The 52,427-nt window shown below is 46.4% G+C and overlaps 1 protein-coding gene across 5 annotated transcripts; it reads left to right on the top strand.

The window, feature by feature from the left end:
* Positions 1-9,191: 9,191 nt before the first annotated feature.
* On the top strand, positions 9,192-40,267 carry KDM5C (lysine demethylase 5C). Of its 5 annotated transcripts, none has more exons than XM_013976535.2 (26): positions 9,192-9,840; positions 13,676-13,753; positions 16,136-16,258; positions 16,551-16,721; positions 17,081-17,212; positions 17,945-18,068; positions 18,175-18,356; positions 19,396-19,554; positions 21,306-21,425; positions 21,552-21,710; positions 22,343-22,524; positions 22,611-22,773; positions 28,682-28,801; positions 28,913-29,107; positions 33,329-33,510; positions 33,600-33,724; positions 33,852-33,999; positions 34,607-34,712; positions 35,497-35,855; positions 36,437-36,575; positions 37,058-37,237; positions 37,379-37,516; positions 37,700-38,299; positions 38,578-38,656; positions 38,791-38,990; positions 39,096-40,158. In XM_013976535.2, exons 1-26 carry the CDS (start codon positions 9,691-9,693, stop codon positions 39,453-39,455), a joined length of 4,674 nt encoding a protein of 1,557 aa, XP_013831989.2. In that variant the 5' UTR covers positions 9,192-9,690; the 3' UTR covers positions 39,456-40,158. The 5 variants fall into 5 exon arrangements, with proteins under 5 accessions (XP_013831989.2, XP_013831988.2, XP_013831994.2 ...); XM_013976534.2 differs by having other exon boundaries at positions 9,194-9,840; positions 17,078-17,212; positions 39,096-40,267; XM_013976537.2 differs by having other exon boundaries at positions 9,197-9,840; positions 17,078-17,212; positions 38,578-38,647; positions 39,096-40,258.
* Positions 40,268-52,427: the final 12,160 nt, after the last annotated feature.

Below are 52,427 nucleotides of genomic sequence, written 5' to 3' on the forward strand. Positions count from 1 at the left end.
CAAAAATATACATGCACATAGAAATGTCCTCCTCCTCACTTCTTCCCTGCCTCGGGACCCCTCCTCTAACCCCCAACAGTCTCCTTGGGGTTTCCTTCCAGAGTTGAGACTCCTTGCCACTTGCAGCCTGTATTCAGGGCTGGGCTCTTGAGCTCTGGGTAGTGGTGAGGACCTTTCAGAGATCCTCGTCCTCTTTTTCCCCTCTCTTCACCCTCCCCCCTCCCTTTCCCCAGAGGTCTAGTTGGGTGGCCTCAGACCTCTGGGCCAGTGTGAGCTCCCCATCAGCTCTGGCTGGTAGGGAAGGGCAGGCTTTGAGAGCAATGAGGGTGAAGGCTTCCCCAGGTCACCTCTGGCCAAGTGGAGCTAGGAGGGGGCTCTGCAGTGTTGTGGCCAAACCCCAGCTGTCTCGGCCCTCTCTCTGACCTCAGGGCCTGGCCATACACTTCCAGGTGTCTCTCCACCTGCTGGAGGATGTGGGGTGTCAGTGCACTCGGTGAGTGGGCCCCCATATATGCTGGTCCCCAGGTGGGGCAGTGCTTCCTCTTTGTAGCTGATCTCTGCTCTCTGTCTAGTGGGCCCCAGCCCAGACCTCTTCAGCTTCAGGACCTTGCCTTTCCTTGCAACGTTCTTATCCTGATCAAAGTCCAGACAGGTTTGGGGCGGGGGGGCTGAGGTCTGGGATGAGAAGGGCACAGCCCTCCCTCACCCATATTGCATGCCCCCCATTCCCTCACACCTACCCCACCTACAGCTGAAGACAGTGCACTTTACAGATACTGCCCACACACACCCCGCTGGGGCAGGGCACCCAGCGTCAGCCCTGGGGAGAGGGGCTCCCAGAGGGCCACCATGAGCCCGAGATGTCCTTCCTGAGGCAGACATTGAAGCCATCAGAGTGGGGGCTGGGAGCCAGGATGCCTGAGTCCTTCTGTCCGTCAAACTCTCTGCTGCCCCTCCAGCCCCTTTACAGCCCTGTTTATTTATTATAAATATATTTTTTACAAGCCCCAGCTCCTCTTCTTGCCCCGCATATCCAGCTCCTTTCTCAGCTCCTGCCTCCCTCTCCCCTCTCCATCATGGGCTGCAGTACAAACAGACAGACAGACCCTGGCTGTATGAAGGGCCAGGGACCCCGGGGTTTGGGGGTGGGGGAGGGCAGCAGTGGGAGGGGCTGTATGGAGAGGACCTGGGGTTTAGGCATTGTCTTTTCTCCTCCTTGTATATAAGAATGTATATTTGATGCCTCATAAAAGACCTTGTGCTCACCTCCCGCCTCTGCCTCCTACTTGTGCCCCCTCCCCCATGGTGGAGCCCCTGGGAGAGAGGCCTTAGCCCAGGGAGGTGAGGCGCTGATGGTAAAAGCTCAGACAACTGGGTGGGTGAGAGGCTTTGGTTGGATGGGAGGTGGGGGCTGAGGGAGGTTTTCCTGTTTGTTTCATTAACAGTTTGCATAATGGAGTGGCAAGGGTCTGGGCTTTAGAGTTGATCCAGTTCAAATCCTGGGGCTTTCCCTTCCTAGTGCACTTGGGAAAGGCAACCTCTCTGAGTCTCGGTTTCCTCAGTTGAAAACTTGGGGTGATAAGCCATTGCCACATGGGGTTGTTGTGATGACGGCATGAGGTAATGAGTGTCCAGCAGCCGGCATAGAGTAGGTGCTCAGCAAGTTAGTTCTCTTCCCTTCCTTTCACAGGTTGGATACTTCCTCTATGCCCGTGGCATCTATTCTCACCCTTCCTGGGACTGGCCTGGCTTTGCCCTGGAGCCCTCCCCACTTCTCCACCGCGGGCTGCATTTCTGTCCTTGACGGTGTGGGTGGAGGGCTACCTGGGCCAGGAAGCCAAGGCTAGATACATTCATTATAAGAACTCTGTGTATGTACTTGGGATGTTAGATGACAAATAGCAGGGCTCCCTTTAGTTTACTGAGGAGGGGTCAGGCCCAGAGAAGGGGAGGGTCTTTCCCAAGTCCAGATGGAGGATCCTGATTTCTAGTCCAGGCTCTTTTCCAGTCCCCAAAGCTGAGTCCCTATGAAATGGACATGTTTCCACCACCACTGATCATGTCCTGGGCTCAGCAGAGCCTAGGAGGAATGGGGGATGCTGGCTCTTGGTTAGGGTCAGCAGGGTCCCTGGAAGCAGCAATCAGTAAATATTTGGGGAACTTTCTTAGAGTGTAAAATGGCCACTAAGAGGGAGCAGTTTGGATGACGCCACATTTTTTTTGAGGCCTTATTTCCTCCACCTTATGGATGGCCCCACTCTTAAGCAGCTGGGATCAATGTCTTTGTTTTCCTCCTCACATGCACATTTAAATAAAAGCAGCAGCTGGAGCCATGTGAGCATTTGGTCCAGAATCAAATCCAATCAGACTTTTTTGTTTCTTTGGTGGACCAGGCTGAACTACCTTTGATTGTTCCCACTTCCCCCACCTTCAGCTTGATGCTTGTTTTCGTCTTCCCAAAGCTCAGCTTTTAGCAGTCAGTCAGACTTGACTGCGGAGAAGGTGATGGCATCCCACTCCAGTACTCTTGCCTGGAAAATCCCATGGATGGGGCAGCCTGGTGGGCTGCAGTCCATGGGGTCGCTAAGAGTCGGACACCACTGAGCGACTTCACTTTCACTTTTCATTTTCATGCATTGGAGAAGGAAATGGCAACCCACTCCAGTGTTCTTGCCTGGAGAATCCCAGGGACGGGGGAGCCTGGTGGGCTGCCGTCTATGTGGTCGCACAGAGTCGGAGACGACTGAAACGACTTAGCAGCAGCAGCAGACTTGACTGTTGCCTTTGATGAAGTAGGGACAATAATCTTGCAGGGCAATTGTTCATAGATGGGAGTGAAATGCCTGCCCTTTGCCAGACACACAGTCAGCTGTTCTCGGCTGCCTATGGAAAAAAGTGCAAAACCCTTGCCTTGACTTTGGAACGATCTCTGTAATCCAGTCATTTCTCATCTACACTTTGGTCATCCACTCACCATTTCCTGAGAAGACCTGTATGTAATTTCCAAACTCAGTATTTTACCTGTGCCTTCTCCCTGAAAGGTACTCCCCCCACATACCTGATGGTTTTCTCACTCTTAAGAGATGGTCTTAAAGAACCCATGCCTCACAAAGTGTGCCCTTGATCACATTCTCTGGGATCCCTCACATCAGTATCTATCTATCTTCCCCACTAGACCATAACTGGCACAGGCGTGACGCTGATCTGAATCACCTCTGTCCAGAGCACTGACCAGCACAGTGCTTGGCATAGCACAGATGACACTAAACTTTCTGTTGAATTGAATGAATAGTGCTTGCTAAGCTAAATCTTAAAGTATCTTTGCATTGGTTGATTTACTGATTGATGCGACCTGCAAGCTTTCAGGTCCCTCTGGAGCCTCCTCGTGCTTCTCTGAGCTCTCTCCTATCTTCTCCTCCTCCTCCCTTCCTCCCTGCAGTCCCAGAACTGGGCTGTCCCTGCCCCACCCTCGCCCTCTCCCTGGAAGCTCACCATCCAGATGTTGGCTCCTCACCTCCCTATTTCCCTGAGGACCTGAAGACAAGGAGTTAATTGGCCATCCTCAGACGTTTTACTGCCAATCTTTTTGGAGATGTGGATGAAGAGGGATGACACATAACAAAAGACAAAGGTCCTAGAATCTCATGGAGTTCTTGTCTTTACCCTAGACCAGTGGTAGCCTTGAAGTCTTTCTGTGATGATAGAAATGTCCTATACCTGTGCTGTTCACTATGGTAACCCCTAGTCACATGTGGCTGCTGAGCACTTGAAATGTGGCTAGTTGCAACTGAAGAACTGAATTTTTAAAAATGCAAACAGCCACATGTGGATACTAGCTACCATACTGGGCAGTGCCGGACAAGACTTTCAGAAGTAGACAGCCTGGGGGGATAACGCCAATACAACATAAGTGCAGGCCCAGAAGGAAGCACAGAATGTGTGGGGGTGCAAAGAAAGGGAAAACTCAACTTGCGGCAGGGGGGAGGGGTCAGGTGAGCATTTCTGGAACTGCTCCTTTAGCTGAGTCTTGAAGGGTAAGTAGGAATAAGCCCGGGAAAGAAAGGCATTTGCCAGAGAGAGCAGCATAAGCCTGGAGGTGTGTGAGTATGTTAATGTTAGTGAAATAATGAGAAAGGAATGGGAGAGGACAGCCCAGGTGGTGGGCATGGCACATCCTAAAGGAGAGGTGGGCAGTCGCCATATCCTCATTGCTCTGTTGCCAACAGGTTTTCTCACCCAAGCCTTGGAAGCTAAAGACCAGGTGACATGTTGGGCTATATAGCATCTCTGTTATAAAGCTATTATTTTTCCTTTTGTAATGAATGATTATGTTGAGGGGAGATGCATTAACATTATGTATTTGTCTTGTTATTCCTCAAACTTTCACACACCAGTTTTAGCATTCACTGATGATTCTTGAGGTGTCCAAATGGTGACTGTCCAATGCCATCATTCTTTGCACTTGTATTAGTTGGCTCTCCAGTGTAAGGGAGAGCTTTCCCTTTTCCTACATTTATGTATTTATAGTCTCATGGACTCATGGTTGTCTATCATTTCAGTGAATTATAACATATTAATATCATTCTTTATCTCGATGTTCAAAATGTCCCATATTTAGCCAGCAGGAAGATGACTCCTGTGTCCTTTTGGCAGCTGTCCATCTTTTCCTGAGCACTTCCTTATTTTCTGGTACCACAAGATGCTCTAGATTCATCTTATATTTTCCCTGACCCAGTCTTGGAATCAACCACTTTTTCCAAGGAGCTCTGGTTCTTTTTGGTTGAGAATGGCATTTAGAAACCAAGATTTGGGCACTAGGTGTTTTGTTTTCAGGATTTGCTTTTTTATTTGGGAAAACTTTGAGCATCTATTGATGATTTTCTAACTCCATCATTCTTTGAAGGAAAAATTTTTCCTTTTCCCTCATTTTATTTATTTATATCAGTGTGGAGTCATGGATTTTTATTTTACTCGAGTTATAAGTAACTCAAGTAAAATACTATCATAATTCATTTGGAATTATCATTGTTTTGAATGTATCATTTTATTGTTATGCATATGTATTGAGCACATAATATACATCTCTATCTACCTATCTATCTATAAATCTCCACGAACTCACATAGAGACCTTGATATCTTAAGGAGGCTTTTTTAATAACCTAGGCTAGAAACAGTCAATGGCTCTCTTGGGGAGTAGATTAGAAAAAGGTATGGGGAAGAGGGGATAAATTCCAGGGCTACTTAGGATTTAGAACTTGCAGCTCATACCTACTTTAGAATTGGAAGGGACCCTGTTTTAAAATCAAGAAAGTGATGCACGAAGTCACTATGCAGTTCATCCAGAAAACATGGATGGAGTGAGTGTGGTCGAGAGCAGAGCCAAGCGTTCCAATCACTGCTCTGTACCAGTTCCATGCCAGACCCTCTCTCCCAGGTGCATGGGTGAGGCCAACCCAACCTCCAGCCCAGGGTGATCTCCCTGCTGCTTCTCAGTTCTTAACCCTGCAGGGCCCAGACTCAGGCTGGTCCCAAACAAGATCCAAAGATTGAGAAAGGATCCCATTTCCTGAGCACCTGTTTTTCGAGGGGCACTATTTGAGTCTTTTACAGGCAGAATTGTATAGCAGACAGACTTGAACAGTTTGTACTCTGCTACTTACTAGCCATGTAACTTGGTTAAGTTTACACTACTCTGAATTTCAGCCTCCTCATCTGTTATATAGGTATAACAATACCTATTTCATAGTACCTGGCTTTTGAGCAATGGTAGTTATCATGATCTCTAATCTTCATAACCACCCTGTGTGGAAAGGATTATATAGTCTCATTGGACAAATGAGAAAAGCGAGGTTCAGGGAGGTGAGGTACATGGTAGATCTCAGTGGGTGAATGTTAGCTGCAGGAAAGCAGAGACCATGACTGTCTTGGTCACTATTATATTCCCAGGGCCAAGAAAAGTACCTGGTGCATAATAGGAATTTGATAAATGTTCGTGAATGAATGAATTGGGACTGACTGGGCTTCAAGGAGTCTATGCAGTTTCCATTTGCCCTTCCAGAATGGTGGGTGGTGTCTGGGCTAAGAACCTTAGAGAAGGCTTTGGGAAGGCTAGGCTGAGCTGAGACCCCAAACCTGGTCTCCTAACTCCTAATTTGTGCTCTTGGCCCTTCACTGAGTAGCCTCAAGATAGAAAGGTCGAACTTCTTTCAACCTAGGATTCGGCATATTCTCTTCTCTTCTGTGTTCTCTTCACCTTCTCCTGCCTAGTTCTACTATGGTGGGAGCAAATGACAAGAGCATTTGACCAAGAGTCAGCAACTTCCTGTGTATCAATGGGCAAGTTGTTTAATCTGTCTGGCACTTGGTTCCTCATCTACAGGTTGGGTAAATTGATCTACATCTTTCCCAAAACTGTTGCAAAGATTAAGGGAAGTAATTGGTATGAAAGAGCTATGTGGGCTGTTAAATGCTTACACCTGTGAGAGACTAGTGATTTGTTTTCTTTCTTTCTTTTTTACTGTTAGTAGCATTACCTTGCCTAGCTTTGTTTCCTGTCCATACAGTTGTTCAGTTGGGTCACTCACCTGTTTTTCTGGTGGAGAAGGGTTGAGGTTTCTCCTGACACTAGAAAGCTAGAAAGGAAATGTCACTTACTATATCTATTACTTGGGACAAGTTTCCTCACCAGGCAAGTAGGGGATAAAGATTCCAAGCATTAAAGGCAATCTAAGGGTTCAAGTGATAAAAAATCTGAAATCACTAGGCACAGTGCCTGGCACAAAGGAGATTCTTAATGAGTTTTGACATACTGTTTGTTGACTCTCAAGAGTGAAAATAACAGTTAACAGATACTGAGGGCCTTCTATATGCTGGGTAGTATACAACAATCCTTCAAGGTAGGTATTATCACCCCCATACAACATCACTCAGTTTCAGAACCTGGGACTTACCCCATGCCACATAACTAGAAAATGGCAGAGCTGGTGGGACTAGAAGTCAGGCCTCTCTGACTACAGGGTGTGAGTTCCTACCAGTGTTCCCCACTCCCTTAGAGATGATGCCCTTAACTCAGCAGGCAGAATGAATACACTTAACTGGGACATGGTATAGATTAGAAACTGGTATAGATTAGAAACATGATTAGAAACTGTTAACTGAAGGAATGACACTCTCCATCCCCTTCAAACATACTCAAGCTTACAGCAGATGCTTAATATATCCAGGAAATGTTTGCAAAGAGTATATATTATTTTTAGTGAATATATATTAAGGCTGCTCAAAAATATACATTCATTTTTCTGTTTACTCAGCATTTATTTACTGCTTACCATGCCAGGCACTACGGATGTATAAGATCACAAGGTCCCTGCCCTAAAGGAATTCACAGTCTGATGGAGGAGCACAAAATAAGCACTTAAGCAGCATGTAGTGAAAGTTAAAGCTGCTCAGTCATGTCCCACTCTTTGCAACCCCATGGACTATACAGTCCATGGAATTCTCCAGGCCCAATATTGGAGTGGGTAGCCCTTCCCTTCTCCAGAGGATCTTCCCAACCCAGGGATCCGAACCCAGGTCTCTCACACTGCAGGCGGATTCTTTACCAGCTGAAGCTGGGAAAGCTTCTTCACCAGGGAAGCCCAAGAATACTGGAGTGGGTAGCCTATCCCTTCTTCAGGGGATCTTCCTGACCAGGAATCCAACCCGGGTCTCCTGCATTGCAGGCGGATTCTTTACCAACTGAGCTATCAGGTGAGCCCAATCAGCATGTAGAGAAGTATTCTAAAATGTGCACAGTAGGTTCTTGAACTATTTATGCTTTAGGCCCACAACTGATGAGTAACTTAGAGCTCCTCAAATGCAGTAGATGCCTGCTGCTGCTGCTAAGTCGCTTCAGTCATGCCCGACTCTGTGTGACCCCATAGACAACAGCCAACCAGTCTCCCCCGTCCCTGGGATTTTCCAGGCAAGAACACTGGAATGGGTTGCCATTTCCTTCTGCAATGCATGAAAGTGAAAAGTGAAAGGGAAGTCGCTCAGTGGTGTCCAACTCTTCACGACCCCATGGACTGCAGCCCACCAGGCTCCTCCGTCCATGGGATTTTCCAGGCAAGAGTACTGGAGTGGGGTGCCATTGCCTTCTCCAGTAGATGCCTGATCTATGGTCAAAGTATTGGTTTGATAGTCAAAACATTTGCAATAAACCTATTCAGAAACTGCTCACAAACATGCACACAATGGGAGCAGAGGTACACATAGTAGATACTCACATATAAGGAGGGGGCTATACACACTAAATACAATCCATGCACACAAATACATAAGTACACTGTAGGCTCACAAGTGAGCACAGAGTAGGTACTTCAAATGGTGGGCACTGGTAGGTGATACATATGCTGTTGTTGAAATCCCATAGTTAAAATATACATACTCTCAGGCTTATTTTGTAGGGGTACATGCCACAAATGAAAGTTGCTCAGTCGCGTCCGACTCTGCAACCAGTCTATGGAATTCTTTAGGCCAGAATACTGGAGTGGGTAGCCTTTCCCTTCTCCAGGGGATCTTCCCAACCCGGAGATCAAACCCAAGTCTCTCGCATTGTAGGCGGATTCTTTACCAATTGAGCCAGAAGGGAGGCCCACATGCCACAAATAAGGACACGATAAAAGTGTTCATTAAAATGCTGATTGACAATGACTCTTTGGAGTTAAGGATGGAAGGCCCATCTTTGAGAGGCCTCTACACGCAAACTTGGACAAAATAAATATTTCCTTCCTCTCCTTGGGGCCCAGGGTTCTAAAAATCCGCAATTCCCGAGAAGGGAGCAGCATCCCAGCTTCCTTTTTTCAAAGCCCCAGAGGTGTCAGAGCCTAGACCTGGGAACTATGTATGTCTCTCGTAATCTGCGGGCCTGCAGAAGGGTCCCTTGCCATCACGGACTCGAAGACGCCTTCTGTGGCCCACACCGGAAAGACCCGGGAAGAGAGCATGTTGGGGCGGGGCTCGCGCCAGTGTTGAGGTCATCGAGTGGGTGCCAGTTTAGACCCACCACCCACCAACGCCAACTCCTCTTCCGGTCTCCCTCCGTAACGCGCATGCGCAGCACTGGCCTTTAAACGTGCACCGCCGGTCCGTCCGGAAAGAGGGATCGGTTTGCTAATTTCAACTTTGTTCCTCCGCCGCTGAGGCGGACTATTTGCTCTCAGTCTGGGAAGCAATTTTAAGTTCCCGCTTCCTGATAGGAGATCCACGCCTGCCGATTCAGCTCAGTCCCCACGGGATGATGGCTTCCTAGGGCTTGGCCTCACGCAAGGCATACGAGGCTCAGAGGGACATCCCGCGGAGGGATCCGGTTTGTTGTGGTGAAGGGAGGGGGGGGAGACGGTGAGAAACCAAGATGGCGGCGGCGGCACTAAAGGCCGCGGCGGTTGGGAGTTAACTGTAGTGGTGAAGGCTGCGGTAGTTGGGAGACAGCGGCAGAGTTTGGAACGAACGGAGCGGGACGAAGAGGCGATAGAGTAGCGTCAGCCCAAGCCTCTCAGAGCGCGGCAGCTACACGTCCCCTGGGCCCTCGGCGGGCGGCGGCCGCCCCGCTTAGGGCCTAGTCTCCGAGCAGTGCCTCGGCTTCGTACAGCGGCGTCCGCCATGAGTCCTTAAGGGCGGTCCTAGCCCTCCAGTCCTAGGGCGCACCATGGAGCCGGGGTCTGACGACTTTCTACCGCCGCCGGAGTGCCCGGTGTTCGAGCCTAGCTGGGCGGAGTTCCGAGACCCTCTTGGCTACATTGCGAAAATCAGGCCCATCGCCGAGAAGTCGGGCATTTGCAAGATCCGCCCACCCGCGGTAAGGCCCTGGGCCGGTGGTCGCCGGAGATGATGAACTAGGGTAGCGGGCGGAGAGGTCCAGATCAGAGGGCAGCTCGAGGTGTGGGGAGATGGGGTGGCTGGCACCGTTGTGGATGCGGCGCGGGTCGGAGAAAGGGTGCTGGGGGCAAGGGGTCTTGAGTGGTGGCCCTAAGTCGGAGACCCACTCCCACTCCGCCCTTCAGGATCACTCTTAGTAAGATTCAAGAAAGGGATGCCTAGTGGCCCCGGGGAGAGTTCACATAGAGGCACCCCAGACATCTCTTGGTTACCCTGAACCACCTAGGTCAAGGCTGCTCTAAAGGTCTTTTCTCCCATTTACTGGCATCACTTCTCTTAATGCATGCAGTGTGGTGTAATGGAAAGATCACAGCTCTGAAGGGAGATAGACCTTCAGAACTCCACTTTGCAGTTTACCAGCTGTGTGACCTTGGTCAAGTAATGTAATTTCTCTGAGCCTGTGAAATGGGTTCCATGAATGGTTATTTCGAGAATTGGATTAAACTAGGTAGCGTCTATGTGTAGTAGGTTCTAGGTAAGTGGTAATTATTGTGACTGCGAAGGTGTTTGATGTGGTCATTGGTTTGCTTCTATGTGGGTTGACTCATATTTACTCATAACCTGCCAGGCCAATACATTTATGATAATATTCTGGGCTGGTAGACCAGTCAGGAAATCAGTCTCACAGGGAATGCTGTCTGGCTTCCCTGAGATGGGTTCAGCGAATTGTCCTCTTTTCCTGGTTGAAGGCAATATCTGGGCCTTTCCTGCCCATCACTACCCAGGCTTGAGTCTTGGACCAGTCAGCTTGGGGTGGGGTATGAGTCCTTCTCAGAAGATTTCTACTCTGATCTGTCCCAGGATGTAGGAGGTGCCAGATGATAGGATATTCTTGAACCTTCAGGAACAGAATGGTTGGATGGATGGAAGTATGCCTCCTTTGGAACCCTTGATTCCCAGAGGTCAGCGACAAAGGGCGGTGTATCTTTACTCCTAGACCTGGCTTCAGGCCAAGAGAAGTCCCCCAAGCGCTAGAATACGCTGCCACCTTGCTAGCATCAAAGGGAAATGATGATATATGTTGTTCAGTTACCACTTGGGATTCAAAGGGCAGGAATTGAGTTTGGGTGTTTTTGAGCGGGTGTCTCCTGGCTGAAACCAAATGAGAAACCTCGCTGCCACCTGAGGAGGGCATCACAGGCCTCCTCATTTAACTTGGTGCTTTCTGGTGCTCAGCCATAGATCTAGGCTGGTTTCAAATGGATCCTTTGGGAGGTGTTGGGTAAGCTGATTTCTTCCTTATTGGAGCCTGGCCACATATCTCTGAGGTATCCTTGTCCATGGTGGAAAGGCTAGCAGAAAGGAGAAGCTGGAGTCTTGGGCAGCCTCAGGGAGGTATTCCCTGAAGTGACTTGGCAGGCCTGTGGGAAAGAGGCATATCTGACATAAGGGGTAGTTGAGCCTTGAATTTTCTGTCCCATTTTTCTGTCTTGGACTTCTCAGGGCAGACTGGCGTTGTGCACGTATTGTTACCCTTCCTTGGGAGACCAGGAGTAGGAAATGTGATGTGTGTGTGTGTGTGTGTGTGTGTGTGTGTGTGTGTCTGTCTGTGTCTCCTGCAGGGGGCCTTCCTTTGTTACGCTTCTCTACTCCAACACTGTACTTCCCTCTAACCCAGGAGATCTGGCTCTTTTTGGTTTTGTTCGGTTTTCCCCTCCTGAAGAGCTGCTCCTAGGCCTCCTGTAGAAGTCCCTCCTAGCGGGGACTTCTGGCTGGAATTTAAAGCACTCACCCAAGTGGTGCTTGGGCCCAGAGTTGGAACGTTTGTAGGGGTGGGTGCTTGGAAATTGGAGGTTTGCCTAAGGAAGGTCAGGGGAAGGGTAATTTGGATTCTGAATTGCTAGGCGAGTGGCTGCCACTCTTGGGGAAGATGAGTGCAAGGAGAGTGTTGGTATTCTGGAGTAGACCCAGGGGAGCTTGGAAGGGCCTTGCTTCTTGCATCAGGTGGCCAACCATTTTATCACCATCCTGCCAATACTGGCATACTGAGTATTTGACACATGAGAATATGGGACTGAAGGCAGGATGAGGGAGCTTGTAGGTCCCAGGGAGAGCCAAGCAGGGAGACCACTGAACCTTCCTCAGCTGTCTGTTGTATGTACAGCTTCTGCTCTAGGATTTCAGTTCTGCCACTGTCAGGTTGCTTGATGTTGCACTTATTCTTATCTCGAACTTGATTTAGTAGGAAAGAAGGGTGCCTGGAGTTCTGGGTTTGAGCACCTTCCTACCTGGGTTACCTGCGCTAGGGGGAATGCCCTACTGATGGGAGGCAAGGGAGCATGGGGAGCCTGTCTGGACTTCGAGCCATATCTTTTTAGTTTGAGTTTTTTGTTGTTAGTTTTGTTTGTTTTTGCCCCTACTTCACTGAGTCCCATGTGTTTGCTACCTGCTTTGCAGGGGGTGGGGATGGGGATTATGTATGCATGTAAGTATGAGTCCTCTGGCCACTTTTCTAAAAGTGTGTGTACAGAAGAGGCCAGCAGCTTTTTATTCTCTTTAACTGTCCCTCCCCTTTTCCATGTGAATGCGTGTATGAGTGAATACTGGTATCCTGGTGTAGTGTAAAGAGCCTTGGACCAGGGGTCAGAAGACAGGGGTTCTGGTCTTGGCTCTACCAGTAACTCAGCATGTTATTTTGGAGAAATCACATTTCTTTTCTGGGCCTCATTTTCCCCATTCGTTAAATGAAGGCACTGGTCTAGGTTACTCCAGGTTCTTTTCACCATCCCAGCAGGAGCCAGGGTTCTAAGAAGGACTGCTGGGAGGGTGGAGGGAGGAAGGAGCATTGGGGAGGAGGCTCTTCACAGCTGCCTTTTGGGCAGGACACAACAAGCTCCAACTTGGCAGTTCAGTCTCCTCTACTTTTGTTATCATTCCTAATTTCTCTCCTCCTCCCCAAATCCTCCCAATTTTTGCTACCACAGTCAGTGGTACATTCCAGCGCTTAGAACACCCCTCCCTCCTTCCTACTTCTTCCCCTGCCTCTTCCTGGTACTGGGCAGGTGTTTGAGAGAGGACACATAGGAAGCCTTTCTGACCAGGTGAGTATTACAAATTCTTGCTCCTTGTTCCTTGCTCTTCCCTGCAGTGTCTATCCCACTGAGAGAACGAACATTAAAGGCCCAAACCTTTAAATAGCCCAAATTGGAGCTGAGCTACTCTGCATATGTATTGGGTAGTGAGGTCAGCCTTAGCTGTCAAGTCTTAATGGTGATTCCTTTGAATAACATTTTCATTTGAAAACCAGTTTAATTTTTCTTATCAATCTTATGAGGAAACCAGGGCAGGAGTTCATATTGCCACCTTACAGTTAAGGAAACAGATTCAGAAAGGTAAAAATCCCATAACTAGTAAGTAGCAGAGCTAAAATGTGAACCCACGTCTTCTGACTTCAGGTCCTGTGTGCTCTCCAGTACAGCACATGCCTCAGGGATCTGGGCATAGGGAGAGTTTGAAGTCAGCTGTTTTGGACCTCGTTTTTCTACTTCTTAAAATTGTACCACTGTACTGTTGGGAGGGAATCAGGAGACGTTTCCCAGGGTATGTCCATGGGATGTTGAGTATGGACTTGAGGCACTTCTAAAGCTCTGTTGTGAGTTGTGTTTGTATGGGTTGGGTGTTTGCCAGGTTAGAAGGTCTGGGGTGGCTAGAGGTCTGGGAAGCCATGAATGGGGTGCTGAGTTGCTTTTGGTGCCCAGCCTGATCTTGCACTATGCTGGAATAACCCAACTCCCTTTCTCCTCCTTACCACTCAGGACTGGCAGCCACCCTTTGCTGTTGAAGTGGACAACTTCAGGTTTACTCCCCGAATCCAGAGGCTGAACGAACTAGAGGTAAGAAGACTAGCAGCTGGTGGTGGGGTTGGGAGAATGGATACCTGAGCTCTGATCTACTTCCCTCCTACCTTCTCTGGCTGAGGTACTTTACCTAACTAGGCCTTTATTCTGTCTTCTGTGAAGTTGCCTGGAGGGCATGGAGAAGCTTTAGAGCTCTGAATATAAACCAGAGCAAGGGCTTTTAGTCTCCCAGATCTGATAGTCCCAAGGCTGGGGATTGTGCTTTTCCCACAAACATTTGGTACTTCTGAAACTCCCCTGTCAACTAACCCACCCTACTTAGGTCAGCAAAAGAAAAATATGAGGCTAACTGAGACCCTTTCTTGCTTGGCCAGCTGAATATGTCCTCATCTATCCAATTCATCTACAGCCCTGTGCTTCCTACCTTCCTTCCATGGTGCTTGGTAAGGTGGAAGGTGAGGTGGATGGGCAGGAACAACAAAAGAACTGGTCTCTGTGGAAGCTGGAATGGTTACAAACTTGGACAGAAGGTCAGGCAAGTAGGCTTTTCCCTCTCGCTTATGTTCTGTACAGGAAATATAGGCCCTTTGCATGGGTAAGGTGAGGTTCTCCATGAAAGACTTGAGAATGTTCCAGAGCAATGAGAGTAGATGCCCTTAAGCCAGTTCCAAGTAAAATCCTGGAGTTTCCCTTGGAAAATGTAGATTAGAAGTATGCTACATACTCCTCTCCCTCATTTTTATGTATCTTCAAGCCTTAATAGATGTCTAAGGGTATGGGGCTGACTGTTAGGCCCAACCAAATACCCATAACTTAAAAGGCTACTTATCTTTTAGACTGCAGATCCTCAGCCTTGGCACTATTGACATTTTGGGCCAGGTAATTTATTGTCATGGAGGGCTGTCCTGTGCATTGTAGGATGTTTGCCATCCCTGTAGGATGTCTGTCAGCCCATTAGATACTAGAACATATTACCCTCTCCCAGTTATGGCAACCAAAAAATGTCTCTAGACATTACTTAAATGTCCTCTGGAAGGCAAAACTGCCACTTGCTGAGAATCACTGTTCTACAGTCAGTCTAGGTACTGTTCCGGTCAGGGCAAAAATCATCTTTTGTATGGGATACAAGTTCCTTAGAGAAATGGATCTGACCAGGTCTCTTGGGGTATAGGTAGGGCAAGGTGTAGCCTACCATAGGACAGGGGCAGGTTTTCTAGAGAGAGAGTGCTGGCTAATGAAGGAGGGAGAGGGGGCAGGCATGAGGCCAAGGCTGGAGAGCTAAGGGGTTGAAGTGGAAGGATTAGGGTTCCTGGCCCCTTAGGGATTCTCATAGCAAAGGAGTCATAGGATGTTCTTTCTATGGATAGACCTTAACTTTTCCTCATCTATGAAAGAACTGTCCCTGTATCCCCCAATGGGATCAGAGCAAGGTAATGAATGGTAAAGACTTAACCTAGTTCTCCCTAAAACTAGGCCCTCTGACTAGGGTGAGGTGGTTATAGACTTGGGTAGCCCTTCTTGGGTCACAGATTTCAGGAACGCATGGCACATGCCTGTTCCCAGGGTCTTTTGCCCACACTGGGTCCTGGGTGGGTCAGGTGCCAGTGCTGCTCTGGTACACCATCTCAGTTCTTTAGGCCATTTTGTCTTTAGCATGCACTCTCACCCGTTGGCCATCATGGAACAAATTTCATGGTGCGTGTAAAGAGGTGAATGTTCTCTTTTGGAGCCTTCATTCTCTGAAACATGCCTAGAGCTTAGATATAATTGTGTAGTTTCCAGAGGGCATTCACTGTTCCTCTCATAAGTCTACTCTTCTGGGGTGAGTAGACGGGGCAGTTGTTTTATTTCCCTCCTAATCAGAAAACAGGGATCCAGAGAGTAGAACTGATTTACTCAAAACTACCCACTCCAGTATTCTTGCTTGGAGAATCCCAGGGACGGCGGAGCATGGTGGGCTGCCGTCTATGGGGTCGCACAGAGTCGGACACGACTAACGCGACTTAGCAGCAGCAGCATACAGCAGGTTATTAGCAGAGGAAGAGCAAAAACTTATTTGACACTCAGATTTCTTGGTACCTGCTGTGTGACTTGAGGAAGCAGAGGCTCTGTAAGAAATGATGATAATCACACAGCCCTGTCAAGGAGACTGAGAAAGAATATATGTAAAGCTTTGGCTGTTGTGACTCAGCCGGCTCTGTTTTGGGACCTTGGGCTTCTCCTGTTGACTGGAAGGTGGCAAAGATAACAGAGGTGGGTGAGGTGCTACCTAGAGTTGAGGATCCAATTCACTGGGAGAGGCCTGCTGCTCTGTAGATGAAGTGGGCTGCTCTATATCCCTTCTCCTGCCCTAAGATTAGGCCAGAAGATGGTCAGGTAGAGGGGGAGGCCAGCCTCTCTGAGCCATTTCTTCTCCAGGCCCAGACGAGAGTGAAACTGAACTACTTGGATCAGATTGCCAAATTCTGGGAAATCCAGGGCTCTTCCTTAAAGATTCCCAATGTAGAACGGCGGATCTTGGACCTCTACAGCCTCAGCAAAGTAAGAACAGGTTTTTCTCAAACCCCTCCCCACCCCACGCCTTAATATCCTCGGTATTCTGGGGGCCACCTTGGTTTGGATATTGGATCTCTAGGCTACAGTGGAAGGGGCACAGCCTGGTAGCACACAAGCTGTCATCAGAACTTCTTGGCATCCCTTGGCTACAATTTGAGTCTGAGTGGTGGAGGTAGGAGGGGGTAGCCTCCAGTGAAGTAAGGGGATGGAGTTGTCCTCATTGTTCTTTCTGTACCTACACACAGCAAATCATGTCCCTTCCTGCTTGTCCTTACAGATAGTGGTGGAGGAAGGTGGCTATGAAGCCATCTGCAAGGATCGTCGATGGGCTCGGGTGGCCCAGCGCCTCAACTACCCACCAGGCAAAAACATTGGCTCCCTGCTGCGCTCCCACTATGAACGCATCGTTTACCCCTATGAGATGTACCAGTCTGGAGCCAACCTGGTGGTAAGGATGCCAAGCCAGGGTAGGAGTAGGCTTTCTTCTGCCAGATGCAGATTTCCACACTTGCTCTTAATGGAACTGGTTCAGTGGAGTGGACTGGACACCTGGAGAGATCTGGAAAGAGATGAAGTCTGATTGTTGGGGAGATGTTTGGAAGGAGGGATGGTATAAGCAAAAGCATGAGAAGTCTTAGAGTGTGTGCTGGTGTCAGTGGTAAAGACCAGTTAGGCAGGGCCTGTTGGCAGGGGAGGGGGGATGAAACTACAACTTTGGTTGCCACTGAGGGAGGGTAGAGGGAAGTCCTTGCTGTTGGGGGCTGGGGCCCCATGCCCTGACCCTTACCCTTCACCTGTCCCCAGCAGTGCAACACACGTCCATTTGATAATGAGGAGAAGGACAAGGAATATAAACCTCACAGTATCCCCCTTCGACAGTCTGTGCAGCCCTCCAAGTTCAACAGCTATGGCCGGCGAGCCAAGAGGCTGCAGCCTGATGTGAGTGCGTCCCTACTTTTAACAGAGCTTTAGGGGTGAAGAGTTGTCTCCCTCTGACCAAGACGCTCTTCCCTGTTGTACTCTCCTCCCTTCTCTCGGTTCTCTGAGTTCTGAAAAGTAGTGTGCCTCTTTCTGGCTTCACTCTTGCTCTTCCTCTACTCTCAACTGAGCTTCTGAGCTGGGTTTTGATCTCTTCGCATAACATCTTCCCTGTGTCTGCTGTTCTTGCCTGCCTTGTTGCTTTCCTGACTCACTCTGCTTATAGGAGAAGAACTCTCTTTCTCCTTACACCTATATTCTAGCCTCAGAAAGAAGCTTATGTGCCAGCATTCTTCTGGGCATTGGGGCTACAACAGAAAAGAAGATGGACCCTGTCCCTGGGCTCACCAAAGCATGTAATTTACCAGACCATGTTAGTCTCTGCCATTTATTGGTAGTGTCAGATACTTAGATTTCTTCATGTATATCTTTCTCAAGCCCCTTGTAACTGTGAGATAGGAGTTAATATTCTCGTTTTACAGTTGGAAAAACTGAGATCCATCTTAATTCCATTCCAGGAGAGGGATGAGGAGGGAGCTCACTCACCCTCAGTCTCCAAAAAGCAATCTAAATTCTTGCCATGTGCTGTGCTTCAGGCCTGACATGAACTAGTCAGGACTATGATATAGTCCAGGCTGTTCTTTTAGGATGGGGCAGCCTGCAATCTTGATTCATTTCCTTCTTTCCTCCTAGCCGGAACCCACAGAGGAAGACATTGAAAAGAATCCTGAGCTAAAGAAGCTTCAGATCTATGGGGCTGGCCCCAAGATGATGGGCCTAGGCCTCATGGCCAAGGATAAGACTCTGCGCAAGAAAGGTGAGGCCTGACAGGCTGGGGAAGTGTGAAGAATGGCCTCACCTGGGGAGAGGAGGCGGGGCCCTAACTGTTCAGACTTGTACTTTAGAGCCATTCTCTCTCCCAGATAAGGAAGGGCCCGAGTGTCCCCCTACTGTAGTGGTGAAGGAGGAGTCAGGCGGGGACATGAAGGTGGAGTCAACCTCACCCAAGACCTTCCTGGAGAGCAAGGAGGAGCTGAGTCACAGCCCAGAGCCCTGCACCAAGATGACCATGAGGCTCAGGAGGAACCACAGCAATGCCCAGTTTGTAAGGACCCAGCCCTGACTTCCTAATGCTCTGCTTCTCATCCCTTCAACGAGCATTTCCCCAGCATGGCACTGGACCAGGTTGCGTTAAACAGAAAAGTGGGCCTGGTGGGCCCTGCCCTCAGGTAGCTCACTTAATTGGGGAAACAAGGCCAGCTCACATGGAACAAAGAACAGGAAAGGGTGATCAAGTGCTGTCAACATGAAGTGCTGGAAGGGTGCAGAGAAGGAGACTCCCTCTCCATTGCTTCAGGATAAAGGCTAAGCTCCTCATTACCATGCATGATCCAGTCGCAGCAGACCTCTAGCCTCATTCCCCAGCACTGCCCACCTTACTTCTCTGCTATAGCCACACTGAACTACTTGTAGGTATGTTTGTTTTTTCCCTGAGACGTGCCATGCTTTCTTGCCCCATCCTTTGCACATGCTGTTTCTTCTGCCTGGAAGAGTTTCCCCCTGTTCTCTGCGCCATTGCCAAATCTCAGTTTGCCTTCAGATTTCAGTTAGTTTCAAGTGTCACCTTTTCAGTGAAGTTCTTGTTCAAGGCTGTTCCTCATCTCCAACTGATTTGTGTGCTTCCTCCTCTAGGTTTCCATAGTACTCTTTTATGGGGAGCTATTGGCAGTTTCTACACTGCCTTTTAATTTTTATGAACTTGTGCTTCTGGACTATTGTATGCCTTTAAAAGGAGGATACCATGTCTTATTTAACACTGTACTGTAGGGTCTGGCATAATGTTGAACACATAAGTGTTCAGTAAATGTTTATTGAATGAATAAAAATGGGGAATTCAGCACTGAATGATAAAGACTCTTCTCTCACAGCTCTACCAATTAGTTTATTTGGGGAGATTCTTGCTTGCAGTTTAACTCCTGACCTAGCATGACTAACCTGTACAAGGCCATGAATGATCCAGCCATCAAGCACGGTGGGTTTCTAACAGAGATCTCTGTGGACTAGGATACTGTCTGGAGGAGTAGTATGTTTGAAAGGCTGGACGGGGCTTGGGTTGATGAACTGTTGCCTCCCTCCCCTGGCAGATTGAGTCATATGTGTGCCGAATGTGTTCCCGAGGGGATGAGGATGACAAGCTCCTGCTGTGTGATGGCTGTGATGACAACTACCACATCTTCTGCTTGTTGCCTCCTTTGCCTGAGATTCCCAAGGGTGTCTGGCGGTGTCCAAAGTGTGTCATGGCGGTAAGGACTTCCCAGCCCCAATCTATGTCTGCCTCATAGGCTGTCCTTGCCTTCCTTCATCTGGTCTTATTGAAAGCAGCCTCCTAGCTCAGCCACAGTCTTATGTTTTGGGTCCCTGAGGTTGGTCTAGGTTGGGCAGAGCTTTGGGAGAAAGAAGAGGAGGGCATTCAGCCTGTGTTCTCTGGAAGCTCTCAGACCACCTGGGGAGTTGAGGTTCATAATTAGATTGTATATGATGACATATAATCAAATGTTAAATTGTGTGTTAGAAATTCAGATGTAGAAGTTCAGAGGAGAGGAAAGTGACTAAGAGTAGTAATCAGGGAAGGTGTTAGCAATTAGATTTGGAGGACAGGAATATGAAGAAAAAAATATTCTTTTAATTTCCAAGTTTTTTATTTTTTATTTCTTTTTGAAAGTGTGGAAAATAGACAAATTACCTATCATCTTACCACCTAGAGATAACCATTGTTAATAGTCTGGTGTCTTTTCTTCTCATCTTTTCGTTGTTGGGTATATATAACTAACAGGTCTGGGATCATACTGTGTACTTTCATTTGTTACTTTATAATAATTTTTCTGTATTATTTGTTCATGGGTATGATTTCTTATAAAGGGTTCATCATGTGGGTATAATATTTATTATTTTCCTTCTGTTGTGATAATTAAATTGATTTGCCCTGTTGTAGACTTCAGTTACAAGCATTGGGCAGACTTTCTAGGCTGGGGAATGGAGGAGTTCAGGAGTAAGGATATGTGGGGATAACATACCTAGTGCAAGAGAGGCAGTGAGGAGAACACCTGAAGCAGCAGTGAGGGCTAAGAGGCCTGGTAAGTCTGCCAGTTTCATTTCATGAGCCTTTTACCTTAATCCAAATTCTGGGTTGCTCGTCTACATCTTTCCCTGGGTTTCTGGGAGAGTAGATGTTGATAGTCTCTCACCCTGTCAGCTGTGGTCATAGAGTCCAGGTATGCATGTGCACGCGGATACACACACATACACACACACGAGGAAAGAGACTGGAGCAGTGTAATGCCTTGGTAGTGGTGGGGATTCCTTTACGGAGGAGTTTGAATGCCAGTAGTATCATAGACAACAAAGATTGTCAGGTCTACTTAGCTCTCTTCTTTAAGTGGTCTTGGGCTGGTAAACCAGGTTGACATTTAGATTTCAGACATGAGCAGAAGGTGCGTCTGCCTCGGGTACATACAACTCTCATCTAAAACCATGAATATAAGTACAAAATGAGTTAGACATATGTCCTGTCTTATGAGACAGTCTAAAGAACAGAAAGTGTGGAGTTTGACACTAAGGGTTGTTGCCTTTGTTTCCCATCCTCCGAGCTACTGGAATATTCAATGTTGTTTTCCCAGGTCTGTAGTTCCAGTCTCGGCATAAAAAAGTTTCTCTAAGCATCCTGTATAAACTCACATTTTGTCTTGAAAGAAAGATAGTGACGGAAGAGCATGGGGTAGCATATTAAATCAGAGCCCATGGTTTAGATAGTCAAGTCCTGAAGGAAGAGAAGATAAAAGCATGGTAGAAGTGCATGTGAGGAATGAAGAGACTAACTGCACTGAAGTGCTAGGAGAAAAAGATAGAGCTATGATGTGAGACCTGCCTCAGGGGCCTTCAGTACAAACCTACGGCTGTTCTCCTTCCCGATTTCTACCCCATATTCCAGCTCAGCTTTTGGGGATTCTCCACCCTTTGCCTCTGCCTTGGTGACGTGTTCTCCTTTGGGTTTCAGGAGTGTAAGCGCCCCCCTGAAGCCTTTGGCTTTGAGCAGGCTACCCGGGAATACACTCTGCAGAGCTTTGGCGAGATGGCTGACTCCTTTAAAGCCGATTACTTCAACATGCCAGTACACGTAGGTGATGGAGGGCTGGGGTAGCGTCAGGGCTAGGGTCATAGGCGCCTGATGGTCTATAGCTCACCTGGGTCAATGGGGCCAGGATGTGATGAGCCACAGTCATCAGCTACCCCTGTTCCTTAGATGGTACCCACAGAACTTGTGGAGAAGGAATTCTGGCGGCTGGTGAATAGCATTGAGGAAGATGTAACTGTTGAGTATGGGGCTGACATCCATTCCAAAGAATTTGGTAGCGGGTTCCCCGTCAGTGACAGTAAGCGGCACCTAACCCCTGAGGAGGAGGTGAGTAGATGATTCATGGTTATATTCAGCTGTGTGACTTAGGCAAGTCCTTCAGTATCTGAAAGACTCAGTATCTCTATAGGAAGGGGACTGTTATCCCTGCCTTATGTGTTGCTGTGAGATTTAGATGGGAGGATGTGTGTAAAGAGCACAGCCTAGTATCTTGCATGGCATCTCCAGCCATGAGATTAGCTATTTTTTGTCTGTAGAAAGGGAATAGTATTCATTTTGCAAATTCTATAAGAATTAAATGAGAAGGTATTTGAAGTACCTGTCAGAGTACCTGGCTCATTCATAAGACGTGTTCAGGGACTGGGATTGTTAAGTGCAGGAAATAAAGAGGCCCTAGGCCTGTATCGCAAGAAGGGTACATTTTGGTCCAGAGCAGGGGCTTTTAACTTGCAGGTACTTTGGCAAGTGGGCACATCTGCAAACTTTCCTAAAATTGAAGTAAGGTGAAGTGAATTGAAATTTTTTCTATGCATTTGAGGGAGGCAGGGGGAAGAACATCTGTAGTATTTTTTCGACATTTCAGAAAGGTCTGTGACCTCAAAATTAAGGTTCCCTGGGCTAAAGAACTCAGCACCTTAGCAAAACTCTCATCTCTTTTCCACAAATACCTGACCTATCAGGAGTATGCTACGAGTGGTTGGAACCTGAATGTGATGCCAGTGTTGGAACAGTCTGTACTGTGCCACATCAATGCAGATATCTCTGGCATGAAGGTGCCCTGGCTGTATGTGGGCATGGTCTTCTCAGCCTTTTGTTGGCATATTGAGGATCACTGGAGTTACTCCATTAACTACCTCCACTGGTGAGTGGGGTCCTGGGCAGCCAAGGAAGCATTCAGGGTGGGCTCTTTGAGTGCCCACTCTACGTGTCCCCTTTCTTTTTGGCCAGGGGTGAGCCGAAGACCTGGTATGGGGTACCCTCACTTGCAGCAGAACATTTGGAAGAGGTGATGAAGAAGCTGACACCTGAGCTCTTTGATAGCCAGCCTGACCTTCTGCACCAACTTGTTACCCTCATGAATCCCAACACCCTCATGTCCCATGGTGTGCCGGTGAGTGCCTAGGAAATGGGCAAGGAATAGGAATGAGTTAGTGATGTCCTGTATGGTGGTGGTGGTCATTGTCTAGAATATACCCCCATGCCTTTCTCATCCTTATTCTCTCTTAATCAGACTGTAGGTTTGATGGAAATAATAGTGGTTAGAGATACAGTGTGATGGTGAGCCCCCTGGGCCAGATGTTTTGGGGCAACACCTTAAGGGTGGATTCCACCAGTAGAAGAGGGAAATGAAAGAAGGACTGGGCAAGACAAGTCTCCATACTGTTAAGGGCACACATCATTTTCATTCACCTCCTGTTAGTCATAACTTAGTCGCATGGCCACATCTAGTTGTGAGAAAAACTGGGAAATCTGATTTTTATTAAGGATGGTCATGTACCAGCTACAAATTGGAGGTCATATTATTATGGAAGAGGGTGAGAATGGATATAGGGGGACAACTAGCAGTCAACTGCTATACTTCCCATATGGTGACCCATCTTGGAGAATTGAGTAGGTCTGTTTAGTTAACAGGTCAGAGTTCTGTGGTGGTAATTACTTTGCAAATACATAAGTGTATCACATCAAAATGTTGTGCACCAACAGGTTATATGTCAGCCGTATCTCAATAAAGTTGGTGGGGAGTGGGGGGAATTAACCTAAAAAAAAATGCCAATATCTTTCAGCATTTAAAAAAAAAAGCTGAACTCAGAATCCTGGCTTGTCCTAGTCTCCTTCTCTATAGTTTTCTCTCCCACTCTGGGTACACATCCTGGCTTACCTCTAAGGGGCTTTATATTCCTGGGAATTTCTTTTTTTTTTTTTTTGGAATTTCTAATGTTGATTAACATCAGCCAGCTTTCTGGTATGGGTCTTAAAATAACCTGATCAGTAGTCCTGTAGGAATAGGATTGAGTACATTGTCCACCTTTGCTTCAGTCTTACTCATTCTGTGGTTATACTTCTCCCCACTCCCTTCAACTCACCACTCCCCCTACGCACACACCCCCACACCCCAGCCTTAGCTACCCTGCCACTTAGTCTGACGTAGGGAACATGGTAGACAGTCAGTACATACTGAATTAATCTCCTTGAAATTCCTGGTCACCTGAACAGCAGGTCTTTGGACTAGGTCAGTGGTTCTCACCGGAATTTCTTGCCTTCAGCTTGTTTTACTATACTATATAACCTGCAAGTAATACTTTTACACATTTTAGTGGTACTTAACTAAGGATTGAGATACCTAGGGAATTAGAGGAAATGAATTCTGCAACAGTTTAGGTCACCTTCCTCCACTTGAGGGCGGTGGTGGGGGTTACATTTTCCCTCTCTGCATCACCCCATTTGAAAATGACTGGGCTCAAGGTATGGAAATGATCAAGGGCCCTTCAGGTTATGCTCTTCGCAAGTAGACATTGAGTCTGACCTTTCCTCAGGCTACTTCCTGATTCACAGCATCCTTTCTTTTCCACAGTGTCAAGAATTGTAAGAGTAGGAGAGGATTCTCCTTAAGGATTCAGACAGCTAAGATGCATGCATATATATATATAATATATAGCTATTCAATTCTTGGCTCTTGTTTAAAAAAGTCTTATCACAGACTCTTAAACATGTGCTCTTTGCATCCACCTCCACAGCATTTCTCCTGCTCATGGCTCCCCAGCTTCTCTGGCCAGCTCTTGTTTCACCACCTCACCCTCTGTCTGCCCTGCCCCTCCTATAGGTAGCTCCCGGCATCTCCAGGCTCTTTAGACTTGGCAGTATCCCCTCCATCCAAGACATCGGATTTTTCATATTCATATGTTGGCAAACTGCAATTTAGCCAGCTGGAGCTCCCTCAGCCGTCTTTGGCTGCCCCCACTCCTACCTGCCACCACTTACCCATCTTCCCCTTTGGTGAGAGAAGGCCGTTTCTTTTTTTGATAAAAGATATATAGTATAAGTATTTTTATTATAAAAGAAACTGCACCCCCCTTCAAAAAAAAAAAAAGGAAATACAAAGGTCACCTCTATTTTCCTCCACATTTTGTTGTTTCCACCTGTTTTTTATGTAAATTTTGACATAACAGTAATTAGTGTATGGATTTTTATAATCTCTTTTGTTAAGTTTGATCATCTAGAATGGCATTGTTCAGCTTGATAGCCACTAGCCACATGTGGCTGTTGAGCACTTGAAACATGATTAGTCATAACTGAAATGTATTTAAAGTATAAAGCACATGTTGGATTTCAAGGTGTAATATGAAACAGTTTAAAATATCTCACTAATACTTCTGTATACCAGTTATACTTTAAAATGATATTGTGGATATGTTAAATAAAATATATTAAAGTTAATTTTACTTTTTTAATGTGGCTATTAGAGAATTTGAAAAGTATGTATGTGGCTGGCATATTTCTGTTGGACAGTGCTGGTTTAGAATGATTTTTGCTTCCTCACCATGAACTATTTATACCATCTTTTTTGAAAAACAACTTTATTGCAGTATAATTTACATACCATTAAAATCATGCATTTTAAATGCACGATTCAGTGAATTTACAAAGTTGTGCTACCATTACTATAATCCAGTTTTAAAACATTTCCATCACCCCGAAAGGATCCTGTGTACCCTTTTGCGGTCACTCTCCATTCCAACCCCTAGTCTCAAGCAACCACTAATTGACTGACTCTAAAAATTTGCTTTTTCTAGACAGTTCATATAAATGGAATAATATGTGGTCTTTGTATATCTGGCTTTTCATTTAGCATAATGTTTTTGAGGTTCATCTGTGTTAGAGCTTGTTTCAGAACTTCCTTTTTAAGGTGGACTAATATTATATTGTATGGATATACTAAATTTTGTCTATTCACCAGTTGATGGACTTTGGGGTCATTTTTTTTTTAATAGCTGCAGAATGTGAGGAAAGCTTTTTTAAAAAAAACTATATAGGAAGGAAATAGTAAAGTGACATTGGGAAAATGAGGGTGCAGGAGCATTAGGTTTTATTTCTGGCTCTGCTACTTGAGGCTTTTCTAGGACTCAGTTTTCACATCTATAAAATCAAGGCTGGGACTAGATATTCAACAGATATTGCTAGAACTCCCTGTGTGCAAGGCCTCTGGTCAACACCCTGAAAGCAAATAAACCAATCCCTGCCTTTGGTCATGTGCAGTGAAGTAGAGGACAGAGATGAGTAAACAACTGGAATAAAATATTATTAGAGGTGTTACAGAAGAACAACAGACTGGGTCATTAGGAAGTTGAGGGAGGGGTCAGGAAAGTATTTGTAGAAATGGTGACACTTTGAAGGAAGAGTAAGAGTTTGTCTGTTGGGGCCATGGCTTTATCATGTAGGTATGAGGATTTGAGTGAGGGGTTCTCAGCAGGGACATTACATGATCAGATTTGCATTTTGGTTGGGGAAGACAATTCTGATTGATAATGGGGGCCAGTGCAGTAGTACAAGCAGTAAATACTGATATTGTCTCTAAGTAGGAGTAGATTTGAGAAAAAAAATGTATTGGAGGTGGGAGCTGATATATGACCTGAATAAATTTGGAGATTCAATGCTGATTCTCTCCACATAATCTAGAATCTTAGCAGAGGAACTGTTGTGTTGAAAGCTATAAACCTTTTAGGTTCTTAGTATATATTGGCAATTTTGCTTTCTAGAGAAGTTATTGGACCCCATACCTGCACTGTACTTATTTCACTGTGTCTTCATCAGCGTTAAATGTTCATCTTAAAAAACTTTGTAAGACTTCTTGGTAATGGTGGCAAACTAAACATACACATGGCTACTTCCATTCCTTATTGAAACTTCACTAAAATGACACAAAGGGATTTTTTTTTAAGGTAAAAAAATCACAATGATGGGGAAAACAAGAAAAGAGACAATGAAAAAATTCTTGAAACTAAGAAACAAGAAAACTGAAACTTAAGTCAGTACCTGGAACATCTGAGAATCAATCTGAAAGCTGTGGGAACCTCACCCACAATAGGTAGTGGGAAATGTGACCCTCCCTCACTAGCAAAAGATTGTGAGGTGTACTTTTGAAATTGATCTCTGGATTGAGGTCTTTTAGGTACAGTTGAGGTATAGTGAAACTACTAGAATTCATTGTATACTTACTGAATGTTGAGGTTCCCAGCCATCCTCCTCCACGTGACTCTTAGAACACTGGTAGCCAGACCTTTTTTTTTCAGGCACAGAAAATGGGAGAGTTTTCTCTGGGGACTCTTAACTGGCTCAAAAGGAAAGACCTAGAATTTCCCAAACTAAGTGGCTTTACCCTACAGTGAAGCTCACAGTTGACAGACTTCATCTCAGTACTCAGAACTTCTATTCAGTCTTTTCCTTTCTTACTTTTGAATATAGGTAGATAACCGAGAAAACTCTAGAACAAAGTAGAACCAAATGGTTAAAAAGCAGTTTGAACAGAGGCTAGGCTGGGAGAAGTAAACTTCAAAAAGAAAAGGAAAAGAAACCTCATTAAAACTTTCAGAGATGAGCATATGTTGCAAATGTAAAATAAGAACAAGATGCTATTTTAAAAGAACATGCTAAGAACAGAAAAGAGCTCTTGGAAATTAAAATTAATGATAACAAAAGTGGAAAACTAAAGAAAAAGCATAGAAGATAAACAGTCAAGGATATCTCCCAGAAAATAGAATAAAAAGTTAAAGGTAGAAAAAGCTAGAGAAAATCAGAGACTTTTCTTCTGGTAGTTCAATATTCAATAATTCTCTCTGAAAAGAGAATAAATGAAAACTGAAAGGATCAAATTATTAATGAAAGTGTTTAAGAAAATTTCCCTCAACTACAAGAGTTTCCAGAATCAAAGGGCCTACCCAGTACATGAATGAGAATAGATCCACACCAAGGTATATCTGGTGAATTTTCATATCAAACACTGGGACCAGAAAACTCGTAACAAGCTTTCTGAGAGAAAACTGGTTTCATTCAAAGCATTACAAATCAGAATGGCTTCAGACTTTCAAAAGCAACATTGAAATCCAGAACACTAGAAACATGCCTTCAAAATGGTTTTCAACTTAGAATTTTATATGTGCAGTCAAATTATCAAGTGTGAGGGTAGAATAGAGATATTTTTCTAAATTCTTCCCACTGTTTCTCAGGAAGCTGTTGGATGATGTGCTTAATTAAGCACAGCAAAGGAACAGACCAAGAAAGAGGAAGACATGGGATCTAGGAAACAAGAATCTGTCATGGGAGAGTGAAAATCCAGGGAGGGCAGCTGGGCCCAATTGTAACAGATCATAAGGCTCTATGAGAGATTGCTACAAAAGGTGAAAAGTGATAGTTTTACATTTGTCAAAAAGGTTGGGATTAAATTACTAATACATGCATAGAAAACTAAGCAAATTGAGAAATAGAAGGCTATTTTTAATATAGTCTTGAGGCGTGATATTTAGAATTGTTAAGGTGAATGCCAAAATAATCAGAAGAGGTGAAAACCAATGGCTGTAGGAAATGGAGAAATGGCAGGGCCTGCTGATTTTACAGCAGATCTTGTAGAACCACTTGGTGTGAAACTGCTTACATGACTGGTAACAAAAATTGTTACTGAGAAAGGAATAGCCAGCTTAATGGAAAGTAATATTTTGAATTTTTATAAAAATTATTAAGTTGAAATATTTTGGTATATTTCCTGCTTTTGACTCAAATTCTCTTTTTTAAAATTAATTTATTTTAATTGGAGGCTAATTACTTTACAATATTTCCTGTCGTCACAAATCAAAACCTTGAGAACAGAGACCAGTGGTCCTCTCTGTTGGAGTTGGAGTGTCTGGGAATCTGTTGTCAGACTGTTCCCTGAGACTTTCCTTCCTCTCTTTGAGGACTCTGCACTTAGATGAGGTTTCTGTAGACTGTGGAAAACTTTTATCTCAGCGATCTTGGCTTTTCTTCCTCAGGTTGTCCGCACAAACCAGTGTGCAGGAGAATTCGTCATTACCTTCCCTCGTGCTTACCACAGTGGCTTTAACCAAGGCTACAACTTTGCCGAGGCTGTCAACTTTTGCACTGCTGACTGGGTGAGTCTGGAGTGTGATGACGGGTGGCAAGGAGAAGCAGGAGGGTGGTAGGGAAGCTGAGGCACCATTGCCTCCAGACTTGGCCATACTCAACCTTGAACCTGACCACAGCTGCCAGCTGGGCGCCAGTGCATTGAGCACTACCGCCGACTCCGAAGATATTGTGTCTTCTCCCATGAGGAGCTCATCTGCAAGATGGCTGCTTGTCCAGAGAAGCTGGACCTGAACCTAGCAGCAGCTGTGCATAAGGAGATGTTCATCATGGTGCAGGAGGAGCGGCGTCTACGAAAGGCCCTGTTGGAGAAGGTGGGTGGTGGGGAGAGTGCACAGGATTGGGTACCCTAGTCTGGCAGAGATAGGGAGTGGAAGAAATAGGAGTAGGCACCATTCTTGGGAAGTACTGAAAAGAACTAAGTACTGAAAAGAACACATCTAAGTTGGAAACTACATTCCATTCTTTGCCATTTACTAATAACTGTTGGCAAGTTAATTTACTTGACTGAGCATCAGCATCCCCCTCTGAAAAAGAATGGAATTATAATAGTGCTTATCTTTTTGGATAGTTGAGTGGATTTAAGATGTTAAGTGGGCTTCCCAAATGGCTCAGATGTTGAAGTGTCTTTCTGCAATGAGGGAGACCCAGGTTCGATCCCTGGATCAGGAAGATCCCCTGGAGAAGGAAATGGCAACCCACTCTAGTACTCTTGCCTGGAAAATTCCATGGATGGAGGAGCCTGGTAGGTTATAGTCTATGGTGTCGCAAAGAGTCGGACGTGACTGAGCGACTTTACTTTCACTTTCTTTTCTTTGAAGATGTTAAGTAAGTAACCCATAGCAGGTGCTGGTATAGCTGCTATTCATGATTATGTAAATAACACAATAAGACCAACTTACATAACGAAACCCCCACTTGCTGGTAAGCTGGACAACCTTTTCAGGTTACCTCCCACTCTATAAAATGGGAATAAATACCTAACTTGCAAGGTGGTTGTAAAGCTTGAGTAAGGTGATTTATGTCAAAGCATCTATTACTGCACTTTCAGTGTAGCAGCTGCCATTATTAATAATATGAACAAAATAATTGAAATATGGGATATTAAGAAATGCCATTTTATTGCAATTCAAATGGTTTAGCAGTTCAGATTGGGTGTTACTGAGTAGAAGGCAGATAGATTCCTTATAACTTATCAGTTTTGTTTGAAGGTGAGTGGGACTGCTGTTCATGTAGTTTAGCTGCCTTCTTAAAGCTCCAAACTTGCTCAGTTAGGGAATTGATTTAGTGAGAGTGCTCCATAGGATGACAAAAGAATGCTGGTATTGAGGAATCCCATGCTGGATCCCTTTTCTTAAAATAAGGAAATTTAGGCTAATATTGTCTTATTTTAAAGCTCATTTATAACTTCCCTATGAGTATGGGCTCTAAGAATTGCAGCTTTGGTAAGTGTTGGAAGTCTGGGGCCTATCAGTCTGTGGTATTAGTTGATGGGCTTTTTTAGGCATCATTTTTTCTCTCTGTTCAGTGCTGTTATTAAATGATGACTTTGGGACTATGCTAGGCTACAGGAAGGAGCCAAAGTAAGGTGGGAAAAGTAGATGTTCCCATACTAACACTCAGAATTCTCTACATTTGGCCCTTACCTAGGAGAATAATTCTGGAACCCCTAGTCTCAAAATTCTGTAAAAGATTGTATGTGTGTCTGTCTGTGTGTTTGAGTCCTTTTTTAGCAAGAGGGCTCAAATTCTGTAAAAGATTGTGTGTGTGTGTGTATGTATGTTTGTGTATATGTTTGAGTCCTTTTTTAGCAAGAGGGCTCATAGCTTACATCCAGTTCTCTAAGGAGTCCATGATCCAAGAATAGCTAGGGGCTTCACCCTAAGAGCAGCATTCTCTAGCTTCAGATTCAAAATAGGCTGTAGTCAGATTCTTACTTTGTGCAAGTTACTCTCTCTAAGACTTTGAGATAGGCCTGTGAAATACGTGGCTTTATCTGAAAATTAGCTAATATCAGTAAATATTTGTTGAGTGCCTATTGTTCCCCTTCCTATAGTCATCATGTTATACATTAGACTTCCCCAAATCTATTTATTTTCTAACTGGAAGTTTGTGTCCTTTGACCAGCATCTTCCTATTTTCCGACCTCCCTAGCCCTTGGCCACCACCATTCTACTGTTTCTTTTTTGTTTTGTTTGGCCATGCTGCAAGCCAGCTTGCAGGATCTCAGTCCCCCCACCAGGGGTTGAACCCAGGGCATAGCAGTGAAAACCTGGAATTCTAACCACTAGGCCACCAGGGAACTCCTCCTACTCTGTTTTTAGGAGTTTGACTTTTTTAGATTCCATATATAAGTGATACTCTGTGATAGTTGTCTTTTTTGTCTGATTTGTTTAACTCAGTATAATGCCCTCAAGGTCCATCTGTGTTGTCACAAATGGCAAGGTTGCTGTCTTCCATATGGCTGAGTAATGCATATTCCATTATATGTATATGTACATATACACATACATATACCACATCATCTTTATCCATTCATCCATTTATGGACTCTTAGGTTATTTCCATATCTTGGCTATTGTGAATAATGCTGTAGTGAACAAGTTCAGATACCTTTTTAAGATCCTAGTTTCATTTCCTTTGGAGTATACCCGGAAGAGGGATTGCTAGATCATATGGTTAATTCTATTTTTAATTTTTTGAGAAACCTTCATATTGTTTTCCAAAGTGGCTGTACCAGTCTGCATTCCTACCACAGTGTACAAAGTTTCCCTTGTCTCCACCTTCTCTCCAACATGTATCTCTTTTCTTTTTGATGATAAGCCATTCTGACAGGTGGGAGGGGATGTTATGGTTTTGATTTGCATTTTCCTGATGGTTAGTGATGTACATTTTTTCATGTACCGATTAGCCATTTGTATATCTTCTTTGGAAAAACATCTTTTCAGGTCCTCTGCCCAGTTCTTATTCGGGTGTTTGGGGTTTTGCTGTTGAGTTGTATGAGTCCTTTATATACTTTGGATGTTAACCGTTTATCAGATAGACAGTTTGCAAATATTTTCTCCCATTCCATGGGTTGCCTTTTCATTTTGTTGATGATTTCTTTTGCTGTGCAGATGCTTTTTAGTTTGATATAGTCCCACTTATTTATTTTTGCTTTTGTTGCTTGTGCTTTTTAAAGATACCATGTACAAGAAATCATTGCTCACACCAATGTCCAGGAGCATTTTCCCTATGTTTTCTTCTAGGAGTTTTATGGTTTCAGTTCTTAGGTTTAAGTTTTTAATCTATTTCAAGTTAATTTTCATGAGTGATATAAGATAAAGGTCCAGTTTCATTTTTCTACATGTGATTATCCAGTTTTCCCAGTACCATTTATTGGAGAGACTAGCTTTTCCCCACTGAGTATTCTTGACTCCCTTGTCAAATATTAGTTGAGTCTATGTATGAGAGTTTGTTTTGGGGCTTACCATTGGTTTATGTGTCTATTTTTATGTCATTACCATACTGTTTTGATTACTACAGCTTTGTAATATAGTTTGAAATCAAGAAACTTGATACCTCCAGCTTTGTTTTTCTTTCTCAGGGTTACTTTGACTGTTGAGGGCCTTTTGTGGTTCCACTATTCTAAGTGCTAAGATACTTTTCTATGTCCTTAGTGACTTTACCTTTGTTAATCCCAACCCAATGAGGATAGTACTATAGTCTCCATTTTACAAAATAGGGAAACTGAAACCCAGAGAGATTTAAATAATTTACTCTGTATCCACACAGCTAGATTTGTAATGTGCAGTGGACTCATATGAGCAGGATTTGTAATGTGCAGAGCACATTTGTGGCAGGGTGGGATTTGTAATGTGCAGTGGACTTACACAGAAGTTAGGTCAGTACAGAAGACAAAAACTGTTAGAATCAAAATTTCTCTCTAAAATCCCCAGTTGCCCATAATGCATAGCATTATATTGTCTTTCAGTTACTCCGAGATAGCTGGCTTTTCCTCCAGTTTTGGAGTGGATTGCTTTTTCTTCATCTAATCAACAGATAAAGTCATTGGCTTAGGTTTGGAACTTTAAACACTGGATACAAGCACATAGTTTATTTCTCTTAAGTTATAGATGTGTATGCAGTGTGCTGCTAAAGCAGCCAGCACAGTGCCTAGAGCACAGTGGGCACTGAGTGCCTGGAAGCTAGCATTATTCCCCAGTACCTGACACTTGTCTTGGCCACTTCCACATATTGCCATCTCTCTGGTGCCTTGGTCCACGTTTTCCTCACCTTCTCTCACCCCTAAGGCCCTTTCTGCTAATCTGAAACTTACCTGATTTTTCTTCCTCTCAACCTACATTGATCTTACCTTGCTTCATATGATTACCCAGGTTTGAGAGTCTGGACTTCACAGAGGCAGTGTGATCTGTGGAGTTTTGTCTCCTTCATAGCTCCTAGCACAGATTTGAGTCTTTAACGTGGAGCTCAGTGGTGGCTGAGTTAGGGGTTTCTGCAGCCCTGTTCTGCTTCTATATAATGAACACCCCCAGGGCATCACCGAAGCTGAGCGAGAAGCTTTTGAGCTGCTCCCGGATGATGAACGCCAGTGCATCAAGTGCAAGACCACGTGCTTTCTGTCAGCCCTGGCCTGCTATGACTGCCCTGACGGCCTTGTCTGCCTTTCCCACATCAATGATCTCTGCAAGTGCTCCAGTAGCCGGCAATACTTGAGGTGAGCAGGGGGCTTACCTGGGGGAAGTGGGCTGAGGAGGGGGATGTAGAACTGGGCCAGATGTGCTCTTCCCTGCCCTCTTCCTGTAGGTATCGGTACACCTTGGATGAGCTCCCTGCCATGCTCCATAAGCTGAAGGTCCGGGCTGAGTCCTTTGACATGTGGGCCAACAAAGTGCGAGTGGCCCTGGAGGTGGAGGATGGGCGGAAGCGCAGTGAGTGATGGGGGGACGGAGGGACTCCACAGGCAAGTTCTATTCCCTTTTCTTCTGTACCCTCCACCCCCTTCCTCTGCCTTTACTCAATACTGCCTACTCCTTGCTGCTCTTATTCTCTCTCCAGGCCTTGAAGAGCTGAGGGCACTAGAGTCAGAGGCCCGTGAGCGGAGGTTTCCTAACAGTGAGCTGCTGCAGCGACTAAAGAACTGCCTGAGTGAGGCAGAGGCTTGCGTGTCCCGGGCTCTGGGGCTGGTCAGCGGCCAGGAAGCTGGGTATGGCAGCGTGAGGCATTGGGCACAGATAGCCTGCTGAGGAATGAGCACCTTAGGAAAAGGACTTTTGGTGGGGGGTGGTGGTGACCTCTGAGTACCATTAGCAGGTGACATCAACAGGAAGCTGACAGGCACTGCCATTGGAGGAACTGGGGAGGCAAGGAGGCCAGGCAGCTAGAACGGAGGGGCGTACCCCAGTTCGAAGAAAGCTAGGATTGTCTTTTTATCAGTACCTGAAGGTACTGATTTCAGACAGGCTGAGGTCAGGGAGTTGTTGGAGGTTTAGGAATAAGAAAAGGACACAGAAGCATACACTTAATCTGACTTCACAGTAGAATATGGATTATAATTGTCCAGCTTCTGTTGCCATCAATTTCTAAGCTTTCCCCATCAAATAAATCCTATATTCCTCTCTTCTAATTCTTTCCCCTCATCATATGAACATGCATGTATCTTAAAACTCTCTCTCTAACCTGGGCATTTGCAGGGAACTGTGACGTATGAGAGGTCAAGGTGGGCATGTATGAGGAAAGGTGTTGGGCCTTAGTATAGAGATGGAGGGAGGGGACTGGGTTGGACTTGAAACCCTACATGTGAAACTCTATAGCCCCCACAGGATGACTGGTCTGCAGATGACCCTTGCTGAGCTCCGGGCCTTTCTGGACCAGATGAACAACTTGCCTTGTGCCATGCACCAGATTGGGGATGTCAAGGTGAGGAGGGGTAAACTTGGGGTGCTGCTCAGGGTTTGGGGGAGAGGGAGGGGGACCTGAGCAGCAGGCCAGGACAGGATGCACCTGTGAGTAATAGAGGTAGGAGGCAAAGGGTTTAGCAAACTGCCTGTTAGAAATGGGATTTGAGGCACAAGTGGCAAGGGTACAGATACAGGATGTGTAGTCAAGGAAAGGTTTCCTCTTCAAGGTAGAAGAAGTGAAAGGAAGTAATAAGGGTGTTTGTGGGCCTGGAAAGCTGAGTAAAGTTCAAGAAGGTACAGAAATAGGATGGAAAGAGCAGTGGACACCAGTGTGAGTGTACAGATTGTGAGAAGGCCAAGCAACCTGTGCAGCCCTATGGACTGTAGCCCGCCAGGCTCCTCTATCCATAGAATTCTCCAGTCAAAAGTACTGGACTGGGTTGTGGTTGCCATGCCCTCCTCCAGGGGATCTTCCCATCCCAGGGATCAAACCCAGGTCTCCTGCATTGCAGGCAGATTCTTTACCTTTAGGGAAGCCCTTTAGACTCCTGACCAATCCCTATTAAGAATCTCAAGGAGTGGACCCAGAGATCTGTGTTTTAACAAATGTCCTAGGGTATGTAGTGGGCAGTGAGTATTAGGAACCACTGCTTAGGGCCTGGCGAAGGGAGAGTGCCTAGACCATGCTAGGTTCTCTTCCCAAATACTGAAGGGTAAGAAGGTAAGTAGGGCAGAGGTATGTGGTGGTGGGACCTCTGTGTGGGCTCTGCTGAGGAGTTTGTTTTTTGTTTGTGTCCTGGTAGGGTATTCTGGAACAGGTGGAAGCCTACCAAGCTGAGGCCTGTGAGGCTCTGGCCTCATTGCCGTCCAGTCCAGGGCTCCTGCAGTCCCTGCTGGAGAGAGGGCGGCAGCTCGGAGTGGAGGTACCTGAAGCCCAGCAGCTCCAGCGGCAGGTGGAACAGGCACAATGGCTGGATGAGGTTAAACGCACACTGGCCCCCTCAGCCCGAAGAGGCACCCTGGCTGTCATGCGGGGACTGTTGGTAGCAGGTGCCAGTGTGGCCCCTAGCCCTGCCGTGGACAAGGCCCAAGCCGAACTGCAGGAGCTACTGACCATTGCTGAACGCTGGGAGGAGAAGGCCCATCTCTGCCTGGAGGCCAGGTAGGTCCAGCTTCTTCCCCTCCCTGCTCTACTGCATCCTTCAGAGTTTAGCAGAGAAGCTGAAGATGATTCCCATGGGCGGCCTTGGGCACCAGACTCCTATACTGGTGGATTGACTAAGCCTATCCTCCCTCTTTTGTTTAGCTCTGTATTACACGTAGAGGCAGAGATAGTCTTATGGAGAAACAGATGGACAAATGCAGAGCTATATAGAGTACTAGCTACACAGGCTGACGTGTGCACACGCTCATGAGAAGGACCAACAAGCAGATGAACACCTGTCAGTAGAAAGACCCCACACATGGGACAGTCTGACAAACTGCAATTCCCAGGTTAATACTGTGTGTGTAGGCACTGCCAGCAGGCGGACAGACTGGTGGACAAACAGCATGGGGATACGGCAGAAGTTTTGGTGCGTGCAATCGAACAAGCAGAGACTGACAGCCGCTTGTAGGCAGAATACAAGCAAGTAGGCCCAAGTGGCAGCCACAGGGGCTCATACTGCTATACCCAAAAGTCAGGCTGGGCTTCTGGTCACGGAGACCATCCCAGACTGAGGCCTCTTTTTTCCCTACCTTTAGGCAGAAGCATCCACCAGCCACGCTTGAGGCCATAATTCATGAGGCAGAAAACATCCCTGTTCACCTGCCCAACATCCAGGCTCTCAAGGAGGCTCTTGCTAAGGCCCGGGCTTGGATTGCTGATGTGGACGAGATCCAAGTGAGGACCCTGTTGCCCCACCCACCCTTCACCCCAGATCTTCAGTCCAGATGGGAGAGATGTCATACACTGTGTTGTTCTGGGTTGAGTTGGATTGGCTAGAGCAAGGAAGGGGGCATAGCACATTGTGAGGAGACAAAACATGCTTGGTGAGCTGTGTGAAGAAGGGTTGCGAGGCTGGCCTGAGGGAAGATAGGATGCTGGTTAAGATGAGAATGGTAGGGGCAGGGAGGCTAAAAGAGGCCAACCACAACCATGTAACTGGTCTGGTGGTCCTGGGGACTGCCTGGATATCTGGAGGCTGAGCCAGTGGATGTACGAGTTGGAGGAGAGCGCCAGGTTGGCGTACCTTCCTTAGGATGAGTCTTTTCTTCTGGCTTAAGACTGTGAGTCCAGTCCATCTTCCCAATTCAGGACCAGGGTCAGAGTAGCATCAGTAGATGTTGGCGAGTGGAATTGAGCTTTCTCTTGCCCTGTCCCAGAATGGTGATCACTACCCCTGCCTGGATGACTTGGAGGGTCTGGTGGCTGTGGGCCGGGACCTACCTGTGGGGTTGGAGGAACTGAGACAGCTAGAGCTGCAGGTACTGACAGCGCACTCCTGGAGGGAGAAGGCCTCCAAGACCTTCCTCAAGAAGAATTCTTGCTACACTCTGCTGGAGGTGAGGCCTGGGACCTGACCCACAGCCTCTCCTGCCTCTGACCCAGATGTGAGACAGCTCATGTGAGAACGTGGGTTTGGGGGCTTTGGGTATGGGAAGGATGGGAACCCCAGACATTCCCTCTCTGCCTGCCTGCCTCAGGTGCTCTGCCCGTGTGCAGACGCCGGCTCAGACAGCACCAAGCGCAGCCGTTGGATGGAGAAGGAGCTGGGGTTGTACAAATCTGACACAGAGCTGCTGGGGCTATCTGCGCAGGACCTCAGGGACCCAGGCTCTGTGGTAAGGAGCTTAGGCCCAGATGGGGAGAAGAGTCTGGCAATGATAGTGTCTGAGCCTGGTGACCATGGGCAGACCGCTTGCTCCCTGTGTGTCAGTTCTCTTGGTTTGGGAGTGGGGTGTTCATGGTGCCAGAGAAGGAGGGTTGGGGTGCTGACCTCTCCTCCCCTGTCCTGGGCACGGCAGATCGTGGCCTTCAAGGAGGGGGAACAGAAAGAGAAGGAGGGAATCCTGCAGCTACGTCTCACCAACTCCACCAAACCCAGTCCACTGGCATCATCGACCACAGCTTCCTCTGCAACCTCCATCTGTGTGTGTGGGCAGGTGCCAGCCGGGGTGGGAGCTCTGCAGTGTGACCTGTGTCAGGACTGGTTCCATGGGCGATGTGTGTCGGTACCCCGCCTCCTCAGTTCCCCAAGGCCCAGTCCCACCCCATCCCCACTGCTGGCCTGGTGGGAGTGGGACACCAAATTCTTGTGTCCGCTGTGCATGCGCTCACGGCGCCCACGCCTGGAGACCATCTTGGCACTGCTGGTAGCGCTGCAGAGACTGCCTGTGCGGCTGCCTGAGGGTGAGGCCCTGCAGTGCCTCACAGAGAGGGCCATCAGCTGGCAAGGCCGTGCAAGGCAGGCTCTGGCCTCTGAGGATGTGACTGCTCTGTTGGGACGGCTGGCTGAGCTTCGCCAGCGGCTGCAGGCTGAACCCAGGCCCGAGGAGCCCCCTACCTACCCTTCAGCCCCCGCCTCTGACCCTCTCAGAGAAGGCAGTGGCAAGGATATGCCTAAGGTGAGCTGTGCAGCCCAGCTCTTTCACCCTCAAATTCCTGTTTCCTAGCCCTTGCCCTTAGGCTCCAGCCCTACTACCCCTGCTCTCTGACTTTTGGTCTCCTTTGGCCTGGCCTTCTTGCCCCATTCTGCCTCCTCTCCAGATCCCTGTAATGCTCAATGCTGGCAGCCTGTGTCTGCCCTTCTCCAGGAGGTGGAGGGTCCCAAGTCTGAAGTTGGGGGGCAGCAGTAGGATCTGGTTCTTCAGTTACCACTACCTTTTCTTGATCTCTCTGGCAGGTGCAGGGGTTGCTAGAGAATGGAGACAGCATGACCAGTCCTGAGAAGGTAGCCCCGGGGGAGGGCTCAGGTAAGAGAGGTAGGTCAAAGTGTGGGTAGGCTGTTAGTGGATTTCACCAGAGTGATCCCTGTGGTCCTTAGCTCTGTTGGGGTAGGGGGCAGGGGTATAACCAGGAGTAGCCTCTAACACAACCTGTCCCTGCAACCCCCCAGACCTGGAGCTGCTGTCCTCGCTGTTGCCACGGTTGACTGGCCCTGTGTTGGAGCTGCCTGAGGCAACCCGGGCCCCCCTAGAGGAGCTCATGTTGGAGGGGGACTTGCTTGAGGTGACCCTGGATGAGAACCAGAGCATCTGGCAGCTGCTGCAGGCTGGGCAGCCTCCAGATGTGGAGCGGATCCGCACACTTCTGGAGGTGAGAGGACAGGTCCTGTGCAGAGCTAGGAGGTCAGGTGGAGCAGGCAGGGAGCCCAGGCCTGACCACTTGCGCTGCACCTCTTTTTGCCTGTTGTGATCACAGCTGGAGAAGGCAGAGCGCCATGGGAGCCGAGCACGGGGCCGGGCACTGGAGAGGCGGCGGCGGCGGAAAGCAGATCGGGGTGGGGAGGGTGATGACCCAGCCCGAGAGGAGCTAGAGCCAAAGAGGGTACGCAGCTCAGGGCCAGAGGCCGAGGAGGCCCAGGAGGAGGAGGAGCTGGAGGAGGAGACTGGGGGTGAGGGCCCACCCCCACCCCTGCCCACCACTGACAGCCCCAGCACCCAGGAGAATGGCTTGGAGCCTGCACTAGGGGCCAGTTCAGGCTCCTCAGGCCCTTTCCCCACTTTGACTCCCCGGCTGCACGTGCCCTGCCCACAGCAGCCGCCTCAGCAACAGTTGTGACAGTGGCTGAGCCTAGCACAGACCCCAACAGAGACCCCTTGGCCTCAAGGATCCTCTTTCTGACCATCAAGCCTGCTTCTTGGGAGGTGGGCGAGTAGGGGGGATGACCACCCCAGCCCACCCCTGAGTCCCTTGACTTTTATATTCTGACTCCAAGGTATTGTTCAGACCTCAGCTCCTGGGGGCTGGCCCCTGGAGTCCCCCTCCCTGGTAGCCTCTAACCAGCATTCCTAGACACCTGAGGCAGATAGATGGATGGGCAGGTGGCAGGGGGTGGCTGGGGCTGGGCCAGCACCATTCCAGAGAGACAGCCAGTGCATATGCAGACTGGGGGAATCTCCTCTCCTTTCTCTCCCCAGTTGTGGCCCTGGCCAGGCCATGCTACACTAACCTCACCTCCCCCTCACTCTTTCTCCTCCTTCCCCCCTTCTCCTGCCTCCGTCCCTCCCCTCCCCTCCTTCTCCCTTCCCCTGACTCCACCCAGGAGGAGGAAACTTCACATAGCTGTGCTCACAGTTTATTATTTTAAATAAATTTGGTTGGGGAGCTGAGGAGGGCTCCCTGAGATCTGAAGAAAGCTTTTGGTGCTTGTCCTCATTACCACCTTGACCTTCCCTCCATGTCCTGCCCTGTCTCCTTTCCTCCTCCTGGGTTCATGTTGTAATAAAAGAAGATTGTTGGTGTGTAATTAATTTGTTCAAAAGAAAAAAAAGGCAAAACAAGAAACTTGGTTCCAACTGAAGCCTATTTTAATTTTATTTTATTATTTTCCTCTTGTTAGAAATAAAACCCTTAGCAACATTTTTTTGAAACATGTTTCTGAAGTGCGTTTCTCTTCGGAAGGTCTCCATCACCTGTCAGTGAAGAGCTGCAGTGCTGGTGGAACACGAGGGCTGAAGCCAGGGAACTCTGAGTTCTGAAACGAGTTCTACCAGGTTCTCCTTAACCATGGGCAAGACATCCCAATTCTCCCCCGACTCCACCCCCAAGCCAGTTTTAGCCATCTCCCAAGAGATAGGCCCTGGCACGTAACTCCTGCCACAGCCTCCTCCAACTTTATGCCCTCCTATATGCCCTCTTCGAGCCCCTAGAGGTATGGTTTGGGGGCAGGGCTTTACTGAGGTATAATTTACACACAAAATTCACCTGTTTTAAATGTACAGTTCAGTGATTCAAAGGGATGTTTCTATCCTGCTTAAAACCATTCATGATGCATCATTGCCCTTAAGATACACACGGACACATGGTTGAGCCTTAACAGTGGGTTTGAACTATGAGGGTCCACTTAAACTCAGATTCTTTCCAATAAATATGTATTGACACTACTGTACTATACACCATGTGTCAAGTCCACAGATGATATGGAAGACTGGCTTTAAAGTGACATGCAGATTTTCGACTGCACAGGGGTCGGTGCTCCCTAACACACATATGTACACACACACCCGTGTAATCTCATTTTGGAATGCTTTCCTGTCAGACCCATATGCTGGGTCTTTCAGGGGCCCTTCCCTGGTTTTTCTCTACCCTAAAGGGTTTTTCCTACCTCTGTGAATGAGGACTAAAGTTAGGTCATTTACAATCACCAAGTTCACTTTTTAAAAAACAGCATTACTATAATAGATTTTACATACTACACAGGTTTCACTCACTAAAGTATACAATTCAATGGCTTTCAGTATATTCTAGCTGCATAGTCACAACTGCAAAAGGTTTTAGAACATTTTTGTCATTCCAGAAAGAAACTCTACACTCATTATGCATCATCCCTCACCCCTGGTCCCCCACTCCTAGGCTACCACTTAATCTGTAAGGGTTTGTCTATTGTGGACATATATAAGTGGGATCATACAATATGTGATTCCTTGTGACTGTTCTCTGACAGCGTAATGATTTCAAGGTGAGTTCACTTTAAAATATATTAATGGTGACTTTATATTAGGTAGATTTTTTTCCCCTCCTGGGCCCCAAAGTCTTTAAAATGAGGTTGACTAAGGCTCTAAAATCAGAGATCACTGGAGTTAGTTAACATGTTTTTAATGGGGGTTTGCATGCATCTATTATACTGGCAAGAAGACAAACCACGTTGTGTCAGATTCATAAAGGGATCCTAGTCCCTCCAAAGGCTAAGAACCGCTCTTCGTAGTCCTTAATACTGTGTTCAGAGTCCGCCCATGATGGGAGGATATGGAGGAGGAAGCAAGAGCACTATCCCAACTAAGCCAGCCCACCAGCATCCTATCATGCCTGGCTCTGCAAGGGCTTTTCTTTCGGTGTGCTTGCACAGCGGGCTTAAAGGCTAATGGGCAGGCTTTGGTGCCTACCCCAGGAACCCAGAACACTGCCACTCTGCCTTTTCTCATCTGAATGCTCAGTGGGTTCATTTTGCTTTTCTTCCCCTTCAAAGATTTCCAGTTGATAGTAACCTAGTGATGAGTTGAGAAAGCCCACCCCCTTCTAGCAGCTTTGATTGATTGGGGCTCTGATTTGACATCTGCCTCAGCCCTGCCTCCAGTTTTCCAGCCAGGAGATGGTGGGCTGTGCAAGTAACAGGAGGTATGGGCCAGTGGACACCTCTAACTTGGGCTCATTTTGATCCCAGTCCATGGGGAAAGCTTGGTCGTTTGTTTGCCCACTTATATGGAATTGAGCATGAAAAGTGGTTAGAGGAGACCACCTGAGAGGAGACTGGGATGTGAAAGCTGGGACAGGGACAGGAAAGGGCTCAGTCTTTCAGCACTTCACTACCACTCCCACCTGGAGGCAGACCCCATAACAGGACCCTGGTCTAACAGGAGAGGAACAGTGCCTACAACCTGTACCAGTTCCCCTGCTTGAGAACTCGACCCAGGCTCAGGGCCTCCAAAGGAAGGGGCTCACCAGTTTCCAGACAGCCTTTCCCATCTTGGCACTGTCCTGCCCCATCCCTCAGTGATGTGCATCCCGTGAGCTCTGCAGGAGAGGTGCAGCCCCCATCATGTGAAACACAGATCAAATATGACCTCTTCCAGAGAGCTTGCTCTGGGTGCAGATGTGTCCCCCTTTTCCAGACTCACCTAGAAAGGAGTGACTGCCCTGGGGGATTCCAGATGAGTGGCAGATGGGGAGAAAGAGCACTGGGGAAGCACAGTATCTTCATCTCGAAGTCATTTTCTTCTGAAGAGACATCATTCTGCAGACAGATGCAGTTTCACAGCGGCTGCCAAATCCCTCAGAATGGCTCGTGAGTCTGCAGTGACAGGGATGGGAAGAGACATCACTTCTACTAAGGACTTTCCAACCCCTTACCCCTCCGTAGTGCCCCCACTGTGCTTTAGGTGGTACCTGAAACACTATTCCCACCCCCAAGTCCCCTGTACTGGGAGTTCCTAGAGGGAAGGCAAGGCCCAAGCCTGAGGCCTCTGCTCCCACTTTCAGTCAGGGTTCAGAAGAAGAGGGAGACAGGAACAGCAGTTGGAGTCTCATTCTGTTCTCTGCAGTACATAAAGCTCCTTGGTAAGGGTGCTATCCCACAGGAGTGGGGCCTGGGGTCTGAGGTCCATGATCACTGAGACCCTGAAGGGATAGACACTGACCATGCTTCCCAGAAGCTCTGAAATTGTGATGATGGGAAAAGGGATTTGGAGACAGAAATGCATTCCCTGCCTCTGGGGCACTCACCTTCCAGGAAAGGGAAGGGAACTCCTTCCTTGTGAACGCCTTTCTGGGTGCCAAGCTACATGTGAGATATTCACGAAGTCTTTGTCGTATACACAGGAAACAGACCCCACAAAGAATGTGTCTAGCTCAGGTAGTATCAGCTGGGATTCCCACTAAATCTTTGAACCTACAGCTTGTGTTACATGAGAGCAAGGATCCAAAATAATCAGCCTGCCCCTGGGAAACAGTTCATAGCTGGGGTTCAGTGTTGCTATCTACTACTGTTGGCAGGTGGGACCTCAGCAGTGCTATAGCCAGATTGTCTGGTAGGTAGAAGTCCACATGCTGAACTTGTACATAACCTCCATGCCTTCCTGTATTGATTATGTATTACTGCATATGTGTGCTAAGTCACTTCAGTTGTGTCTCTTTGTGACCCCATGGACTGTAAGCCCTCCAGGCTCCTGTGTCCATGGGATTCTTCAGGCAAGAATACTGGCATGGGTTGCCATGCCCTTCTCCAGGGGATCTTCCCAAGCCAGGGATTGAATCCGTGTCTTTTATGTCTCCTGCATTGGCAGGTGGGTTCTTTACCACTGAGCCACCAGGGAAACCCCTATTCAGTTCAGTTCAGTTCAGTTCAGTTGCTCAGTCGTGTCTGACTCTTTGCAACCCCATGAATCGCAGCACGCCAGGCCTCCCTGTCCATCACCAACTCTCGGAGTTCACTCAGACTTATGTCCATCAAGTCAGTGATGCCATCCAGCCATCTCATCCTCTGCCGTCCCCTTCTCCTCCTGCCCCCAATCCCTCCCAGCATCAGAGTCTTTTCCAATGAGTCAACTCTTCACATGAGATGGCCAAGCATATGGACTTCGACCTACCAAAGAATCTGGCTATAGCACTGCTGAGGTCCCACCTGCCAACAGTAGTAGACAGCAACACTGAACCCCAGCTATGAACTGTTTCCCAAGGGGCAGGCTGATTATTTTGGATCCCTGCTCTCATGTAACACAAGCTGTAGGTTCAAAGGTTCAAACTGGAGTTTCAGCTTTAGCATCATTCCTTCCAAAGAAATCCCAGGGCTGATCTCCTTCAGAATGGACTGGTTGGATCTCCTTGCAGTCCAAGGGACTCTCAAGAGTCTTCTCCAACACCACAGTTCAAAAGCATCAATTCTTCGGCGCTCAGCCTTCTTCACAGTCCAACTCTCACATCCATACATGACCACAGGAGAAACCATAGCCTTGACTAGACGGACCTTAGTTGGCAAAGTTACTGCATATGTATTACTGCAAATTACTTCAAAAACAGTGGCTTAAAACATGTTAGTATCAACATATGTACATTACCATGTGTAAAATAGCTGGTGAGAAGTTGCTATATAACATGGGGAACCCAGCCTGGAGCTCTGTGATGAACTAGAGGTGTGGGACAGGGGGAGGGGAGGGGAGGGAGGCTCTAGAGGGAGGGGATATATGTATAATTATGGCTGATTCGCATTGCTGTATGGCAGAAACCAACACAACATTGTAAAAAATAAATTTTAAAAAATGCTGAAGAAAAAAATTAAAACAACATTTATCTCAGTTCCTGTAGATCAGAAATCTGGACACAACTTAGCTGGGTTTTTATTTCAGAATCTCTCACAGGCTACAATCAAGGTGTCAGATGGGGCTGCAGTCATCCCAAGGCTTGACTGGGGAAGGATCTGCTTCCAAGCTCAATGTATGGCTGTTGGCAGGACTTAGTTCCTTGTGGGCTGTTAGACTAAGTGCTTCAGTTTCTTGCCAACTGGTGGTGGAAGCCATCCTCAAATTCCTTGCTGTATGGACTTTCCCACAGACCAACTCACAACATGGCTGCTTATTTCAACAGGGTGATCAAGTGAGATGAGACAGGAGTGTGAGGGGACATGGGGAGAAAATTGCACACACAAGATGGAAGTCACAGTCTTTATAACCTAGTCTCAGAAATGACATCCTACCACTTTTACAATATTCCACTCACTAGAAGTAAGTCATTAGGTCTAGGCCACACTCTCAGGGAGGGGGTTATACAAGGATGTAAATACCAGGAGGTGGGGATCATTGGCAGCCACCTTGGAGACTACTACAGTTTGTCCTCAGGCCCCAATAATTTATGTCCCTTCCACATGCAAAATACATTTACCCCTTCCCAAGGTCTGTAAAAGTCTCAATTCATTAGAGCATTGTCTGAAAGTCAAGAATCTCATCTAAATCAGGTCCAAGTGTGAAGGGCTCCTTTGGTGTATTCCTTAAGTGTGACTCTTTAAGTACTATTCCCCCCTCCCCCACTACTGGTAGATCTGTGAAATTTAGAGACAAGTTATCTGTCCCCAACACACCCCAACATACAATGATGGAACAGACACAGGATGTTGGCTACAGACATTCCATTTCAAAAAGGGGAAATGGGAGACACAAAGGAGTCACTGGTCTATAGCAATTGTGAAATCCCACTGGGCACATGGAAGTTCCTGGATTAGGTTTCAAGGCCTGGAAATAATTCTCTAGGGTTTCTGGGCTTTGCTTGGCTCTGCTTTTTGGGCTATTGGTCCCACCCTCTGTGCTTTCCTTCCTTTTTCGTGAAAGGGCTTCCCTTGTAGCTCAGTCAGTAAAGAATCTGCCTGCAGTGCAGGAGATCCAGGTTCGATCCCTGAATTGGGAAGATCCCCTGGAGAAGGAAATGGCAACCCACTCCAGTATCCTTGCCTGAAATATCTCTTGGACACAGGAACCTGGTAGGCTGCAGTCCATGGGGTCGCTAAGAGTCGGACACAACGGAGCGACTTCACTTTCACTTTTCACTTTCATGCATTGGGGAAGGAAATGGCAAACCACTCCAGTGTTCTTGCCTGGAGAATCCCAGGGATGGGGGAACCTGGTGGGCTGCCATCTATGGGGGTCGCACAGAGTCGGACATGACTGAAGCGACTTAGCAGCAGCAGCAGCTGCCTATTTATGTGTGATATGAATACCTTCACACCCATTCCAAAAGGGACATCCATATGCCTCTTCCCCAGACCTCCCCCTTGAACAATATTTCAATCGTTCTAAGTCCTGGACCACCTAGCCAAGTCATTACTAACTACGCACGAATCAGTGGATATCTAAACCTCTGACCATTTGTGTGACCAGTCACTGAAAAGTTACCTTCCCATTGTGCCCAGGATCAACCCTAAGTGGAGCTATAACACTGCAGCTAGCCATGTCCAGCTGGTGCCAAAATACTATGCAAAACAATCTGTGAACCAAGCTTAACTATTGTGCCTCTGAATCACCTGGTCACAGGGAACACCCCATTAGATTCAAGTGTGAGAAAGGGATGGCAGTGCAGCCAGTGTGAGTATGAGACACCTGTTCAGACAGCTTACTTTTTTTCTTTTAATTGGAAGCTAATTACTTTTTGCCATACATTCACATGAATCAGCCATGCACATATGATAATATACATGTTTCAATGCTATTCTCTCAAATCATCTCACCCTCGCCTTCTCCCACAGAGTCCAAAAGTCTGTTCTTAACATCTGTGTCTCTTTTGCTGTCTCACATATAAGGTCATTATTACCATCTTTCTAAATTCCATATATATATGTGTTAATATACTGTATTGGTGTATTTCTTTCTGGCTTACTTTGCTCTGTATAATAGGCTCCAGTTTCATCCACCTCATTAGAACTGATTCAAATGCATTCTTTTTAATAGCTGAGTAATATTCCACTGTGTATATGTACCACAGCTTTCTTATCCATTCATCTGCCAATGGACATCTAGGTTGCTTCCATGTCCTGGCTATTGTAAACAGTGCTGTGATGAACATTGGGGTGCACGTGTCTCTTTCAATTCTGGTTTCCTCGGTGTGTATGCCCAGCAGTGGGATTGCTGGGTCATATGAAAATCACTGCAGATGGTGACTGCAACCATGAAATTAAAACACGCTTACTCCTTGGAAGGAAAGTCATGACCAACCTAGATAGCATATTCAAAAGCAGAGACATTACTTTGTCAACAAAGGTCCATCTAGTCAAGGCTATGGTTTTTCCAGTAGTCATGTATGGATGTGAGAGTTGGACTGTGAAGAAAGCTGAGTGCTGAAGAATTGATGCTTTTGAACTGTGGTGCTGGAGAAGACTCTTGAGAGTCCCTTGGATGGCAAGGAGATCCAACCAGTCCATTCTAAAGGAGATCAGTCCTGGGTGTTCTTTGGAAGGAGTGATGCTAAAGCTGAAATTCCAGTACTTTGGCCACCTCATGCGAAGAGCTGACTCATTGGAAAAGACTGATGCTGGGAGGGATTGGGGGCAGGAGGAGAAGGGGACGACAGAGGATGAGATGGCTGGATGGCATCACCGACTCGATGGACCTGAGTCTGAGTGAACTCTGGGAGTTGGTGATGGACAGGGAGGCCTGGTGTGCTGCAATTCATAGGGTCGCAAAGAGTCGGACACGACTGAGTGACTGAACTGAACTGAACTGAACTGAACTGATGGCAGTTCTATTTCCAGTTTTTTATGGAATCTCCACACTGTTCTCCATAGTGGCCATACTAGTTTGCATTCCCACCAACAGTGTAAGAGGGTTCCCTTTTCTTCTCACCCTCTCCAGCATTTATTGTTTGTAAATTTTTTGATAGCAGCCATTCTGACTGGCGTAAGATGGTACCTCATTATGGTTTTGATTTGCATTTCTCTGATAATGAGTGATTTTGAGCATCTATTCATGTGTTTGTTAGCCATCTGTATGTCTTCTTTGGAGAAATGTCTGTTTAGTTCTTTGGCCCATTTTTTGATTGGGTGGCTTATTTTTCTGGAATTGAGCTGCAGGAGTTGCTTGTATATTTTTGAGATTCATTCTTTGTCAGTTGCTTCATTTGCTATTATTTTCTCCCATTCTGAAGGCTGTCTTTTCACCTTGCTCATAGTTTCCTTCATTGTGCAAAAGCTTTTAAGTTTAATTAGGTCCCATTTGTTTGTTTTTGGTTTTATTTCCATTACTCTGGGAAGTGGGTCATAGAGGATCCTGCTGTGATTTATGTTAGAGAGTGTTTTGCCTATGTTTTCCTCTAGGAGTTTTATAGTTTCTGTCTTACTTGCAGGCATTTTTGGCATCTAATGCTTCATCAGTGAATATTGGCCTGTAGTTTTCTTTTGTGTGTTGTCTTGTTTTGGCTTTGGTATCAGGGTGATGGGTGCCTCATAGAATCGAGTTAGCGAAGTGTTCCTTCCTCTGCAATTTTTTGAAAGAGTTTTAGATGGATAGACATTAGGCTCTCCTAAATGTTAGATAGAATTCACCTGTGAGCCATCTGGTCCTGGGCTTTTGTTTTTTGGGGGGAGATTTTTTTATCACAGTTTCTATTTCAGTGCTTATAATTGGTTGTTCAAATTTCTATTTCTTCCTGGTTCAGCATCTTGGAAGATTGAACTTTTCCTAAGGATCTGGGACTTAAATCTTCACGTGAAGATGGATTCTTACCCCCTTGTGGTCTGAGAGGCGCCAGGACCAGGGCTGAAGCCCTAAAAACTGTCCTTGACACAGTGGCCTCATGCCCCATGTGAGCACAATGCCTCCTGATTTGTGAAATCAATTGCATGCCTTGTACTTTATGCGCCCTGGGTGTGTATGAATGATTTTGGAGGTGGGGGTGGCAGATGAAAGGGGTCTTATTTGTAGTCTGAATCACAAGTTATATTCCAAATGATTATTTGGAAGAATGTGAAGGAAAGAAGTTTTTTCCAGTTTAAATGCCTTGTGGAGTGCCAGTCGTTCTGACTCTTGCGACCGCGCGGACTGTAGCCCACCAGGCTCCTCCGTCAATGGGATTTCCAGGCAAGAGTACTGGAGTGGGTTGCCATTTCCCTTCTCCAGGGGAAATCTTCCCCAACCCAGGGATTGAACCGAGTTCCACATTGTAGACTAGATGCTTTACCGTCTGAGCCACCAGGGAAAGTCCTTAAAATGCCTTCACAATCACAAGAAGAAAATGACGTAGCTTCAGGCAAGCCCTGTTTCCTTTGTTTCTTCTGCTTACTGTCTGAGCCACAAGTCCACTCCTCCCCTCTCACTAGCAACAGTGTCCGTTCAGCGAGGTTGTTACTGCCTAAGTGAAACAGCCCACGACTCCCCCCAACCCGTTGACCTCCCTCTTCCTCAATTTCTGTAATTTTCGGCATGTGGTTTACTTTCTGATATTTTAGACCCATAAATGTGTACGTACCCATATCTTGTCTGTATTTCAACCCTGAGAGACAGTGGACCTGCGTTAGCTGACCATGATGCAAGGGCAACATTACAAAGCTCGAGAGATGACCGTCCATGAGACATGTAAAGATAATTTAAAAAATCTGAAGACATTAAAAACTTGCTTTGAATTGGTCAGTAGAGCACCATAGCCAGCACTCGCAAAGTATCTGAGACTGAGTACGTTATCCACTTGTCACACGTTGTGTGTGAGTCTTAGTTGAAGGAGGAAGGGCCTGAGGATGGGAGGGGTGGGCGGGGGGGTGGATGCAGGTGAGAGGACGAAGAGCACTCAAATGGCAGAAGTCACCAGAAATCCAGCGATGGCACCATCTCACACGTTGGTATGTGTTTTTAAAATGATCACCACAAACCTTTGTTTTAATCTTTTGCTTGGGTGAGTTTGAGGTGAGGTTTATTAATCAGCCTTGGGTGGGGAGAGATTTCATCTAGCTATGTGATCTTTCAGAAAACTAAGTGGACATGCTGCCTCTTTTCAGTTCTGGCCAGTGCTTCCACATGGAAACCAAACGCAGTAAAATTTTTTAAAAAAAAAAAAAAATCAGAGTGCTGGAATCAATTCATTCTGTATAACCCACCTAACTCACCCCCTATGACTTTGGACACTCCTTTCACCAAAGGCTTCAAGACATGCATTATGAGATTAGGCAGAGACTAGTTAGGTGGTCACTAGGCCTGTTTTTTATTCTTGCCTTTTTGGGACAAATTAAGATTATATCTTTCAGCATCCCTTGCAGTTGAATGTGACCGTGTCTGAGTTCTATGCTAATGGAATGTGAGCAGAAGTGCTATACGCTACAGTCTAGGCCTAGCTCATTAAAACCTCCCACATGGTCTTACCTTCTTTTATTTGGCTGGGATGGAGATGACAATAGTACAATGGGTGACCACGTTTTGAAAGGTGGCAGATCATCTACACAGAAGATGCCTAGGACCCTGAATCACCACTTAGAAAAGGCAGTCCAGCTATTAATGGTTATATTGGAAGACTGCAGGAGCAAGAAGTAAATGTTATTGTCTTTAAATTTCACAGATTTTTTTTTTCTGTCTCAGAAGCTAACTTTACTTTTAACTAATACAAGTAAGCACCAGCCTCCTTAAAAACATTGTAGAGTTTTTTTTTCCCCTGTAATTTGGTGTTCATGATAAGAGATGGGCCCCCTGATTTCAATGGGTTGATAGGATCACCTTTAGAGACAAGTCTGTTCTGATCCCTATAATGGACAGCAGAACCATAGCAGAAATCAGAATGGTGATTGACCTGTGGGGATGTGTAATGGTGGCTAGTTAAACATGGTTACCCTAGGGCCAAAGAGATGGACAGCCTAATAAGGTCCTACTTGATTCATGTAACAAAAAAAAAAAAACTCTAGTCTAGCACATGGAGACTTGATCTAGTCCCCAAAATGTAGAGTCCCAGCCTCTCCCCCTAGTTCATAGACTGGAGCCCTTTGAATGAAGGGGAGGGTCTACTTGAAGTAATACTTGCTACACTTTTCACAAGGGTGTATTGTGAACTCTCCCTCCTTGATTTTCCCACAGGAACCTGTAGCCAACATAATTGTGCCTTGGGGACAGGGAAATACCCAGACCTTTTGAAATATAATGGATACTGGTTCTGAATTAATCCCCCATGACCTAGACTAACATGATGGCCCACCAGTCAGAGATGTATAAGGTCATACATGAAGATTCAGCCTGAGTCCTCATTTTGGGCCCAGGGGTTCCCAAATCCCATCCTGTGGTTTGCTGGTTCCTGGGCACACCATGGGAATACACACGGTGCAGATGGCATAAAGGGTAGGACAGCTACATATGGAGAACAAAGTTTTGAGTGGAAAGATCAGATTGAGGATCTCTCTGGAAATCAACAAAAAAGGATAAAGAGATAAATAAAGAGATTTCTTTTTAAAAAAACTAAAGAAGTGGGGGGTAAAATGAGAAGGGGCCATACTATGATAATAGGAGTCCCAGACACACAGAAAGATAAAAGTGGAAAACCCAATCTGTTTTGTGAATGAATGCCTGGAGCTGTCATAATGACATGCTAATGGTCCCATCAAGCATGAGGCTGTCTGTGTGCAGCAGCACTTGCCACCAAATACGATTAAGCTGTCTGACAAGGATACCCACTCACACCACTGTTATTCAACATAGTTTTGGAAGTTTTAGCCACAGCAATCAGAGAAATAAAAGAAGTAAAAGGAATTCAGATTAGAAAAGAAGTAAAAACTGTTTGCAGATGACCTGATCCTCTACATAGAAAACCCTAAAGACTCCACCAGAAAACTACTAGAGCTAATCAATGAATATAGTAAAGTTGCAGGATATGAAATTAACACACAGAAGTCCCTTGCATTCCTATACAGTAACAATGAGAAAACAGAAAGAGAAATTAAGGAAACAATTCCATTCAGCGTTGCAACAAAAAGAATAAAATACTTAGGAATAAATCTACCTAAAGAAACAAAAGACCTATATATAGAAAACTATAGAACACTGTTGAAAGAAATCAAAGATGACACAAATAGATGGAGAAATATACCATGTTCATGGATCAGAAGAATCAATATGGTGAAAATGAGTATACTACCAAAGCAATCTATAGATTCAATGCAATCCCTATCAAGCTACCAATTTTTCAGAGAACTAGAGCAAATAATTTCACAATTTGTATGGAAATACAAAAAAAACCCTCAAATAGCCAAAGCAATCTTGAGGAAGAAGAATGGAACTGGAGGAATCAACCTGCCTGGGTTCAGGCTACACTACAAAGCTACAGTCATCAAGACAGTATGGTACTGGCACAAAGACAGAAATATAGATCAGTGGAACAAAACAGAAAGCCCAGAGATAAATCCATGCACCTATGGACACCTTATCTTTGACAAAGGAGGCAAGAATATACAATGGAGAAAAGACAATCTCTTTAACAAGTGGTGCTGGGAAAACTGGTCAGTCACTTCTAAAGGAATGAAACTAGAACACTTTCTAACACCATACACAAAAATAACTCAAAATGGATTAAAGATCTAAGTGTAAGACAGAC

The sequence above is a fragment of the Capra hircus genome (assembly GCF_001704415.2).
Source record: "Capra hircus breed San Clemente chromosome X unlocalized genomic scaffold, ASM170441v1, whole genome shotgun sequence".
Lineage (NCBI taxonomy): Eukaryota > Metazoa > Chordata > Mammalia > Artiodactyla > Bovidae > Capra > Capra hircus.

What these genes read in the sequence shown, in the direction of transcription:
- KDM5C (XM_013976534.2), top strand. Translation starts at nt 9,691, where the DNA reads ATGGAGCCGGGGTCTGACGACTTTCTACCGCCGCCGGAGTGCCCGGTG. An exon ending in ACCTAACCCCTGAGGAGGAG is followed by an intron (nt 21,711 to 22,342) that starts GTGAGTAGATGA and finishes CTGACCTATCAG; the next exon opens with GAGTATGCTACGAGTGGTTG. An exon ending in ACCAGATTGGGGATGTCAAG is followed by an intron (nt 34,713 to 35,496) that starts GTGAGGAGGGGT and finishes GTGTCCTGGTAG; the next exon opens with GGTATTCTGGAACAGGTGGA.